Below are 65499 nucleotides of genomic sequence, written 5' to 3'. Positions count from 1 at the left end.
AAATTTCCATATGTTTATATAATAGGCTTGATAGCTGATTTGCTTGATCTGGTTTGATGATTTACTATTTTAGTCTGTTAGGTTAGTAATTTTGGGATTCAATGGTTTTTTTGTGATTGATGACTTTAAATGCATGTACGTTTGTTGCATAGAATACCTGCGATGCATTTCTTTGCCTCGTATACACATTAACACTTATGAAAACTTAAGATTGAAATTTGCTTCAGTTTATAAACTAGGTTTGATATTTGATTTGAGATGATCATTAATATTGGATTGGATCACGTGTAGCAGTGCATTACATTCAAATTTGTTGGCACCTTGGATAAATTTTTAAATTCCACCCAAATTTTCTTTTTCAATCAAGTCATGCAATCAAATCCGCATGAAATGACTATTATTGTTTCTCGTCCACATTATGAAGCTGCAAATGTAGGATGGAAGTTGGTACACCCTCACATCAACTGAATGCTGTAGAAATGTCTGTAGAAGAAGAAACTCACAATAGCCCAACCACGAGAAAGAAAAAGCCTCGCCTTAATGCATGTGTCGCAGTAAGGTACTTCACAGACATTCGTGGAAAAAAAATTCAAATGCAACTTGTGTAGTATAACTGTAGACTGCAACAAGTACCAAAGCAGTACGCTTGTGTGGAGACACTTGGAAATGTTCCATCGCAAATTATTCCAGTCTTTGAAAGCAAAGACAAGTCAAGCCGTACAGGAGAGATCAATACTAGACATGTTTGCCCATGGAGATACGAAGAAACAATACTACACTAGACGTACCTCAAAGAAGACCAAATAAGAGCTGGTGCGGTTTATATGTCTGTGTGACTCGCCGTGGGCCATTGTTAGGAAGAAATACTTCATACGGCTTCTTCATTAAATTACACAAGAATAAATATCAGTCCCGTTAGTGAAGGCTAGCAGGCAAAAGCCTTCTCACTCTACCAAGATATGTAGAAATTTGTTCAAAAAAACTTGACATCCATTGGTCGAGTGTCGTTGACACTTGACGCGTGGACGTCGAAAAACAACATTGCTTTCCTCGATGTGACAATGCATTGGGTGGACTTTGAGTGGATATTGTGCGAGTGTGTTCTAGGAATATGCCAACTGACTGGGTCCCACAATGGCAAAAACATGAGTGCACACGTCCTTGAACTGGTGGAAGAGTTTGACTTGAAGCAGAAGGTGCGGGTTGCGACATAAAAAAAATTGAATTACTGTTATCTTTTACCGTTTCGTTATATTGATGAATACAAAATACACAGGTGTACGCAATCACCACAGACAACGCATCGTACAACAGAAAGATGATGACTATTCTAGAGGAGCATCTAAAGTTAGAGAACCCTTAATTTAGTACAAGCCGATAGGTGCTTTGCGAAGTGCACGTGTGATAAGCCTAAAAATGCGTGAAAATATGTTGTTGATTTGACGTTTAGACTTATACAATAAAATTTATGAATCCCCTTAATCACTAAATATAGAATATAGAGCAAGCAAGGGGTCGAACCACAGGGAGGCAGCAAGTAAGAATTTTCATCCAATTTAATAAATTAATTCAAAGATGAATTAATTTCGCAATTAATAAACCTTAATTATGCTTAATAATATTTTTAATTAATCAAAATCAAGTCAAAAAAACTTAATTTTGATTTTAAATATTTCGATCAAAAAGCTCAAGATAGAATTATTTCAATCATAAGATCTGATTGATTCAGATTATTAATTTACCAAATATTATAAAATTTTAAGACAATTTTTATGAATTAAAATTGGGAATTTTATAATCAAGAAAGGGATTTTGAAATTGAACTTCAAAATGAACGAATTTTCAAAAAAAACTTTGTTTTTAGGTTTTTTATATATTAAGTTAAATATACAAATAATAAAAATTGAAATCTAGAGAGAGAAACTAGACATATTAACCTAGAGAGAGAAAGTGAAGAAATTGGGGAAAAGATAAAATCCGACCCTAAATTAAAGATCTAATAATGCAGAAATGTTCAAAATTGATGTATACTTAAAGATTAAAAACCAGATCTTGAATCAGAATCAAAATGCAGAGCTAATTTCATTCAAAACCCCTTCTAGGGCATGTACATTTCGGCCATGCCTTGGCGTTTTAGAATCGTTCAAGAAGAAGATTGAAATACAAATCAGAAACTTACAAATTTGAGTGCAGAATCAAGAACTGTCGACTTCCAAAGCAACTCTTGTGTCCTTCCAGGCCAAATCCTTGGAGAGAGCTTCAAAAAGTGAATTTCGTCCTTTTCTATACCTCTATTTAAAGATCCAACCATCTGGATTGTAGAGGTAGAAAGGACGAACCTACCCTCAAAATTTCAGCCCAATCTGACATCTAGATCTCTAGATATCGTCATTTACTATAGATTAATCTACGCCATTCGATCATCTTGTTATTTTTTTAAAAAATCAATTTTTCTGATTGGCTGACGCATGATTTTTCTCGTTTTCCGCCCTCTCGGATCACGTTCTGACACGTGATTGTCCGCGTCCGCCGCCCGCAATCAGTGGCTGATTGAGTCTCCTCTTGAATGGCTGAGAGGACACCACGTCACTCGTCAGCGCCTACAAAAACAAAAAATAATAATAAAAGTACAGCAGTAAGATTACCACTATTTTTAAAAAAATTTTGCTAATCGATTTCCTCATGCATTTAATGCACGCAGAAAATCGAAAAGCAGGCGGCATTTAAAATTTATGTGGAATCGATCACCGAGTGCATTTAATGCACGCAGCTACTCGATTCCGCATACGAGGAATAAATCGTAGATAAGGAATCGATTCCCGCGTGGAAGTGTTATCAGTTCGTAAGTCAATGATTAGCCGAATAAAAGCAAATGTATTTATTATTATTTTTTATTTTTTTGGCCGACCGTGCCACTTTATAAGTACTTTTAATCTAATGGTTGGCTCCTTATGGCATCGCGATTTGCGAGGCCGTAATGAGCCAATAATGCTCATTTTCTTCTCTCTTCTTAATATTTAAATAATATGCATCATTCATTTGCCCGAATTTTGAGCGAATGACGTGGATGCCATTTAATTAATATAAAATATATAAAAATTATAAAATGTGATATAAATAAAATATGTATTTTATAAATAGGAAAAAAGCATTTTTTGGCTAAATATTGGTCAGAAAATTATATAAAAATGGAAAACTACCAGAAAAATTATGAGAGCCCTTACCAACCTTTAGCCAAGTATTTAAAGCCCTGTAAAAATATTTATTCTATAAAATGAGGTTAAATACCATGTAAAAAATGATAAAAATTTAGAAATAATAGTAAAATCAAAGTGCAACTCATTAATCTTCAATTTTATATGATAACATGCAAATATGGTCATTAAAGCACATAAATATAATGTAAAATTCATCAATTAATCCTGTTAATTTGCAAGTTATCAACATGCTAAACCTTGTGGTCCAGGATGGGATGAGCTCTCAATGTGTGACAGAGGTGCCATCAGAGTCAAATTATAGACGAGGACGATATGGCCAATATGAATGATGTAGAGCAAGGCAGCATACTGATAAGTCCAAATTTAGGAGTTCATGTCGTCGTTTTGATTTAGACTAAAACCACACTATTTATGAAGTTTTTCCACATAAATACTCTATAATTAATGTAGTGAAAGTAAGGAGTCGATCCACATAGAGGCAGAAATTTAATTTCATAATTGTTTCTCAAGCTTGGGGTAAAGACAATGATTTTAAAATTAAAACCATATAGTTTTTGGGATTTTTCTAGATTTTTAAGTAATTTTCATAATTCATTATGATTTAAGTTAAAGCCAAAATACAAAGAAAAACACAAAATAATATTATTACACTAATTTTTCTATTTTCTCTTAACAAAATAAATCAGAGATAAATATTTTTAGAAGTATCTGGAATTAACTTTAGAAAAAATAAATACTATAAATCTTGAAAACAAGAGTTAGAGATAATTTTAGATTTTTCCTAATTTCTTCTGAATTTGTAAATGCAGAAAATAATTTTTCTGATTTTTTTGATTTTTTCTGATTCTTTTATATTTTAAATTTTTTTTAAATACTAAAATTGTGGTATTTACCTACTCCGGCGATCGCCCGAGGGCAGTGGCGGAGCGGTGGTGGCGGAGCGGCGGTAGTGGAGCGACGACGGCGGCGGCGCAGCGGCGACAGTGGTGGCGGAGCGGTGGTGGCGGCAGCAGGCCAGATGGGCCGGTGGGCCCGGTGTGGTCCCTATAGGCTTGGCCTTAGTGGGTCAGCCCACTAAGGTTAGCCCAATTTGGCTAAGTGAAGACTTAGCCAAATGCACTTAAGCCTTATTGGGCTTAACCCAATGGTCAGGACTTAGCTGATTTGGCTTAGTCCTGCACAGGGCTACCCTGTGCCCTGCGCCATTGTGTGCTGCCAGCGCGCAGACCGGCGGGCAGACGGCTGTCCCTGCCGCACAGGCACCGCACGGCACTGCACAATGGCCGCTAGAAGACAGAAAAATTGAGTTTTGGAAAGGATAAAAATGATATTTTAATGTGATTTTTTGGAATTTGAAGTAGGGAATGCTTGAGGATCTAGAGAGAGATAGGGAGATATTTTATAGGGAGAAATAAACATTTTTAGGGCGATAAAATGTCAAAATGAGAGGATAGAGAGAGAAAATGAAGAGATGGTGTAGAGTGAGTTTGAAAGGGAATTTGAAGGTGTTGATGAAGGATTTTTTTATGAAATTTTGAGAGGATGAACTGTGGATATGGATGAAGGTCTACAAAGAAAAAGAAAAAATTCTAGAGAGAGAAAAGGCCGAAATGAGGAGATAGAGAGAGAAAATGAAGAGATGGTGTAAAGAGAAATGAGAGGGAATCTTAAGGTGTAGATGAAGGAGATTTTTATGAAATTTTGAGGGGATGAAATGTGGATATAGATGAAGGTATAGTGTGAGAAAAAATCCTATTCTAGAGAGAGAAAGTAGATAAAATGAGTGTTTAGAGTGGGAAAGTGATGGATTTCAAGGGTAAATGGATGGGAAATGATGGAGAAAGTAGAAATATAAGATCCTAAAGCCTATATGCAAGTTTAATGAGCCCTCAATGCTTCCTCTCAAGTATGGATCCTTATATTTTTCCAGGATCAGGTGTTTTTCAATGCAAACAAGAGATGAGATTAAGTGAAAACTTCAATAAACTTACATTAAGCAAGTTGAACAATCTGGATTCTGAAAAATGCCTTGTCCTGCTGGCCAGCCATTTGCTGGAGCATGTCCAGAATGAGGGCAAATGAGGCAGAAAAAGTCTATTTATACATTGGGAGAATTATTAAAATACCCTTTTGGGTATTTTCTATTATCTTTTCTTGCCATTTTGCCTCTTTTTGTTCATTGGTTGGGAGCTTCCCCTTGTAATCTTTAGCTTCTTTCTTTATAAGGTTTTTTGAGAGCCCAATGGACAGGTCACGTAGTGGCCCTTCTTCTTTGAATTTCTCTTTTGAAGGGCCATAACTCCACTTGATCCTTTCAAGCCTCTTTTTAGAATCACTAAGCTCGCATAAATTCTCTGACTCTTAAAGAGTTATCATCTTCTCATTCCTGTAAATTTCTGCACATGTAAAACTATAGAATACTCATCAGCACTACGATTGATTGACTTCAAAGAAGTCAAGGAGTTTAGTCAAAAATAACCACAATGTGCAAAAATTAGAATTTATAGCTAGTGCATAAATATTTAGTTAATTAGAGTGATAACATGATAATTTCTAAATTAATGATACCAAAGACATCTAAAATCTGTAAAAATACACATGCAATTATCATGTTATCACATACTTGCTGCGTTCTCTACACCTTATCTAGGCAATGTCATACTCCGACTCTGCGAGATAGTCACCAGAATACGTGGTTCAACCCAGCGTGAAGAATGATATGTAACATTATGCAAGCAATTTGGGCTACCTGACCGTATTGGACTGCCCAACAAGATGGAACTCTTAGTACGCCATGTTAGTGGCTGCTGTCAAGAAAATTGATGTTTTAGATATCATTGCATTGAACGTATTACGGAAACAAGTCTTATGTGATCAAGGAGTTTGTGGGAATATTGCAACCCCTTCAGTTGACTCTTATAGTAGCATGTCATTCAAAAGCACCCACAGCAAATGAGGCATTTTTTATCATCAGAGCAATGATGAGACACTTCATTGGTGTTATGGCTGGTATTAGAGAGAGAATGATGTTATGAGTTAACAATGTTATGTCCACCAAGCAACGGACATCAGTGTACAAGGCTTGTGAGGTGATTAAGAGTAATATGAGTAGATATGCATCAATCCTCACTCTCGACGCGGCCTTCACTGTTGCTGCCCTCGTTGATCCCTCCATGAAGTTATGGTTATTGGACCGCGCCCAACGGTATGAAACAGTCATGTATGTGCAATGCTTACTGTAGTCCCCCGACATCACCAATGACGACAAAGTCGTTCATTCATATTCCTCTGCATGCTTTCGATCGGAATCAACATCTACATCATTCTTTAGTAAAACACTCGACAAGTTTTTACTAGATAGTAAGCAGACGCCAACTCTTACTCCAAGACACGAGCTAGATGTGTAAATGAGCTCGCCTCCTCTCAAGGGGAGAAACCATTGTACTGGCAGAAAATAACACGAGAACATTCATATTCAAGGTCGGCCATGGTTGCGAAGGAATGCCTATCAGTTTGTGCAATGAGTGCCCCACCCAAAAGATTCTTCTCTACTGGTCATGCAGTCATCAAATACAAACATTCAAGATTGACGCCGGAGAGCAATGAAACAAAGATTGTTGATGACAGTGATATGAAGTGATCAAATAAAGATTGCGACTAAGATCCCATGGTATGCTATACTACTTACTATTTTATTATTTGATATCTACAAGTAAAAAGTGATTTGTGGAATTAAGAATTTAATGAATTTTTGATTTTATTTGCGTTGGAAATGATTTTTGAAATTAATTAAGATTTTTCAAGAATTTTAACGACTTCTATCGATTAACTTTTATATTTAGCAGTTAATTTAATTTTTTTTGCTAAGATATATAAGTTAATTTTTAGGAAAAGTTGAAAAGAGTAGTTGAAGATTTGACACATTTAGTGAGGTCTTTTCTAGTGTTGTTAAAAAAAAGACATTTATGAAAAATGACCTCTCCTTATCTTTATTTAGCTGGCTAACCAAAAATTTTAACTCACTTTAAATTTCTGAAAAAAGACATTCTTCTACCTCTGTTACCCTTGAAGAACTAACCACCTTTCCCTTTTCTGGACTCATAATTTGTTTTTCACCATCTGAGTTCTGAACAACAAGACTCTATTTCTCATTGATGATCGTGATTCCTACTCTTCTTCACGATTTTAGTTGGCATTGGTCTAACTCTTATGATGATAAGCTGCTTCTGCCACAGTGTTGATCTCTTCCTATAGGTCTGAGAAGAGAAAACTAAATTTGAAGGAGAGGAGTATGATTCTTCCTCCTCTAGTTCTCAGAAAAGATTCCAGGTTCTTTCCCATATAACGGTGATTTGTCAAAAACTTCCTCTGTATTACCATAATTGTGCTTGCTATGTCTATGTTTTTTATGCATCTGTTTTCTCATGTTCTTTCTATTGTTTTTTAAGAACTTAATGATATGTTTTCTGGTGGTGTTTTTCATTTTCTAATATATGAATCAGTCTTCTGCTCTAAAGTCAAGATTCCATCCCTTCAACAATTTTGTTCTGAATATAACCTACAGCAAAAAACTTAACTTTGAAATTTATACATCTGTAACTTCATGCCAAAATTCTCTGAAATTTCTACTAGTGTACTTCTGTCATATCTGTCTCCAAAGTTTATCAACAATACAAAACCATAAATCTTAAACTTCTCTGATTTTTCTTGATATCTGTCCTTGATAACTCTGAAAATATCTGTCCTTAAAAAGTATTGCTTCCCATTTTTCTACACCTGTCGTTCATCATTTTTCACTGCAATAAATTTGTCATTTGTTAAGCTTCATGAAGAATTGAACTCTAAATATGTTGGTGTAATCATACTGAAATTGAGCGACCATGTGTTGAAAGATATTTTTTAAACGAATGTCTAGAGATGAAGGCTCACCGAGAGGTGTTAACATCTTGACAAATCCTGTTATTTGGAGCTGTTAACATCTTAACTGTCCTGTTAGAGTTAAAGGTGCTTTTGGAGAAGAATCAATGGAAAGAGATGAGGATCGCTCACTGGAAGGATGCAACTGCATTTGGCTTAGGGATTCAAACAGAGTGCTTGTTCACAAGGGATTTCAAAAGAAATGGAGGAGCATACCACTCAAAAGTTTGAGTCAACTGGAAGCTCCTTAGTTTGACTAATATTCTCCATATCAGATTTTTTATTTGATACATAGACTATATTATCCATGTTGATCTCCATAGTCTCCTTACCTGTTATTTTAAGTACTACTTAGTGATCATTAGATCTAGTGGAAATGGATCCACACATTGGGACGCATCATCAACTCATATAAGAATGTACTCATCCCCCTCAAGAATTGGAAATTATCCCATTGACAATGATTATTTACTTAAGAATTTTGTAGAATTTGAACGACCTCTATCAATTATCTTTTTAATTTAACGTTTAATTTTTTATTTTTTTTGCATTAATATTTTTTTAAAAAATTAATTAAAAAATTTCATGAACTTTAACGATTATTTTTTACTATCTTTTGAATCTAACGGTTAATGTTTTATTGTTTTACGCATTACAAATGATTTTTAAAATTATTTACAAATTATTTAAGAATTTACCACAATTTTAATGAATCTTATTGATTATATTATGAATTTAACGGTTAATTTTATATTACTTTTTGAGTATAAATGATTTTTAAAATTAATTATGAATTTTCTAGAATTTTAACGACTTCTATCGATTATATTTTTAATTTAACGGTTAATTATATATTGTTTTTAGCATTAAAAATCAATTTTAAAATTCAATATGAAATTTCTTGAATTTAGCGAATATTACCGACTTTCTTTTCAATTTAACGGTTAATGTTTTATTGTTTTACCCATTAGAAATGAATTTTAAAACTATTTAAGAATTTATTCCAATTTTAACGAATTTTATCAATTATATTATCAATTTAACTGTTAATATTATATTATTTTTTGTGTTAGGAATGATTTTTAAAATTAATTATGAATTTTGTAGAATTTTGACGACTTCTATTGACAATCTTATAAATTTATCGGTTAATAGTATGTTATTTTTTCCGTTAGCAAATGATTTTTAAAATTAATTAAGATTTTTCTAGAATTTTAACGACTTCCATCGATTATCATTGAATTTATCAGATAATGTTATATTATTTTTCATGATAAAAATGAATTTTAAAATTGAATAAGCATGTTCTAGAATTTTACAGATTTCTATCAATTATCTTTTTGATTTATTGGTTAATATTATATTATTTTTTCCATTAGAAAATATTTTTAAAATTAATTAAGAATTTTCTAGAATTTTAATGACTTCTGTCGATTATCTTTTGAATTTATCAGATAATGTTATATTATTTTTCTGCGATAAAAATGATTTTTAAAATTAACTAAGAATGTTCTAGAATTTTAACGACTTATATCGATTATCTTTTTAATTTAACGGTTATATCAACTTAATCAGATAATGTTATATTTTTTTGAATGAAAAATGATTTTAAAAATTAATTTAGGAATTTCTTGAACTGTAACGAATTATAATCGATTATATTGATTATCTTTGGAATTATCTTTCTCATTAAAAATGAACTTTAACCTTAACGTTGAATTATTTTTCGCATGAAAAAAGAATATTAAAATTAATTAAAAAAACGGCAACTGCGAATTTGCGCACACATCGCACAGTGCTTCTCTAGTCCCAAGTGAGGTCTTCTCTCTCTCTCTCTCCTTCGTTTCTATACCTATTTCTCTCTCTGTCACTCTTCTCTTCCTCTGTTGCACTCCTCTCTCCCTCTTTCTCTCTCTATCTCTCTTCTCTCAGCTTCTCGTGCTCTTTTCTTGCTCTCGCTCCGTCGTCTCTCTCCTTCTTTCTCTCTCTGTCTATCGCCCTTCTTTGACTTGTTCCTCTCTCTCCCTCTTTCTCTCTCTCTCTCTATTGCCCGTCTCTGACTCATTGCTCTCTCTCTCTATCGCCCTTCTCTGACTCATTCCTCTCTCTCCCTCTCTCTCTATCGCCCTTCTCTGACCCGTTCCTCCCTCTCCTACTCTCTCTCTCTCTATCGCCCTTCTCTGACTCATCATCTCTCTCCCTCTTTCTCTCTCTTTATCACCCTTCTCTGACTCGTTCCTCTCTCTCCCTCTCTCTCTCTCTCTCTCTCTATCGCCCTTCTCTGACTCATTCCTCTCTCTCCCTCTTTCTCTATTTATTGCCCTTCTCTGACTCGTTCCTCTCTCTCCCATTTTTCCTCTCTCTATCGCCCTTCTCTAACTCCTTCCTCTCTCTCCCACTTTCTCTCTCTCTGTATTGCGCTTTTTGCTGAGGAAGTCAGCACAAGCGAACCACACGGAACGCTATAGGATTTTTAATCAGATTAGTTAGTAAAAACAAATATGATATACTCGTTACGATATGTAGACGGCTAGGATTTAATATAGGATTTCACATGGAATAGGATTAAATCTAGCGGTCAGGATTAAACATAGAATAGGAAATATTCCGTTTTAATCTGACGGTCATTAATCATTTTAATATAGCCATTATACAACTTATAACGGGTATGATTAAAACAGAGCATTACTATTATTAGTATCGCTGTACAACTATCAATACGAACAAACACTTTTGGAAGTTTTGAGGATTAATAAACAATCTCTATTCAAGATTGTTGGCGCCCGCCCTTCTTCTCGTCTCTCTCAATTCTTCCTTCTCTTCTTCTTAATCTTTCTTCTCTTTCTTCTTCAATCTCTACCCAAGATTCTCTACATATTAAAACGGAATATTTCCTATTCTATATTTTCATATCCTATGTTTAATCCTGACCGTTAGATTTAATCCTATTCTATGTGAAATCCTATATTAAATCCTAGCCGTCTACTTCTCATATTATATTTGTTTTTACTAACTAATCTGATTCAAAGTCCTATAGCGTTCCGTGTGGTTCACCTGTGCTGAGTTCCTCAACACTTCTCTGACTCGTTGCTGGCTCTCTCTTTCTCCCTCTATCGCTCTTCTCTCAGCTTCTCGTGCTATTTTCTTGCTCTCGCTCCTTTGTCTCTCTCCTTTTGTCGTGTGCCAAAGTGCAATAATGTCTTTCACTAAGTCAAATAGCTAATGCGGGCAATGACTGGAATCAAAACCTTCAACCAAGTTGGGAGCATGCATTCGTGCACTTTGGCACACGTCCCACACGAATGCCGTACGATTGGTGCGTAGTCTGTTTATGCCGTGCGCATGGTTTTTAAATAGTTTGTCTTGCCGAGCACTAGCCAATGGGGATTAAAGATAAGTTGCACCGAGACCTAAATAAAGAGAGAGATTAGAAATATCGGGGAATTGTATAATGTAATAACTTAGTGAGAGATGTAATTTAAAGATCAAGTTATAGGATAATGGGATATATGGATGAGAGGGAGAGAGAGAATCAAGTTAAGGGACAATCCAATGAGAGGTGGAGAAGAGAGAAGTCAAAGAAAGATCACAGAGAGAGATAAAAGAAAACGGACCAGAAATCTAAATGAGGGAATTGGGGAGATACAGAGAGAGAACGAAGAGAAATGAGAGATAAAGAGGATAATAGAGAATCCTCAATAAAAAGAGACTAAAGATGATTGAAGCCAGGCAGAAGCTGCAGTTTTGGGTCCCCTTTTTCCGATGTACTATTCACCAATCTTCTAAAACATCTGTCCAATATCCCCAATAGTACAACGCGTACTTCATTTTGATGTTTCGAAAGTCAAGGCTAAAAAAAAACAAGTATTTACAAGCTCTGATTCTAAGACCCAAGGGAAAGAACAGAAAAAAAGAGAAAGTGGTTGGCCCGGGACCATTTCAAAACATAAATTATTAGATCTTTAGACCATCTAGATTTGCTGATAAAATTGTGGCACGATTCATGACCCGTGCATTAAATGAAGGTTCAGATAGACCATGGCACCGCCTTTCTTTTAAAATTCAAGTCTTCTCCTACGGTGGCATTTGAATACCCACCATCCTCTACCTCGCCAACACCGAACCCATCAAGTGTTTCTCTCTTTCCTGATCAGTTGATCGAAAGCCGGCATGGGGAAGCCGACGGCTACGATCGCCGCCGCCGCTATAATCGTTACGTTGGCTGTTCTCGCCGGCGTCTCCGCCAACGACCCGGACATGCTTCAAGACGTCTGCGTGGCGGATCTCAACTCCAGTAAGCAGCCCCAAACCTGCAAACCCTTCTTCAGAATCTAAAATACAACTCCTATCTCTTCCCTCCTCAGCCATCAAGGTGAACGGGTTCCCCTGCAAGACCCAGTTCAACTCCAGCGACTTCTTCTCGGATATCCTCGCCAAGCCCGGGAACACCAACAACACCCAGGTAAACCGCAAGATCTCCCAAACCCGGAAGCTTCTTCCTTGGTAGAATCACCGTCCATACCTCTCTGGACTGCATGTTAAGCTGAAACTGCTGAATTCAGCGTGTAACTTCGATAGAGATAACCGGAAACGCGATCTTTACTCGCAGGGCTCGCTCGTTACTGGCGCTAACGTGCTGCGGATCCCGGGTTTGAACACGCTCGGCGTGTCGCTTAGCAGGATAGACTACGCGCCCGGGGGGTTAAACCCGCCTCACACGCACCCACGCGCGACGGAGATCGCCTTCGTCCTCTACGGCGAGCTCGAAGTCGGATTCATCACCACTGCCAACGTTCTCGTTTCCAAGATCATCCGCCCTGGTGAAATCTTCGTCTTTCCTCGCGGCCTCGTTCACTTCCAGAAGAACAACGGCCGCGGCCCGGCGTCGGTCATCGTCGCGTTCGACAGTCAGCTCCCGGGGACGCAGTCCATCGCTGCTACGTTGTTTGGGGCCACGCCGCCGTTGCCGGATAACGTTCTCTCCACTGCTTTCCAGATCGGGAGGAAGGACGTGAAGAAGATCAAGGCCAAGTTTGCTCCAAAGAAGTGACGCCTTTTTCGCGTTCACTAAGAGAAGGAAAAAGAGCGCACGTTTGCTCTTAGATTTTTGCCTTTTCTTCCCGGTCAATAAACGGATTGCCTCTTGTGATGTAGTTGCTGTTTTTTGTTTCCAGATTTGTCGTAATGTCAAGAATGCCTGTTGTCCTTTGGATTTAAGTTTTCCTCCTGCGCCGGATATGTTTAAAGATGACTAGGAGAAGCCCGAAATAATAAAAGGGTTATTACTATGAAACAGCATGAACTTTCAAATTTGTCAGCCAGGCAGCATAAACTTTCTGACATGTTCAAAAAATAGCACTCACCAATAAGAACACTCCAAGTGGCGCAATAAGAAGATGCCAAATGGCGTCTTCTTTTTTTTTTGGTCAGCGATGGTCAACTGCTGACGTGGCTTCCACCGTGGTAGCCAGGTGGACTCCACGGTGGCATCCACATCTCCGGCAGCTGCCGCCCGTCTCCGGCCGCCGCTGCCGCTACACGTCTCCCGCCGCCGCTGCCGCGCGTCTCCGCCCGCCGCCGCTGCTGCCGCCGCCGCGCGTCTCCGGCCGCTGCCACCGCGCATCCCCGGCCGCTGCCGCCGCGCATCTCCGGCCGCCGCCGCCGCACGTCTCTATCTCTCTCTCTCTATCTCTCTATCTATCTATCTCACTCTCTCTATCTATCTATCTATCCATCTCTCTTTCTATCTCTCTCTCTATCTCTCTCTCTGTATCGCTCTCTCCATGTTACATGTTACATGTACCATCCATCTCTCTCTCACCCTCTACCGTTATCGATATCGATATTCCCCACTATCAGTATTCGATATCATTATCGACATTCCCGGAAATCGATTTTTGGATATGGATATCGATATTACTTGATATCGACGGATTTCTCCCTCTCCCACTCTCTCTTTCACATACACTCTCTATTCTCACTTCTCTCTCACTCACTTTCAACTCTCTCTCCTCTCTTACACACTCTCTCTTCTCTCTCACACACTCTCTCTCCTCTCTCACTCTCGCTCCTCTCTCACACACTCTGTTTGCTCACTCCTCTCTCTCTCTCTCTGTATCTCTCTCTCTCCATGTTACATGTTACATGTACCATCCATCTCTCTCTCTTACCCTCTACCGTTATTGATATCGATATTCCCCACTATCAATATTCGACATCGATATCTATATTCCTGGAAATCGATTTTTGGATATTGATATCGATATGACTTGATATCGATATTCCATATTTCAATATCCTGAATATATAGGATATCCAATATTCCTGTGTACAACTTATAACGCACGAAAACAAACACGGGTGGCATACTAATACACAACCAAATATCAACTTTTTGGGTCCGAGTCGGATGGTTTGAAGTTGCGACACATGTTTAGGTCCTTGCTAGCTTTTTATCTTGAGATGAGGTGAATAGGTCTATGTGGGTCGTCTGGGGCATAAGTCGTGCGGCATAGGTTATTTCGTTTTTGGTACCTATGAAATATGGTGACCGATTAATATCCAAGTACTGACCAACAAATTACATAGTAGTTAATTAAAATGAAGAAACAATCAAACCTGGAACTTGGTCATACTCTTCAACAATTTGCTGAATCCTCCTGAAGAAGACTGTGATCCCTGCATGATTGATCAATACGTGCTTAATCTTTTATGTTTAATGAAAATCGAGGCTATAAAGGAAGTTCAACAAAAAACTCAATCCATACTTCGCATGCAGGTTGTAGCCTTCTATTGCCACATGTCTTTCTATTATAGCTGCCTTGGTTGCAGAGAGAGCAGTGCATTTGCACGCCTTTCTTGGTTAATCTTAGACCACTAGGACCTGCCTCACTAACGTCAGTTCTTCTTCTATGCTTCGGCCTTCCCGGTTGTGTACCCGTCAATTGGGGGAAGAGGTAGCTTCCCTCATTTTCTCCCCCACAGGTTTTTCCCATTCATCGGCGGGATACCATAACTATAAGCTAGCTGGTATGAATCCCTCTTCAACCATTCATTGACGTAACTAGCAGGGTCCGCCCGGATAAAGTGAATGCATGCAATAGAATGCGGGCATGGAATGCCCGTGATAGCCCAAGCCCAATATCTGCAGGTACAGTGTTGGGTACGCAGGTCAACCACGAATCCGTCTCCGTGTGTGCTAACCTGGAATTTAAGATGGCCTGCATGGATAACACTGCATGTCCTACACTTGAGTCTATTATCTTCGAGTACCCGTCTTATCCGAGGGCATAAGGAATCAGCACTCTCGGAGAATAACTCCCTGTTCTTAACTAATACGTTCCATGATTCCCGTTCTAATGTATTCCAACATGTCGATGATAGGTTTAGACCTACTTGGTAAGATGAAGCTATTGAAACACTCAGACATATTGTTATCAATAACCTCACATTTCGGCTCGTCAGAAATAAAATCCCTGCAAAACTTTTGTACGCCTACCTCTACAAGATCTTGCACGGCTTCTGCTTTCAATGTCTTCATTTGTCCGATGACCCTCTGGAATCCTTCACGGGTTGTGCACTTCAATGCTTTCCAAAATAGGTTCCTCAAGATGTCAGTGGAATGTCCCTTCTTCTTCCAATTTGCATCCCTTCGAATAGTCTCTAAGAAGTGTTTTGCGATCCAACGATAATCGGCTTGTATATTCGTGGGAGCCCTATTGTACCTATGTTCATCATTTATTGACATTATGACAACGGCCTCCCTCGTAGGACCCCAACTAGCATATATCCTCCAGGCACAATGTTCCTGGCGTACAACTTCCACTATATTCTCCATAGACCTTTGAAACCAAACATTGAACCCATTGCATATGGCGTAGTTCTTCACGGCTGCTTTAAATTGTGAACCTGATTCAAATGTCATGCCCAATTGAATTGTAATATTATCGATGGGGCACCCAGGATCATATCTTCTACCGCTGTGTGTGACCAAAACCTTTTCACCCTCGTCATCACCATATAACTCTTCTTGACATTCTTCTCTTCTACTTCTCTGCCCGTCAACAAATTCTTCATTCCATTCTTCGCTTGAATATCCATCAGGATCACTTGATCACACATCGCTTGAATCCGAACCAAAAACAATACTTCGGTCATCAGCCCTATTTGACAAACGGATACAAAAGAATAATTTAATTAATTATACAGAGGAAATTTAGTTATGAATAGGATACTTACATTCTCCTTTGCTTTGGCTGAATATCTTAGAGGTGCACGACACAGGAGGATTCTTATGGCCTGCACTAAAATATCGATATCGATGTCCAAATATGGAAATCTAAAATGTCGATATGGATATCCAAATATGGAAATCTAAAAAATGGATATCGATGTCGAAATATGGATATCGTGGAATGTTGATATCGATGTCCAAATATCCAAATCTAAATTATCAATATCGATATCCAAATATGGATATCGTGGAATATCAATATAGATGTGCAAATATGGAAATCCAAAATATCGATATCAATATCCAAATGTCAAAATATGGATATCGGGAATATCAATATCGATATTTGCATATTGATATGGATGTCCCAATATCAATATCAGTATCCAAATATGGATATTGAAATATCGATATTGGACACCCTCTTTGGCCGCCGTCCTGAGACCCTCTCCGGCCGCCACCGACGCTCAAACATCATAAAAAAATGCCGCTATACCTGCCTGCAAGTGGATGGTAACAGAAACTCATCCCAAGCAAGAGGAGAGAGAGAAAATCAATCTTCAATAGAGGGAAAGATGATGCCGCGTTGAGGAGTGAGAGAAAATTGATCTTCAAGAGAGGGAAAGATGATGCGGCATTGAGGAGAGAGAGAAAATCGATCTTCAAGAGAGAGAAAGATGATGCGGCATTGAGGAGAGAGCAAAATGACGCAATTAGGGTTTGATGGGATGTTCACATGCTATTTATATCCGTGATACAGAGAGATAGATACAGAGAGATGGATAGAGAGAGTGAGATAGATAGATAGAGAGATAGAGAGAGAGAGATAGAGAGAGATGGATAGATAGAGAGAGAGAGAGAGAGAGATAGATACAGAGAGATGGATAGAGAGAGTGAGATAGATAGATAGAGAGATAGAGAGAGAGAGAGATAGAGACGACGGGCGGTGGCCGGAGACGGACAGCGACGGCGGCAGCGGCGGCCAGAGACGCGCGGAGACGGGCGGCGGCGGCCAGAGATGTGGATGCCACTGTGGAGTCCACCTGGCTACCACGGTAGAAGCTACGTCAGAAGTTGACCATCGCTGACAAAAAAAAGAAGACGCCACTTGGCGTCTTCTTATTGGCGCGTGCTATTTTTTGAACATGTCAGAAAGTTTATGCTGCCTAGCTGACAAATTTGAAAGTTCATGTTGTTTCATAGTAGTAACCCATAATAAAAAGTCCTCTCTCTCTCTGTCCCCCTCTCTCACGCTCTGCCGAGATCTCACCTACCCCTCCCTCTCTCTCAAGAACTGGTTTCTGAATATTCGTCCGTGAACTTCATGTTAGATCCACAGGAGGCTTGCATCAATTCTCAAGGATGATGAAGATCGTATGTGAATGTAAATCAATGTAAAACATACCTCGATCCGTCGCATCTTCTCTAGTTGAATCAAACAAGCTTGAGGGGAGGCCTTTTGGATCAATACCGGATGACTTCCTGAAGTCTCTCTGAGTAATGGGATGCTCAAGAGAAAATTCAATTGCCTTATGACCCAAGGACCTGACCCCTATTTATTGGAAGATGAGATACTTGAGCCTCTTAAGCCTATCTTAATTAATCCCATTATTATAATTATGACAGGCTTAGCCTCTACACAACTAATTACCACACCTATTGTTATAAATGTCTTAATCCCGTCATTGAGTGAATCATATATAAATTGGGATTTATAACTAATAGCTTAACAATATGCAATTATATACATACATATATATATATGAAGAAATTAATCTAACAATCTCCCACTTGGACAATATATATATATATTTATTTATTTATATATATGTTAATAAAATATTGCATATCATCACCTTAGGAGCTCAAATTCATGCTATCATTATTAAGACATTTCAACCAATCTCGTCCATCATAAACTGGCATAGAACCATGGGATTTTTGTCACAATAATTGTGACTAAACCCAAACAATGATCACATACACCAATATAATGAATGACATAGATCAAGTGTGGATGTGTAGCATGGAAATTACACATCACATGATTCATACGTGTACATTTCCAACTTAGTCCTCTGGATTCTGAATGGAGATCAACTGAAGTTTGTTTAGACATGCTTAAATTTAGGAGATTACTCATGCATGAAAATAAACTCCATAATGTGTCTATTACTCAATGAACATCAAAATACAAACTCCCACTGAATTACATATCCTCATGATGTATGAAACCCATATGAACAGTATGCTCATGAAAGACCTTTGGTGGCAGTCCTTTTGTCAGTGGATCCGCTACCATGGAGTTTGTCCCAATATGCTCAATACACAACTGCCTCGTCTGAACTTTTTCTTTCACAACTAGGAACTTGATATCAATGTGCTTTGATTTCATTAAGCTCATGTTGTTATTGGCAAACATAACGGCTGATTGATTATCACAATAGAGCTTTAGCGGTCTTTCAATGCCATCAACGATTCTCAAGCTTGTGACAAAATTCTTTAGCCGGTTGCCTTGATTTGATGCTTCATAGCATGCTATATATTCTACTGCCCTAGTAGAAGATGTTATCAATGCTTGCTTTGAACTTCTCCAAGATATAGCTCCTCCTGATAACAGAAAAATATAGCCTGAAGTAGACTTTGTGCTATCAATGCATCCAGCAAAATCAGAATCGGAATACCCAATGATCTCCAATTGATCTGATTTCTTGTATGTGAGCTTATGTCCTTTTGTATGTGAAGGTATCGCATGACTTTCTTGGTTACTTTCCAATGATCCATACCTAGATCACTTAAATATCGACCAAGTACACCAACAATATGAGCAATATATGGGCGTGTACAAACTTGTGCATACATAAGACTTCCCACAGCGGAGGCATAAGGAATCTTTTGCATTTCCTGGCTTTCAAAAGTGTTCTTTGGACACTAATCAAGACTAAACTTGTCTCCTTTAGCAATAGGGTTGTCTAGAGGTTTACAATCTTTCATGCCATATCGTTTAAGGATTTTTTCAATATATCCCTTTTGAGACAAACCTAAGATATTTTGAGAACGATCACGATATATCTGAATGCCCAATACATATGAGGTTTCACCGAGATCCTTCATCTCAAAATGACTCAACAGAAATTTCTTCGTGTCATGAAGTAGGTTTGTATCGTTTGTGGCAAGTAATATGTCATCAACATATAGGACAAGAAATATGTATTTACTCCCACTAAACTTGTGGTACACACATTCATCTGCTAAATTTGCCTCAAAACCAAAAGAGACAATAATTCGATGAAATTTTTGATACTATTGACGAGAAGGTTGCTTACCTTCGGGTAATGGGACAAGATCCCAATCTAAGGGCACAAATGCAAGATTAATTTCTGAACAAACTAGAGAGATCAGATTACCTTTCTTTTCTCGCCAAGCATGAAAATTAGGGCAATTCTTTTTAAGATTCCCCACTCTTTCTGCAATGGAAATAAGTCACAACTTTGTCATGCTTCTGTTGCTTCTTATGATGTGGCCTATTTTCAGCTTTCTTTGGTTTTGGTCGCTTCTTGATTTTCCTCTTTGCATTTGTTGTCAAATCGGCGCTTTCATGATGCTCTGTAATTAGTTGTTGCTGTTCTTAAGCACAGAGCGAAATGAAATCATTGAGACTCATCTTTTCACGCTGAACCTTGTATGCCAATTTGAATTGCTTATATAGTGCAGGAAGTGAATATAGCACAAGGTGCATGAGCATCTTTTCAGATACATCCATGCCCAAATGTCTGATTTTAGTGGCTATAGCAGACATTTCCAAAACATGTTCTCTAATGTGACCCTTTTCAGATAAATTTCAGATTCTTCATGAGTTGCAAACTTCTGTTCAATTTATGCCACAAATTCTGTTGCTGTGATATCTTCTCGAATAAGATCTGCCTAATAAGATTCAGGCACAACACGTTGCATCGTCATCAAACTTAACCGATTTGATCTTTCACATGCCTCTAGGTTTTCTTCATCTGCTTCGTCTGGTTTTTCAGATCTCATGGCATAATCAAGATTTGAGTATGCGAGGGAAAGCATTACATCTTTATTTCATGTCTGAAAGTTATTGGGATTCAAGATGAGAATTTTATGCCCTTGTACGGTGATGTACTCGTGTGCAGTTGCTGTAGAATAGGACAAATAACTCACATAAGGAAATGAATCTCAGATAAAGTACAAACCCATTACAAGACATCAGACGCAATATTAATGTATCATCTTTGGACAATAACATAACTGCAATTAACATCTTGTTGTGAATAATAAAATTCACGTTAACTAGTAAGAATGTCTTTGGACCGACTAACCAAGAATGTCTAATGTTATTTATCACAAGTGTACAAAGTCTCGTCCAGTAGTTGTTATTCTTTGGGCCAGCTAGTACCGACATTTGACATGTGCACACTACAGGCAATATATAGAGTTAATGATTTCCACAAAAGAGCCCACTTTGGCAGGATATTGTTTCTGTCGAAAACTCATTACACTAGAAAATGTATTGAATTTGTATGTACTTGACTGCTATTATGTATACCTTCGATTATCCATGATGGTGGGTATTTTCAAGTCCAAATACCAATCAACAAACATAGACCAATACATTTTTGGACCTTCTTGGGCCAGCTAGTGGTGAAAATCCATCAAACTTGATTTATCGACCCTTAAATGGCTGATTTGCAACTTAAAATTTGATATTTCTATCTCTGAAAGACCTAATATGAACTATTATTGCCTTGGGATGGCTGTTGTAGTGTCCCATTTACAGGTCTTACAGGGCCTAGGGCAGTCCTAAATGGGCCACCCATGTTATACCTAAAGTGCCCCAAGAGTTGGCCCAATATATATATTTATATATATTTATAGGGCTCCAAGGTGGCACAAAATGGGCCATCTATTTTTAGTTACATAGAGCCCTTGGGTGGCCCGAAATGGGCCGCCCATTATAGATCCCACGGGGCCCTGGGCAGCCCGAATAGGGCCACCAATAGGCTCGAAACGGGCTGCCCAATAGGCTCTTGTGGGGTCCTTTTGGGCAGCCAGAAATGGGCTGCCCATTAGGTTCTCGCGGGGCCCCTGGGCGGCCCAAAATGGGCCTCCCATTAAGGGTCCCGTGGGGCCCTAGGTGGCTTGAAATGGGCCACCCATTTAGGGCTCTTCTATAAGGGCTCCCACGTGGCCCGCCTATAAGGGCTCTCGCGAGGCCCCTAGGTGACCCCAAATGCGCAGCCTATTAGGGCTCCCGCGTGGGGCTGTGGGCGCCCCAAAATGGGTCGCCTATTAGGGCTCCCACGTGGGGCCCTGGGAGGTCCAAAATGGGCCGCCTATTAGGGCTCCTGCGTGGGGCCCTAGGCGGCCCAAAATGGACCACCCATTAGGGCTCCTTGTGGGGCCCCTAGGAGGCCCGAAATGGGCCTCCCATTAAGGATCCCACGGGGCCTTGGGCGACCCGATATGGGCCACCCATTTAGGGTCCCCCCGGGCCCTTAATGGTCCCGCCTTGAGGTGGTGACCGCCTCAAGAGGGGTGACCGCCTCATGACGATGACCGCCTCAGGGTGGCGTCCGCCTCTGGGCGGTCATCCGCCTCCCGGGCGGGTCACCGCCTCATGGCGGCGACCGCCTTATGGTGGTCAACCGCCTCAAGGGCGGTCCTGAGGCCCCCTTTGAGGCGGTCAGCCACCTCCATCATCTTGTTTTTTTTTTTCTTGAACTTTTACCGTACTTGATAAGGAACAAGATGAAGAATAAAGCTTGAAGAACAAAACAAGATGAAGATTAAATCTTGAAGAACAAGATGAAGAATCAACGTCATGCATTTGTCATCATTCTCCAAATGTATGGAAAGATTTATCTCATCTTACATCATTTATACCACATGATGACAATAATTATAAATATCAAATCTGAATGTACGATGAATGAGTTTTGCAAGAATATGAACATGCAACATGTACGATAATGAAAATTGTTCATCCTTTAAGAACATATGCAACCTGGATCTGATACCACTTATTAGATCCGCAGGAGGCTTGCATCAATTCTCAAGGATGACGAAGATCGTATGTGAATGTAAATCAATGTAAAACATACCTCGATCCATCGCATCTTCTCTAGTTGAATCGAACAAGCTTGAGGGGATGCCTTTTGGATCAATACCGGATGACTTCCTGAAGTCTCTCCGAGTAATGGGATGCTCAGGAGAAAAGTCAATTGCCTTATGACCCAAGGACCTGGCCCCTATTTATAGGAAGAGGAGATACTTAAGCTTCTTAAGCCTATCTTAATTAATCCCATTATTATAATTATGACAGGCTTAGCCTCTACACAATTAATTACCACACCTATTGTTGTAAATGTCTTAATCCCATCATTAAGTGAATCATATATAAATTGGGATTTATAACTGATAGCTTAACAATATGCAATTATATACATACATATATATGATTGTCCATAGATTAAGAAATTAATCTAACACTTCAGGGTCGAGGATGACCAGTTTCCCATCAAGCATCCAATTCACTGAATCAGACTTCTCTCTAAGACAATAGTCCAATCTTCAAAATATGAAGAACAAAGAAAGCTCTATGTTTGGGTTTAACCATGTTTTTGTGGAGGTTACCTGTAGCAGTTATGGTCTGACATGGAAAAAAAGAAGAGAAGCAACTGTTCAAGAAATTCAAAAAGTTATTTCTTCCATTATGTTTGAGTTTTTTTAAAAAAGACTCTTTGTAATAGTGCTTTCAAAAGCTTTAGGCACTGACTATAAATGTGGAAGGTATGTTTTTGATAACTCCAGTTATTCCACTTCTCCGATTCTCTCTCAGGCTCCCTCTTGTCCCTTTTGTTTTATGTGTGATTACAAGAGAAGAGAGCCTTGGATAACAAGTGTCTCCAACATTTAGTCTTAGAGTAGTTTTTCTTATCCTTGATTACCCATGGCTAGGTTTCTTATCTTAAAGAGAGGAAATCTTCCAGGGGAGGAGTTATCACTCTTGGTGGAGGGACCAAGCCACTAGTTCCAACTTCACCAATGTCATTTCAAGCGCCACTGTACCCGGTGTGGCTGTCAGATAGAGGTCTATTTTAAACTCATAGGCTATTGGAGGCTATTGAACGGTGATAGAGTGTCAATGTGTAACTTAGGGATAAAATCAAAAATGGGGGTAAAAATCACGTCATTTTGAAATTGATTTTAATAAATAATAGTTATAAAGCTATACTTGTAAAATCATTTAGTTAGCCAGTGACAAGTACGAGTCGTCTCCACAGGGAGTGGATGTTAGGGAAGGGTTTCTCTCAATTGGTTGAACTCAAGAAGGTGAGAAGAGGTATGCTTAGCATACAAGGTAGTGAATGGGTGACGATAGTAATTGCGATAAAGGTAGTAATAGTTAAAGATGATGGACGAGTATCTCGCTAATATTAGTAGTGGAACTTTGAGATGGACTAGAGGATCAAGGTAGACATGAATGGTGGCGTGAGATGAGAGGATAGGAAGTAATTTCTTTAGGCTTTAATAAATAGGGTTTATTAATGTAGGGTTTAAATGAATATAAGAGTATGGAGAGACTAGAAGGAATGAAAATGATGGTGTAAGAAGTGGTGATAAGAGTAGTGAGAATGAGGTGAGAGATAAGAAGATAGTGAGTTAGATTTTGTTGGGTTCGGTGCCTTGGTTTGTCAATGCAAACACGATTCCATGGATGTATAAGCGTAGCAATCGACTCATATTCGATCTTTAAAATCATACATTGAATGTACCTCATGGGGAACTTGTTCCACCCTTGACTTTGTTTCTATGAGATCATTCTGAAGCCTTTAGAAGTATTCACACGATCACTTGGCACTTGGATCTCCAAGTCTTCTTCTTTAATTTTTCTTGAAAATCTAGAAGATCTTCTCACCATGAATACACTCTCCTTCGATGAGTGGGGAACAAAGTAGAGAAAGGGAGGGGCTCTCAAATCTGGCAGGCCTGGGTGCTTCAAATGAGTGCATGTTCCCTATTTATATTTTACTTAAGCTTTTCTCCAAAATCCTACAAAGTAAAATATATCCACCAATCCCCTTATGACCTTTTGTGTGTGGCCCTCTCAGCCCATGTATCATTCTAGTTAATAAATTTAGTGGCCCGATAACAATTATTGGCCGACCTTATTAATTGACTATATCAACATGTAGATTAATTGAATAAGGATCGATTTAACCCAATTGATAGGTTTAGTTTCCAGCCTTGTGCTCTAGAAGATACCGAGTAGTGTTGAACTCCCTCATGGAACCTTTCCGTCATCACTTACCGTACATGTATAATCCATCATCCAGGCAAGACGCTCGAATGACTTAGGGTATGGTTTATCGTCAAACCCTAATCCGTCATTCGATTAGTAGTGATGCGTAACGGGGATTATTGAAGAACTCCTCCAATATCCTCACTAACCTGGCCAGGGACTTTCTGCATTGTCTTCCTTGAGTCAACCTCCTCTTATACTAAGGGCGGATGATCTCGTCTTGACCACTCAATCATCTCTGTGAGCTTCTTACTAAATCTGAGCTATGACTTTTTGATTCACATGATTAGAGGCTCATAAGTCAAAGTCAAAATGCAGTCGTCCATTCACGAGGTGTCCTTGGTGTCTCATGTTAGTGGATCACTTATACAACCGTGACATGAATCAAGCTAATTAACTTTTAGGTGTAATACCATTCAGGGATTCGTACAGACGAATTTAGTGAACTCTTTCTCCAAAGAGCACCACACTAATAGCCACATGATCAACTACACTTTTTGTACAAGTAGGATCCGCTAGTGCTATTCTATCTGGATAATTCAATATCCATCTCGACTATCCATCGAATAAGAATATTTAGAATAACTGCTTAAATATTAGTGATCACTATATTATGTTCTCATCATAATTCACTATGTCATAGTATGTATTCATAGATTTTATTATAAACGCCACACTAGATATGAACGTAATATTTTATTCATTGAACTTAAATAAACATGGTGGTGTACAAGATTCATTGACGGACACATAATATCCATCAAGATTCCCCCGAACAAGTAAGGAGGAATGCATTATTGGTTGGCGATAGCGTATGTGACATGTGAAAATAGATGAAAATAAGTGATGATAGATAGAGATGAAAATAGATGAAGACAAGCGTTAATGATGGATGGAAGTGTTAGATGTTGATGCTAGATAGGGATGATGATGGATGAAGGTGATGAATGATGATGATAGTTCAACTACCCAAGTGTATTAAAGAAGAGTCAATGTAAGGCGAGAGACTAACCTTAGATCTATTTATTCCGCTGGGATGAAGGTGTCTTCCTAATACAGATCAACCTGTCGAGTTCTCTATTGAACCTCTCCAAGCACTAGAGACACCTAGACACCCTTTATGGACCATCAAGACTTCACTTTCTTTCAATCTACCTCTCCCACAGATGTGCACTTAAATATGTTTTTTACAAAGATCGGGAAATCAATTTAAGATCCTACTATATGAATGGATAGATGGCATTAATAAAACACTAACGTTAAAATTTCAGCTCAATCTAAGTTGTGGATTGTCCGATATCAAGCGTGGAAGTTGGACAATTCCTAATCAAAGATTTCTCTCTCCTCATCCTCGTCAACATCATCACGTAGTTCAGTTCACGTTTTGTCTTTTCCTAGGATTTAATCCGGTGATTGGTTGAGATTATTTCCTGTCATCCACAATCGATAGTTCTCATCACACCACACGTCACCTTGGGGAAAAGACAAAATAGGGATAACATTATATACTATTAAATAGTTAGGCCACAGCTCACGTGGCGGCACGTCAGCATGAGCCACCTCACCATCCTCTCTTGGATTATCCAATGATAGAGTATCAAATAGGTGCCACATGGACACATGTGCGCTACGTGTTGCGTGACACCTCACTAAGCACAACTCTATTTGACGATTTAGAGGAGAGATAGAGGCAATAGTAATACTTTCTAATTCATTTTTGCCTCGGTCCATGCAACACATTTATTGAAAAAAATGCATCCTTATTTTTTATTGGGCCATGTCACCCTGCGCTAGAAAAAGTAAAAAAAATGGGTATCATTAAATGCCAATATGGCATTGCTTACTGCAATACCATAATGGTTTAGGTTATTGATTAGCTATCACCAGTCAGAATTCTTAATCGTGGTTGGTTGTAGTTCAATGAATCAAATGGTGGCATGTCGAGTTCCAAATATAAAGTGGTTAAAAATATTCTAAAATCCATATTAAATTAAATAAATGCCAAAAAATATCATAAATAAATATCTATTTCGACTTAGAAAAACATATCTTTACAAATTTAATGTCGAAAAGTTCCAGAAAAAAATTATTCTGATTCAGAAAATTTTACTGTTTCTGAATTTGATGTCAGAAAAATCCTGAAAAATACATAGAAGTGAAAATTCAGAATATCATTGTATAAATAAATTTAATTATTTTAAGCTCGATAACATGCATATATAATTAATTTTATGTTAAAAACATGTAAATATGATCAAATGCATGTTGTCACTTAGCCTTTTCCATCATCCTTGGAGCTGTTCTCGTGGAGATCAAAGAAGAACTAATTCTCAAACTTTGTGATAAAGAGATCAAGGGGGTCCTCGTATCAGAAACTTCAGCTTTGTTTGCATGAAGTAGGCGATGGCTATGTGATTAAAATAAGAATTTGCAGGGGAACTCGCTGGTATCATCTCTCAACTTATGAGCCATGGAGAAATTCTATCTCAGACTATTGAGGTGAGAAAGCTACTCTAAGTGATACTTGTAGGATCTGGTCCTATTATCACTATGATTGATTGGTTCGAGGATATCCAATCAAATACCCTAGATGAACCAATCGAGTAATTAAATTCTACAAACATAAGTTTGTGATCATCAAACTAATGAAGAACCTGATCTGCTAGTATGTGCCATGGGGACAATAAAGTATCTCAGAGAAAGCTAGATGAGATGAATATGTGGAAGAGGCAGAGGACACAGTACGAGGAAAGATGATCACAAAGATGAACACCTAGCAGATACCATGTATGAAGATGCAGTAGGAGGAACTGTTATTGCAAAGATGAAGGCAAGAAGAGATCATTATAAGTCTGTCATAAAAAGTTATAGGAGCCACAAATTTGGACATGGCACATCTGAATGTGAATATGAGATAGAATAAGAAAGTGAAGCCCAATGTTGAAGCTGAGTTTGGTGATGAATTTCACTCAGAAAATTTGAAGGAATGCTCCAAGATGTAGTTGCTGGATCAACACAAGATGATCTCTTATTTGTTGACGCTAGAGTTAGCAACCATATGACCAATAATTCATAACATCAAATAGTTCATGATAACTATGCACTAAAGTACTTTAATTTAATGAATAAAATAAATATTCCCTAGTTGTTTAAAAGGTAACCCTACTAACCTAACCAAGTCAAGTAGACTTCTTCTCGCGTCTTTTTTAAAAGATGATTTGTTGAACTAATTGAGGAGCAGTAAATTACCTTTTTCAAGGAGGCTGAAAATGTGGGTCAAAATTAATGTTGTCCAGTCAAAATCCTATGATTAATCATCAAGCTAGGGTCACTGACTTATTTTATTTAAACTATCTATTCCTCCCTTGATTCTTTGACCCTTGTATTTTGCTTACAATTCCAACTGGCGGAGAAAAAAACCTCCCTAAAATATTTATCAAGTCCATTCTTGAGCAATCTTTATAAGCTTATCTACTCTTCCATCTCATAAGCTCATATTAGTTCTTCCTTTTTGTTTGGTTCTTGTCCATGTCGAGAACGAGGTCTATACCACTACCATGCCTAAAAAATATTTATTTCATAAAATTTTGAATTTTTTCACATTGCATTCCACTGTCAGATTCTGTCGCTCATTGCCCCCTACTCCCATAACTGCTGCCAGATCATGCATTTACTCTCGGATTTTCCAACCGCTGCTAAAACTGAAACTGCTGCCCATTTTTTGAATGTTCCAATGCAAGTGTCATACTTTCCGTGCATTTATTTTCCTATTTATTAAATTAATTTATAATAAGTAATGACAATTTTAAAAATTATTCATACAAATGATTTTTTATTTTTTAATTCTTGTTATTTGTATAAATCAGAACCTGAATTTTTGTAATCCTAAATTTAAGTTTATTTGTAATAAATGGATATTCTAGATCTCAAAGAAACTCCTTTTGGTGCAGTCATATTGGAAGATGGCTGAATATATGAGATATAGGAACCATACATCTCCAAACAAATACTATTGATACTGAAACCTGGGTTACTGATCTCTATATTCTTTCTTTACAATAAATATCCATCCTCTTGGAGAGATTGATGGAGAATGAGTGTAAAATGTTGATGGAGAATGAGGACACACCATGTATGGTCGCAAGGGAAGATCACTTGCTAAAATTAGGAAGACAAGTGAAAATTTTTACTTTGTGAAGTTAAAAAAAGACACGATGTGCTCATCTACTGAAAAAGATTACAAAGATGTGTGGATATGGCATAAAACATTTTCCACCTTTGCAATCACTAGGAGGACTAATAACTCATCAGGTGATCGATGGTGCATATGTTAAAGGTGTAGAATAATCTGCACAATGACTCTATGGCTGGAAAAAATAACTAGATCCACAAGCATTGACACCAGTGGAAGGTGAGTCAAAACGTTTAGATGAATCTTAAATAGAAGATGTATGGAGTGTGAGCGTGCAAGTGGCAAAGAATCAAACTCCTGAGTTTCTTACCTGACTGAAAGTAGGTCTATAAGGTGAAGAGGAGAAATCACTCTTAGTTTTAAAAGGATATCTTTATCCAAAAATCACGCTTTGTCAACAATGGCCATATTAAATTTTTGGTGCTGATGTCAACAATGAGCTTTAATAGATTTAGAATCACATTAAGGGCCCCTTGTATTATTTAAATGTGATATCTGAAATTTTTCTTGAAGAGGTATACATAAGAGAACATGATGGCTTCATTCAAAATATAAATAGGTACTTAGTTACAAGATGGAAGAAATCCCTGAATGGGTATGGGAGATTTTTAATGACTTTGTTGATTGGTCTTGGATGGTATTTATTTCTAGTATTATGATCGTATCCAAACTGATTTTTTTGGAAAAAATCAGAAAATGTCATAAAAATTGATGATGCATATAGTAAGACAATTATAAATTTTATAAGGGTTATTAAACCACTTGAATTTATAATTAAAATGGTTTTTCATTAAGCGTGTGATCATTTGGCTTTTCTTTCACAGCGGAGGGGCCCATTAAGCCCTTACTATTGCTGAAGGTTGCTAATTCAAACAAATGAGAGGGACATCAATGTATGAAAAAGTGGGATTCATGATGATACTTCCTTAAGATAAAAAATTATCCCTGAAGAATTCAATATCATTTGTTCCCGGGCCATCTGATCTCTCTCTCATTAAATGGTTCAATTCATGAAGTACTAGCAGAGATGATCTGGATTTTTTGTCTCTTTCTTGGAAAATCAAATATTAAATATATACAATATTTTTGAGAAGTTGAAAATGAGGCATTGAAGTTTGATGTCATATATTTTCCTTATTTTCTATCCATTTCATGATGATAAACTAAAAAAAATAAGGGTTACTATGTCTTTGTTCATTGTGAGTTTAGCAATGAAATTTATCACTCGATAATCACTTAATAATTCTACATAATGTAAAAAAAAAGGTGATTTCCATAGAAACCAGATCTATGGATCTTTCTATCTTTAGATATGCATTCGAGTAGGATGAGAAAGAATATGTATAGGATATGAGGCAGCAATGCGATGGTCAATAAGATAAGTAGGTAGGTGATAACACCCAAAAATTTGGTCTTTATTTCAAACAATTAGCACAATTTTATGCATTTAAGGATTTTAAAATTGGGTTGTCATCATATATTTACATGTGATAAATGTTTCCCAGTGATTCTTGATTTTCCCCTAATTTTCTGTTAATTTTATGAATTTCCTGGAATTTGTTTAAATGAAAATGGCAGGGTTATAATTTAATTTTTATGTTAATTAATGTGGGGATGAATTACTGAGCTTTCTAGATTTTTCTGAATTTTTATTGGAATTTTTGAGAATTTATTCAAGGAAGAAATGAATTTTTAACTAGGAAAAGGATATATTTACAAGGAAATATGAGTTTTAGAGCAATTTCTCAAGTGGGGGGGCTTTTCTTAAATTGTCATTGCAATTATGCCCTTAAAAACAGTTCTCAGTCGTGTGTGCAGGCGTTAAGATATTATTTAAGTATTTACAGGGTTTTATTACAATTAATCAGAAAACTTTTAATTATTTTTATGAGAAGGAGGAGGGAGAAAGCCAAAAAGGATATAAACACAGATTTTTTTAGCAGCATTTGTTTGCATGCATGCACCTGTTTTATCATGGACTTTTGTGCAAAAATCCATCAAATTCTCTCTGAGGCGGTAAGTTCACCTCCCGTGCAGCGCGTACAAAGTGCATGCACGAAAGGTGACGTGGCGCTTTCTAATTGGCTTGCGTCATGAAAAACGCACAAATAAGTGCGTTTGAAATGTACGGCGGTGGATTTTTTGATATTTTTTTCTTTTTTTTATTTTTGCCAGGGGGTACATGGTGCTCAGAGAATCAACCCGGAAAATGAAGTTCAAATTTTTCCAGCCAATCCGCCATCGACACATCATTGCGTGTAAACAAAAACAAATTAGATGAATGAAAATTGATTCAATGGCTTAGATTGGTCAATTTTGATTTATTAATAACTTTTGATCCTGAAGTCCGATTGAGATAATTTTTTATGGATTTTCTCTTATTGACATCCTCTTTCTATTTATATGTTGGATCATTCAGATCAAGCCTACATTGATGGATAAAAATTAATTACTATTTAGGGGTAAAATGGTCATTTTATACCATTTAACCTAAGAATAAAAGCCAAATTTTGAGAGGAGGGAGTCATTCTAGAGGGTGCTCTATCACAGCTGCAAGACAGAGAGGAGCTTCAACCTGGATCAACCTGTTTGGTACTCATTTCTTCATTGTAATTGAATTTTTAGTGTATTTTGGATGATGTTTTCGTGAATTTCTCCATCGTTTTTTTTATCTTGGTCTGAATTTCTAAATTGTTAGGCTTGCGCAGAAGGTACAAGCCCTTATTGTGATTGAGAGGAGAGATTGTGAAATTTACATTAAAAAAAATCTATAAAAAACTTTAATTTATAGGAGATATTGTATTGCACTTATGATCTAGTAGTTAGTAAATTTTGATACCAATTTCCTCAAATTCAAACTCAAACCAAATCATTTTTTCTTCTCAACCTCTCTAATTGACCCCTTTGATCCTTCTTTTTGGATCAAAGAAGTCAATCCAGAGTTCCTAATTTCTTCTGTTCTTCCCATCTCTCCTACCTCCCTTTCTAAATTCCTCCTCTAATTGGGGTCATTTGATCTTTATTGAATATTAAATTAACTCCAATTAGGGTCAAATTATTCAAATAGATCATCAATTGGATTCCTTACTAGCTTTCCTTGGACGATACTCTTAAGTGAAGGTTTTACAAATTTTATTGTATAAGCTAAAGTTAACAACGACAAAGGATTATAAAATTACAAAATTCACCCCTATTTTTGGCTTATCAGTAGGCTGATGTGAGTGGGATGAATGGCAATGAGAGGGTGAGATAGACGTAGACGTAAGGGGGAGGTGATGGATGTAGAAGATGGGTAAGAAGGGAAGGTTAGGTAATTAATGATTCTTATGGAGAATAGAGCTGCAACATGTGTGATGATGATGTAAAAGACGTATGCCAATGATGATGGATGATATTTTGGAATGGAAGTGATGAAATGATAAAGATGTAAGACAAGAGAATAACCTTAGTTCCTTATCTTCCACGGGGTCAACATGATTTCTTGATGCAGATTAGCCTCCCGACTTGTATATTGATGTTCTTCAAGCACTCAGAACACCAACAAGAATTGATGGACCTTCAGAAATCTCACTCTCTTTCTATCATCGTATCTAGGATGAAGCTAGTTCATACATGTTTTAAAAAAAGATGGGGTAGATCCAATCATATGAATGGAAATAGGAGAGAAAGACAAAGCAACCCTCAAAATAAACTCAATTGATTTTCTGGAACATCAGATATCAAGCCCTGAAGCTGAACGATTCCTGGATATTGATTTATCCAAATATTTCTCTCTCCTCATCCTCACTGTCACCCACACATGTCCTTGCATAATAAACCCTATTTTAGGTGATATGATATCCTCTCTTTTTCTGATCTCTGAAATAGAGCATTTTATCTCCATAGTAGTGCTGAAAGGCTTAGTATCTGACTTGATCCAATGGAGTAAGAACACCCAGTAGATCCATATTCCACATGTTGCTCTCAGCGACGTGATGCCATGTTACGCAATAATGTGATCGATTAAAAACTGATTTTTCTTCCTTTTCTCCTACAGGTACATATAGCGACTTTGAAGTGTGCTAATGCGGAAGATGAGGTTATCAAAATCACAGTGGAATATTTGACAATTGGACAGCTCAACCGAAATGAAAAAAGAGGAAGCATCAACACTCATAACAAGGAGAGAGAAAAATGTAGGGCTAGGACTGCATCAAATTTAAAATGCAATACTCAACAATCCGCGGGTCTGATTGAACTGAAATTTTCAGGGTTGCTTCATCTTCCCCTCCTCCATGACCTCTAGCTGAGAATTCTAAAGGCGAGTTTCATAACCATAAGGATAGCGATGACCTCTAGCCTAGAATTCTATATCATGTCGTATGTCCGATCTCCCTGGCGGTATGCTTCTTTTTTCCAAGTACAAAATAATCATCCCATTTGCATCTGTACATTATACATTGACTCTCTCGTCCTCACTCTCTCTCATCCCTCTTTGTCTTGCTCTCTCTATCTCTATCTCTCACACACACTCTCTTTCCTCGCTCTCTCACAGTGTTCTCTCTCTCTCACCCCTTTCTCTCTTCTTTTCTCTCTCTTTTCTCTAGCTCTCAATGATATGAAAGATACGTGCAAAACTATGAGAAAGAATAAGATCATTAATGGTGATAACAATAAATTAATGTTGATAGCATTTTAGGTCAAATACAAAAGGTTAGATAATATTATCTATATTTCTCATTGTTCAAAAAATTAGTTGATAGAAACCGACGTGGAAAAAAATGAATTTTAATTACCTCTCTTCTATAAACTCATTTCTTTTTTGTTACATTCTTAGGGTTAATTTTTTTAATGGATTCTTTATGGTTATGATTCTTGCTCAGATATGGTTTGGGTATTTTGGGAAATTGACCCGACCTTATCGATCATATCAGCACTTACTGATAAAGTTTTTCATATCTAACATCCCCATAATGGGCCAACTAACCTTTTCTTCTGTCGTCTTTATCCTCTATCATGTCACTAGTGACATGATAGCAGATGTTTGTCAAACCCTATTTTAGGTGTGTTGCTAGACAATAGTAGAAACTTTATACATGAAAAATATAATTGAAAACAAATTAATATAAATTATAAAAAATAGTTTAAAACATAATGTTCTTTACTCCACATGCCAATTTCTAACCGCTTATATTTTTACCAAATGGAAATATTAAAAACTATTATTATCCTTTTATTTCTTGCCTAAATATCATGTCTATTATTATTAATGTGTACTTGGATAACTAAGAATCTTACTACAATATTTTGTATCTTTTGGAATTTCACAAACCATGCATATTATTTTATCATATCATTTGTCCATAACTAATGTACTAATATTAGGATAGTATGATTAGATCTTTATAACTATTTCATATGTTCATATTAAAAAATTATGTAAGACACTCTCACATATCTCTACAGATATTATATTACTAAAACATCTCCTCTAACATTAGACTCAAGTCGGCCTATGTCTTTTTTAGACATAGGCATAGGTAAATTTTTTAACTTAGGTAAATTTTATTTGTGATATCCACTCCCTTTCAATTATATTGTCTAATTTTATTTTTTAAATTATTGCTAAACATTTACCTCCTTAGATTAGTGAATTCTCTCCCACCTTCTTAAAATTCTCACCTAGGTAAATTTCGTTTATGGCTTTCCCCTATCCATACTAAGAGATTTTTTTAAAACCCTTGAACTTTAATTATATCTTCTAAATCTATGTCATCAAATAGATTAATTAATTGCATATTAATTTCACTTAATCGATAGGTTGATCTTCAAGCCCATGGGATGCCAAGCTACAGCTCATGCTCTATAATATACAAATGAGTGTATCATGTCAATTATAAAACCTCTGTCACTGTTTACTGTGTATGTATAGTCCTATATGCACTTGATGCTTCAAGGATGAGTTAGGTTATGGTCAACCGACAAACCCCAATCAATCCTCTTAGTAAGTAGTGTTGTGTTCAAAATTAATCAAAGAACTCCTCTCATACAAAGGGTAGATTATTTCGTGTTGTCCACTCAATCATCTTTGTGAACTTCTTGCTACACCTGAGCTAAAACTATTGGGAGTTCCTTGAATATGAAGTCCTAGGTCATATTCAAATTAGAACTATCTATCAACAACATGTTAGTCTATAGACAACTCGATCAATTATGACTTGAATACACATGAATGATAGTTTGGTATAATACCTTTTAGGGATTCATATGATAAATAGCACTCCCTATCTGTCCTTAGTGTATCCACTCAAATGGCTAGGGGATCGGTCATACTCATCATATGAGTATCTATCCTGATATTGAGAATCTATCCTCATATTTCAATGTCCTTATTCACTATTATTTAGAAAACGTGCTTAAAGACTAAAGATCTCTATACGATGATCTCATGATAATAAATATATTATCATGAGATCCCATGTGCACATGGACTTTATTACAAGTATCACATGTGCACTATAATAAATATATCGTGTTAAGGAACATTTAATGAGATATGTTATGTCTGATTGGCTTTTGGGTAGCATATATTTCCATCAAAGGAACCCTAGGATGATAAAAATTAAATTTAAGATCAGTGTAGTCATGTTGTTTTAATTTGGTTGAGTTGCTACATGAGGATAGGGGAGAGTGACACTTGGAACACAATAAATATGTGTTCACAAATGATGAATCTGCTGATATCCATGTGGGGAAGACCCATGAAGGAACCCTAAAAAGTCCGAGGGGTCTGCCACAAAGTTTATAATATGAAATGATTAACAAAGAGGTTATCAAGGAGATCTTTATTTACTTGTTGAGATAAATATACCAGGAATCCAACAAAATTATATCTTATTTCTTTGAGGTTATGGAAAAGGATGAAGCACAAGGTTAGAGTTATACTCAAGGTTTCTTATTTGAACATTGAGGATATAATATATGAGTTTTATAGCTTCCAAGAATAACCTTTGGGTCTGAATAATCTCCCTAGACCAATACCATTTGGCAGATAAAATGAATTGAAAAAGTTAATGAAAAACCTAAATAAAATAAAATATAAATAATTTGAAGCAACCTGGATCCATAGAAGTCAAATATTATGAAACTTGATTCAACTAAAGAAATCTTCACAATGATGAGATAGGGAGTTAAAAGTATTTTTATCTTATAGTTATTTGATTCCTAAATGGCATTTCTCCTTTTCTTAATTCCTATTGATGTACCATAAACCATGCATGCAAATAAACATTTTTAAGGGTTTATGAAGGCATATAATGAAATGAAGATGAAATTTTATGTTAAATTCCATTTTTATGCAATTGTTCATTCATTATGTAAAATGTCCTATTTTTAATGAGTTTTTGCATTACTAGGAAAATATATAATGAAACTCATTGATTAAGTAGAAATAAAAGAAAAATAATAATGAAAAATATATAACCAATATTAAATAAATAAAATAGGCTCCTATGGAGCCGCAAAGGTGCACAGCAAAGGTCGCCGCACCGCAGGCGCCACCCACAGCCAAGGCCGCAACAGCAAAGGCGCCATCCGTAGGAGCAGCCAAGGCCAAGCTCCTCAATGCGGCCCCAAAGTTAGAACGATCACACCCAATGTTAGGTCATGCTATTTAAATTAATTATGTTATGGATTTTGGAATTTATATACTGTTCTCGTTTTCTAAAACAATCAATATCGGTTTAATAGCTCTATGAAACTACGGGCCGGGTCTGGTAAATAAAAGAAGAACTCATGAGCCCACAGGCCACCATGATGCAAATCATTAAGGGGCGTACGTGTGGGCTTTGCATGGTCCAAGCCCAAGCCCGAATGAAAATGGGCAATTTAATAAGTCGGACATATAATCTCGGTGGTTCATTTCTTTTAAGAATATTGAACAGTCAAGATCAGTTCATATTATGCATTTCTTTTCTTTTATTTTATTTTCAGGCGACAACTCAGCACGGAGCGCCAACATGGACAAATCACGCATGGGCATGTAGTCAGTCGAGGCTGACGTGGCTGCGCTAACAGAGCAGGGTCCACATGAAATAAGGAGGATCCACTGCTACGATTTAATCGTAGCCGTTAAACCATCTAACAGAAGATCAAACGGTCAAGGATAAACCTGACAGGTTCCTCTCCCCCCCCAATCTCCATCACCAGAGACTTCACTTCGATGATGAAAAGGTAGATCTCTGCTGGTTCATCGCCGGAGACGACGATGGAAAGATCCCACAGCCACCCGGCAGTGCGTGCCTGCCAGCGCGCACAGATGACACTCCCGCGCCGCCGCACGCAGATTCATTTGCCCGGATCCGCTAGTCGCTCACGCGCATGCGCCCACCTTAGCGGCTCGCCTACGCTGCGTGCGCGTACAGCTGCCACGCGCCCACACGACCCTTGTAATCAGCATCAAGGGCTTGAGATCCTACGTCCTGTAACAGCGCGCCACGTTTACCGTTGGATCCACGACACCCTATCGAAGTGCACGTCAATCCCCCCCCCAACGATGCGTCGAGAATTTCCCGCATCGCCACGACGCACTACTCTAATGCCAAGGTACTTTCTGCACTCTTTGGTGATCGTGTTCTTCATCTAGTATTCTTCGAGTGTTTATCCACCGCCGTCGGATTAGTTTTGGATTTTGAATCTTCAAGCGATTAGGCCTTTGAATCTTCTAGCAATCGTCCGTTCGAATTTATTGACATTGGTGCTTTGTTTCACCGTGGTGGTTGTAAGACAGTACTCCCGCCTGCGATGAGGAAAGGGGCTGCACCATCATTATTTTCACCGGATTTAAATCCTCGAATTCGATCGTGTGATTCGTGGTCTGTTTTATCCCAACCAACAATAGATAGTCCTCGTACCCAGTTTCCCCTAATCGTCATGCATCAAATAACTTCTTGAGGTTCAATATTATCCATAATGATCATTAGAAACTTGAAAATTGATATAGTAGAGATAATCATTATTTCACTAAATAATTTATGTTCAGCTTCTCTAGTAAATTTGATCAATGTTAATTCTGAAACACTCAGAAAACAATACACATTATTTAGGATACTCTGAAAAATATGCATGAAATTGTAATGCTAATGTTCAGATTCAAGATGGATCACCAAAAATGAATTGTACATGTTTCGTTGTTCTGATGAATGAGAGCCTAAATATTCATGTACTATCCTTGAAACTATTCACTTACTGAATGATGATATTTAATTCCCATCTGGTCATCTACAATAATATGATCTAATAATAAGTTCTTGTTGATAATATGCTCTCATGTTTCCCCAAAGAGTGGCGTTAACATTTTTTTAGCAAAACTTTGTATGGTGTTGATTCTACTCTAATGTATTCTCATTTGAGATCGGCAACTTTGAAATTAATTTTATTAATTACATTTAGTATTCTTCATTATGAGTAAAACCATGCTAATTTTCCAGGGTGAGCAAGCTTGATTCTTGATGTTAAAGCCAAACAGGTTATAAAAGCACGAGTTATATTTGTGCTTTAGAGAGTGAAACGCCTTTGACTGATCAAAAATTTTAGGATACCTAAAATCAATCTATCAAGACTGAATCAATACATGAATCTGATTTATATATTTGATTGACTGTCGACCCGTGATGCACAAACAGGAGGAACCTAACACTTCGTGATACAAACCCAACCCTAACGTTATTTTTATCTTCTTAGAAATCCCTCTAAACGTTGCAGCCTTCCAAGTTGGAGGGAATGAAGGAACTTGTGGTTTGGTAACATTACTGATGATTTTCACCCCTTTGGAATCCCCTCTCTCTTGAATAGACAACCACTCCACCTGCTCTTCTTCTTGCCAAAGTCTATTGCAGCATCTCCTGTCCCTGCACCAGTGATCATTCCATTCCACTGTCATCATTTAAGTGAATAATTTATCTCAAGCTTCTCTAATCAATTTAATGAATGTCAGTTTTTTTATTTGCATAAAGTAATACACATTATTTAGCATACTCTGAATAAATAGCCATCAAAGTCTAAGGCTAGTGTTCACATTGAGGATGGATTGCCGCATATGCATTTTATGTGTTCCTTTGGTTTGGATGATTAAAAGCTTAAGTGTTCATGTACTATCTTAAATCCATGATGGCATTTGATTCCCATCTGGTCATCTCAAATATATGATCTAATAATAAGTATGATCTAATATTTCTATAACATGTCACTATACCAATAACTTTATAGCATAATTTTGCAATGGCCTACTTTTGCATTGATTTTTCTTAATAATTTGTTTCTTATCAGGAAACCATTCTAACTTTCCAAGGTGAGAAGACTTGATTCTTTATGTTAGAGCCAAAGTGGTAAGAAAAATCATGAGTTAAAGTTTGTGCCTTATAGAGCAATGTTTTTGACCGATCAAAAATTTTGGAGACATAAAATAAATCTATCAAGACTGAATCAATATGTAAATTCAATTAAATATTTTATTGACTGCGGATCCCTACTGCACAAACAAAAGAAACCTCATGCTTTGTGATCCAGACTGCCAACCCCTTTGGGTGTATTTTATTATTTCATCTTCTTAAAAATCCCTCTAAATGTAGTAGCCGGCTGACTTGGAGGTAGGAGGGAACTTATGGTTTGGTAATATAGCCTACAACGACATTCACCCCGTCGGAACCCCCTTGCCCCCTAGGCGACAACCTCTCCACCTGCTCTTCGTCTTGCCAAAGTCCAACCTAGCATCTCCTGTCCCGGCACCAACGACCATCCCAGCGTCTTCTCCCTCCTTCCATCACTCTATCCTGATAGGAACTTGCGGGGATCTTATCCCTTTGCTTACCCACCGATGGTTTACTCTATACAATAAGAAAGAAACACCAGCAGCTAATTTTGTGCACAAAAGAAAAGAAATGAAGAGGAAAAACCTTGAATCCACCCATCCATTTCAAAGAACACAAAAAATTACATGCCATACATCTAGGGTTTGACGGTCCTGGTCTGGTCCAGGTTTTTAGCTACGACCTAAACAGGTTCCGGCCCGTTCTTGTTCGGTCCCGGTCAAGACCGGTCCCAATTTGGTCAGGTTGACTAATCAATGTCAAAGTCAAAGTAGAAAATTTATGTTCATCGTAAAGTAAATATCTTCTACATCAAGTGGATGCCCACAAATGGTCAAATATATGACGTCTATGTTGAACTCAATAGAAACCTCTCCGTCGCATTGGACTTGATATTTTTAGAATTTTATAAAAAAATATTACATAATATACTTCGGGTTCTGATACAGTGTGAGCCTTGGACATAAACCTGTTTGACAAAGAGGTCCATCCCGAAATGGATGACCTATGGTCATGGGTCCTAAATGTCCAAACCTACATCCATTCATCCATCTATCCCCAGACAGGCCCACACAGCCCCCATTCTAAAAATTTTAATATAGCGACTAAGTAGTGAATACTCCCTGTTTGATTATCCTTTTCAAAGAACACAAAAAATCGTCCCCAGAGGACTGGAGGGGACAGTTTTCGTACCATCTGACGAAAATTCGTCCCATCCTTCGTCCCTACACTTAGACATGGTAGTTCTATCTTTTTTGTGTGAATTGTTTGCTCTGTTCGGTTTTCCGAACAGCACAAAAACAAATTCGAACAGAACATCACACAGACCTGTGCGTGGTTCTTTTGTTCGCTTTGTTCGAATTTTGTTCTAGTTTTGTGCAAATGTGCGAATTTCAAACGAACAGAACAGAACAACCATGTCTACCTACACTGAATCCGGACGCCGGACAGGACGGGATGAATTCATCCCGTCCCATCCATCATCCACGTCTGGGATGATCCGGAACTGTACATGCCATACATCCATTTCAAAGAACACAAAAAAAAAAATTACATGCAATACATCCATTTATCCCTTCAGCTAGGCCCATAGAGGCCATTCAAAATAAAGTTTGAATAAAGCGACTAAGTAGTGAATACCGCCCTGGTTGATTATCCTTGGGGGGTTTGGATGAGAACTGGGCGGTGCGTAGAGATCTGGAGGCTGGGGAGGGTGGCCTATGCGGAGGCGCTGGCGCTCCAGCAGAGGCTCGTCGAAGAGCGCAAGGCCGGGAAGATCGCAGACACCATCCTCTCTCTACAGCACCCCCCCACCTTCACGCTCGGCAAGCGCCGAACCCTCCACAACCTCCTCGTCTCCGAGCCCGACCTCCGAGCCATGGCCGCCGAGCTCCACCACACAGACCGAGGCGGCGACGTCACCTTCCACGGCCCCGGCCAGGCCGTGCTCTACCCCATCGTCTCCCTCCGAGCCATCGGACTCGGTCCGCGGCGCTACGTCGAGGCGCTCCAGGCCGCCATGGTGCGCCTGGCCGGGGCCTACGGCGTGCCGGCCCGAGCCGGCGGGTCCGGCGAGGCCGGCGCGTGGGTCGGCCAGAGGAAGATCGGCGCGGTCGGGGTGCGGGTCAGCGGCGGGGTCACGTGCCATGGGCTGGCCTTCAACATCGACCCGGACTTGAGCTACTTCGCCCATATCGTGCCCTGCGGGATAGCCGACAAGGAGGTGACTTCGCTGAGGAAGGAGGCTGGCGCGGGTCTGCCCGGCGAGGAGCTGGTTCAGGACCGGCTGGCTCGGTGCGTGGTCGAGGCTCTCGGGTTCGACCGAGCCGTCTGGCTCGACCGGCCCGACTGCCCCTTGTTGTAGAGATCCTCTCTTTCTTTATCTATCCTCGCTCCTGACCCAGGATATCGTTTTATTCTTCTTGGGTTTTTATTCTTGGATCTCCTGATCTTTTTGTTTGAGTCAGGCTTCGCTTGATGATGACGGGCACGCATCGTCCGTCACTTCACGCGTCATCGTGAGGGACAATGTGACCATGATGGTGACGGTATTAGGGGTCTGTGACGGTGATGGTGACGGATGACGAAGTAGTCGCAGCGGGGACGTGACAGTGATGAGGTGCCCAGGACGCGTGACGTGACGCAACGGCCGTCATGGATGACGGCGAATTTTTGAAAAGTTAAAACGGACAGAAATTCATATAAAAATAATTATTTTTAATCTTTAAGACGTGACATGGCCATTTCAATTCCCTGGCATTTTGCACAGAAGTTCCTGTTTTTTTTGTGCGTGCAAACTGATGCCGCTTATAAATAATTGGAGATATACCCCCTCCATTAAAATTGGGTTTTATTCACGTCATGGTGACGGGGACGTGACAGGAAACCCTATAGAGGGACGGTGATGGGAACATGACGGCTTTTTTGCATCTGCTGGGACCCGTGACGCGACGGTGACGTGACAAAAGTTTCATCACATCACCATTCGTCACATTTCGTCATCCGTTCCATCACGTCCGGGGCTTCACACCCCGGACGTGTCATTCTCTAGTCCTACGTCACAACTTTAAAGGTTCATCCAAGTCGATGCCTTAGTCTGCTAGTGGGATGTCTCCTGCCCCGCGCTCCGCTTATGCAGCGCGAGCAGTCTGCACGTAGCCTGTGCAGCGCTTTGAGACATCGTGCTTACGTGCTGACGAGTACGGGCACTGAAAGATCAGATTCAGGTGCCGCCACTCATGCAATTCCATACATGTACTCACAGTTAGCTCGCAGGCCTCTGTGCAAGACTGTCGCCTGCTTTGGGGCTTTACACCTAGAACGGGGTGATAAGAAATATAGAATTGCATGATGTTATATCTTAGTGCAATAGGGTATCCAAAGATTAAGTTACAGGATTATGTGATATAAATGAGAGGGGGAGAGAGAATCAGGATAAGGGATAATCCAATGAGAGGTGGAGAAGAGAGAAGTCTAAGAAGGATCACATAGAGAGATAGACAAAAGAAAAAGGATCAGAAATCTGAATGAGGTAATTGGGGAGGTACAAAGAGAGACCGAAGAGAAATGAGAGAGACTGAGAGAGAAAGAAGATTAGAGAGAACCCTCAATAACAAGAGACTAAAGATAAGAGAAGTCCGGCAGAAGCTACAGTTTTGGGCCCCTTCTTTACAATGCACTATTTACCAATCTTCGAAATACTCCCAATAATAATACAACGCGCACTGCATTTTGATGTTTCAAAATATCCTGCTATTTACAAACTTTGTTACTAATAACCAAGGGGGAGAACATAAAAAAATAGAAAGTAGTTGTCCGGGGACGCCGGGACCATTTGAAGACATAAATTATTGTTTTTGTAGTGCATCTTGATTTCCAGATAAATTTGAGGCTCGTTTCATGGCCCATGCATTAAATGATGGTTCTGAACTTCTGATGAACCGCGCTACCACCCATCTTTTAAAATTATAGTCTTTCCCTTTAAGTGCCCACCCTTCTCTACCTCGCTAATACCAAAACCAACAAGTTTTTCTTTGTCTCTTGATCGGTTGACCGAACGTCGGCATGGAGAAGCCAACAGCTCTGATCGCCGCTACCGCTATTATCGTAACGCTGGCTGTTCTCGCCGGCGTCTCCGCCAACGACCCGGGCATGCTGCAAGACGTCTGCGTTGCGGACCTCAACTCCAGTAAGCCCCAAACCTTCGAACCCTTCTTCAGATAAAAAATCTGAACCCATATCTCCTCCTGTTAGAATATCAAAACTTATGAAACCACATTAAATGGGATAAACAGCTGCAACAATAATCATGGATATATGGTAGAAATCCAACGCTTGCCTCCTCAGGTATCAAGGTAAACGGGTTCCCCTGTAAGGCCCAGTTCAACGCCAGCCACTTCTTCTCGGATGTCCTCGTAAAGCCCGGCAACACCAACAACACCCTGGTAAAGCGCAAGATCTTCCAAACCCAGAAGTAGGGAACGTCACGTCCCACGCCCCGGACGTGACGGGACGAATGACGATCCGTGACGCGACGGTGATGTGACGAAAGTTTTGTCTCGTCACCGTCCTGTCACATGTTTGAGGATTTCAAAAAAATCCGTCACGTTCGCGTCATTGTAATGGTTTTAGGCTCCCCGTCACGTCCCTGTCACCGGGCATCATCACTGTCATGTGTGATGGGAAAAACAACCGTGCGGAGGAGAGAGAATTAGAGGGGCATATCTCCAATTATATTTGGATGGCATCCTTTTGCGCTTGTGAATTAATGCAGGGACTTTTCTACAAAATGCCAACAAAAGCTTAAATCTAACCATTTTAAGCTTGTTTGGTCATTTTTAAAATTTCATCACGACTGTTCCTCCGTGACGGCCATCCTGTCATCATCACACCCAGTTCGTCATCCCTCACCATCATGGGGCTCCTAATTTTGTCACCGTCACCATCACGTCATCCGTCATGTTGCCGTCACCGTGACTGTGTGACATGGACAGCTGCCGTTCCCTACCCAGAAGTTTTTTCCTTCGTAGAATCACAGGCCGTTGAAAAACTTAAATCTAAAAATTTTTAAGCTTTTTTGGTCATTTTTAAAATTTCGTCATGGCCGTCCTCCGTGACGGCCATCCCGTCACGTCACTCATCCGAAGCCCCCCATCACCATCACACCCAGTTCGTCATCCGTCACCATCATTGTCAGGGACCCCTAATTTTGTCACCGTCACCATCACACCCAGTTTGTCATCCGTCACCGTCACTGTCACGGGTCCCTAATTTTGTCACCGTCACCATCGCACCCAGTTCGTCATCCGTCACCGTCACTGCTACGGGCCCCTAATTTTGTCACCGTCACCATCACACGCAGTTCGTCATCCGTCACCGTCACTGTCACGGGCCCCTAATTTTGTCACCGTCACCATCACGCCATCCGTCACATTGCCGGTGACGTGTGACATGAGGGATGACGGCTCCCGTTCCCTACCCAGAAGTTTTTTCCGTCGTCCATGCCTCTCTGCATGGCATGTTAAGCTGAAACTGCTGAATTCAGTGTGTAACTTCGATAGAGATAATAGGAAACTTGCGGTTCACTTACAGGGCTTTGTCGTGACCGGCGCCAGCGTGTTGCGAATCCCAGGCTTGAACACTCTTGGCCTGTTCTTTGGCCAGGCAGACTTCGCACCCGGCGGGCTGAACCCGCCTCACACGCACCCATGCGCGAGCGAGATCGCCTTCGTCCTCTATGGCGAGCTCGAAGTTGGATTCATCACCACTGCCAACGTTCTTGTTTCCAAGACCATCCGCGCTGGTGAAATCTTTGTCTTCCCTCGCGGCCTGGTTCACTACCAGAAGAACAAAGGCCGCCTCCCCCCGTCCATCATTGCCGCATTTGACAGTCAGCTCCCGGGGACGCAGTACATCGCTGCCACATTGTTTGGAGCCACGCCGTCGTTGCCGGATAACGTTCTGTCCATTGCTTTCCAGGTCGGGATGGAGGACGTGCAGAAGATCAAAGCCAAGTTTGCTCCCAAGTAGTGATGTCTTCTTCTCGTTCACTAAGAGAAGAAAAAGGAGAGTATGTTTGATCTTGGATTATTGCCTTTTCCCCTGTCCAATAATCGCTTCCTGGCCCCCACATGACATAAGAAAGTTGCTGTTTTTCTTATGAGAGTCTGTGGTTTATCCTTAAATTGATGGACGGAGAGACAAGTTGGGAAAATGTCTGAAAATTTTGCAATTAGGAGTAAAAAATAAAGGAACTGTCAAGGCTACTTTGAATATATAAAACAAGATAACACACAATTGATTAGATAGGTCATATTGGCTGTTGATTCCTCCCAGAATATGATGGATAGTTAAGCTTAATGAAGAAAGGTTAGTGATGTCTACAAGATGTTTGTGTATATTTTTTTGGTGTAACTTTCTGTTTTGATGTTTGTGGACAAGAAATATAACTTGAAATGCCAAAAGTAATCAGGGAGCTGTGGAGGCCCAAATAGTCGCCCCCCTGGTTGAGTGGCGAAGCCAAATTTTATGGGAGAGCATATGCTCAACAAAGAATTGAAAATAATGAGCATGGTAAATAAAAAGTGGTTTTTGTTCCAATACATGTATCCTCTATGAGAAGCTAGTTGGGGTAAAGAAGGTTTTTGGAGATAATCCAGATCCAGATAACAAAAATATATTGAATGTGGACTTGATTCCTCAATCTGTCCAGATACATACGGCAGACTATTTAAACTATCTGATCAATATACTTCATACATTGAATTAGATGACCCCCAGATACTCTATCTCAATGATGGAAATCCACCGAACTATGCAGAGGGCCATTCATAATTCATCTCTAGGAATGGGCAAGAAGAGTTGATGCAGTATGGCTAGGACTAACGCTGGTAGCGTAGAAGGAAGGTCAACTAAGGAAGGATAAAGCAGACCACAAATCAACACAATGGATATCGAACATTTAAATCTGGAGAAAATGTTGATGATGCGCCCCCTCACTATGGTCGAGACCGGAAGGACTGTCTTACAACCACTGCGGTGAAAACAAAGCTCAAAATCCAATATCCATAAAGATCAATTATGAGAAGATGCAAACCTATTCCACTAATCTATTCTACTAAGTCGAACGTGAGTGGAGAAGCACAGGAGAAAACACTAGATAAAATAATGCAGATCACCGAAGAGGAAAGAGTTAACTTTTAGCGCCCGCGTAGTGCGATGGGGTGATGTGAAAAGTTGTGGAGGTGTTCGATGGAGGAACAGATGATGAGCGCTTCGACAGGACTGGACGCAGATCCAAATGTGAGATGTATACCGACATAAAGTGTGCAGGAGGGCGATGGCTGCTTTCTGTGGTCGCACGGGTGATAGCGACACACGATGGCAACATGGGCAGCGGCAACGCGCGGGTGGCGGACAATGGCAACGGCGATGCGCGGGCATAGAGTGGCACATGGTGGTTGAACGGGCAAGCAGCAGCGCATTGGCATGACGGGCATTCGGCAATCAGAAACAAGGCATGGAAGGGCAGCCTTCTCTCAGTGGCAGTGGTGGCAGCAATGAGCAGCATGGGGGCAGAGAGGAAACCAGGGCAACTTATAAGGAGAAAACTTTAATTCCAAAGAATCACCAATGATCCATTACAACAAAGGCCTATTCATAGGCCTTGAAGAAAAGAGAAAATTACTAAAATTTCAAACAATCTACAGAAATCAAATTTAATAATAAATGAACAAATTTATTATTTGAGTCTGGCTTGGCTTGTTGATGATGGAGACATGTTGTGACATGGGTCATCTCCTCTTGCGGTGGTGGTGTCGTGCCCGATGGGTTCTGATTTTGGCTTCTCCTCATCTTTTCTTGTTTGAGTCTGGTTTGGCTTAGTGATGATGGTGTGGATTGGGTTTTGTTGCCCCTTTGATTTGGTTTCTTAGTCCTTTTTGAAAATAGTTTATGTGTACTCTGATGGCTTACATATCTTAGTTGTAGCCTTATGATCTACATAATTTATATGTACTGCTATTGTCCTGGTAATTTCTTCAATCCTGCATCTAATGGTACGATTCTAGAGCCTATGGATTTTTATGGATGCTAACGATAATGTGTATGTTTTTAAAAAATTAAAAATGCCTATCAAAAACAAACTTACCCACAAATTAATTTTCAAAAAAGGACTATATCGTAATCCTTCAAAGAAGGGATCTGGATCTAGAGGGAATAATGGTAACAATATCCTCCCAAACCCCTGGAATTAAATTCAAAAGATGGGAGAATTAGGACACTTACATAAACTATTTTCCTCAATTTTTTATGACATCTCGGATTTCTGCTCCTATCTTGGATTACAGCAATCAAAGATCTTTACAGCATCTTGGATCGCTGTAAAGATCATCTCTCACTCCTGACTGATGACTTGGTTTTACTCTTCTTGGGAAATTTTCAGAGAAGATGGGTTCTGACTCTGGCTTCTTCTCATATTTTCTTGTTTGAGTCTGGCTTGGGTTGGTGATGGCAGTGCGGGTTGGGTTTCGTTGCCCCATTGATTTGGTTTCTTTTAGTTATAACCTTATGATCTACATATTTTATCTGTATATTTATTGTCCGTCTGGCAATTTCTTCAGTTTACTTGTAATATTTCTTCTATCCTGCATCAAATGGTACGATTATGGAGCCAGTGGATTTTTACGGATGCTGGCAATGATGGGTATGTTAAAAAAAGCAAAAATAACTGGCAGTAATCACCAAACTATAATATTCAGATCAAGGTCACTTACGCCGCAAATTCTAGGGCACTATCTTTTTCTCGGCACCCAAAAATATTACTCCAAATCCTATGGATCAAAGATGATGTTGGAAAAAAAAAATTGGTGTTTAAAGATGTCTCAAAAAAAGCATCAAATTTTTTGTAGAAGGCTGTATCTTAGCTCTCCCATTATAGTGTGATTTTTCACCAAGAGAGAGTGAGTGGAAGCTTTGAAAAATTAGGACTTGATTTGCCTATATGACTTTCGAAAATCAAAGGGGCAATTATGTAGTTTCACTATCCCAATAGTTCTAGTGGATTTTATATAAGGGATAAAATTAAGACACAATTTTGAATTGGGAGAAATAGATATTTTAAGCTATCTATGTATTTATTTTTATATTTAATCCTTAAAGAGTTTTACCAGTATTTACCAGAAAATCGAAGCACACCCTTAATAGTTCAAGGGTCGTAATGGTTTTATTTGCTCACTCAATACATATCTATTTGCATTCAAGGACCTTTTTAAACTCAGGACCGAGCTTTGCTCAGGTTCCTCAGTGAGGTTAGTGTGTGCTCATGATACATGTGCTGGTTTAATTGGGAAGAGTAATATGCATATGGCTGCCTAAAGTTTTACCAATACATATATGATTGAGGCATATGCAATCCTTAATCTCACATACATGCGTTCAAATCTATCAGGGATGATGCAGATATTATTATTCCTACATCACAGCTATTGAAATAAAAAAGTAAATTATGTGAAGATCATTCATTGGTTTCTTCAACAAATAAAAAACGAATCAAATCTATTGGACTGTGCTTAGATATTAAAACTTATTTTTTCCAAAGTTTTTTTATCTGCCCATTTCGGGAAAGAAACTAAGTTGGGCGATGCGATACGATTTGTGACAAGTGTTTTAAACCATACCAAACTCCGAGCTAGCTGATTGATTTTTGTCACTGATTGCACCATACTTTCAAGGTATCTCCTTGGAAAAATTCTGAAATCGCTGGATTAATGTACTGCTCTCGACCAAGGACACTTAACTTCGGAGTTCTAATGGGATATGGTACACTAAAGTGCTGATATTAGTGTAATGACTACTATCATCCAATGATTACTACTTAAGTGATACACATGCTTCGTACTTCAAGGGTTGGAAGGATATTCATGATTTATTGTGTGAATATTCAACAAAAATAGAATAACCAAGACAAAAATTGAGAATGTGTACATACTTTAATAAGTCTAATATTCCATTCACATGTCTTCAGGCAGCGGCTCTCATGAAATTCATCAAATTAATCAGCTCCCTTCAAAGATATCTCAGTAGTCTTCCGATACCAGAGAATAAGAGATGTTTCAAGAAAAAACCAGAGTAAAAGAGGTAGTTTAAGTCACAGAGTACTTGAACGAACTACCTAAATCAATGAAAAAATCTTGCAGCTGAGTCTTCTGGTGGTCAATCTGTATTTTTAAGCTATTCAACTTCAAAATGCTACACATACCAAAAACAAGAGCAAGGATTTTTTCCTCTGATGTTGCATTTGGCGGCTGTATAAATTTATTTTGAGACTTGAAGTGGATAAAAAAAAATCAGGCAGAATTCTGATCTACGAGCATGCTCCAAAGGGGAAAAACCAAGGAATGGAGATTACTGGCATGATATCTGAGAGTTGGTCACATCAAACTGAACAAGTTGAAGACAGTTCTTGAAGAGGGAATCCAAGACAATCACGAAGTTGTGATATCATCTGGGTTGACCAGGTGGTTTGAGGAAATGTAAAGGGGATGGACCCATTCCAGAAAGAAAGCCAATGTAGGACTTGGGATATGTCCCCGTGTTTACATGTGACACGGCGTTTCGTTGGTTGACAGTAGGCTAATGACACTATCAATTTAGAATGGAATCAACATCATCTTCACCATTAACAATTTGTTTTTGAAAACGATCTTCACCATTAGCAATTCATACTGAAATAATAAATTTCCCTCAAAGTCATCATCATTGTAAACTGGGCCGGATTATGTTGGCGAGGATGTTAATGAAGATGGGTCCGGCATCAACATCATGATAATGATGATGATGAATATGATGTATGCAGCATCATCATCATGATTTTAAGTAGAACTTTACTAAATCGACAGCTGATGTTGACAGACAGCATCAACCATTTGTGATACCCCATCATCATCTGTGAATGGTAACCACATCATCTTCATCTTCATCATTGTTCTTTTTTAAGAAATGTTCATCTTCATCTTTGTTCTTTTTTTAAGAAATGTTCATCTTCATCATCATCATCGACCCACACAAAAATTCGTCATTATCGTCATCATAGAGGATCAATGATATTGATGATGAGTCTGAAATGTATGAACCCTATCTCACGACTTGTCACCAGAAAATAAAAGTAGATACATGGGAAGAAAGAGATTGGCAATTATATGAATAGATACAGCGACAAACAGAAAGATCAATAAATACGGAAAGAATTAAAAAGAGTTTTATTAATCAGGAATTGGCATGCAGACAGCACTACATTGCAGCACATGAAACTTAAAAACGGGAAAAGAGAATGAACCTCTTCCCGCCTCTCCGCCTTTCATCTGCGCATGGCGCGCTGCCTCTCTCGTTTCCTGAAGCGTTCCAGCGTTATCACATCAGTGGCAGCCTGCCGCTGCCCAGCAGCCTTCCCCCTGCCACCCTCCAAACCATCCTGAAACCCCTCATCCTTGTACAATTCTGGGTGATCTGCATTCACAGTCAAACCCACCATCATTATTTTTACTCTAATTTCAAAAAAGAAGTTGGCGCTGCAATGAAACTAGTATTAATAAATGACAACAATGATGAATCATCGCCGTTTGCATACTGTCGTCCATCAATCAATGAAGATTGTCATCATTTTTCAAGCCGAAACATGGATGACGAAGCCATGGCCAGTTTTACCAATGGCGATGAAGATGACTGTTTAATTAAGCACCAACCCAAGTTCAGCATGACCACTGAAGATGACTAGTGAAAACAATGTTTGATCACCGTCGTCCAACAGTCAATGGCAATTTCATTATCATCATTCTCAATCATCCTAGCCACCCATGGATGATAAGTGCTTGTGGACAATGACGAAATTGAAAATACCATCCAAAACCCCCTCATCATAATCATCATCAAAAACCTTAGACAAGACCAAGCAAGAAGATTAGACCCACCGCGCCGGAGCTTCTCTGCATAATCCTTCCCGCGCTGGGAGTAATCCGCACTGTAACTTGAAGGGATGTGCAGGTCTAACTTGGCCCTGCTCGCCATTAACGTCTTCTCCTGAAGCAGTTTCTTAGCTGCCTCTGTCTCCTCTATATTCCTTAACTTGTACCTAGAAGTGATTATGAAGAAGAAGATTTAGTAAATTAAGATCATGATATCAAAATCCACATTTCTATGAAAGATGGTGCACAGACTCAATGGGTAGTTGAACTTCAGCAATTCCAGTCGTCCACTGCGTCGAGCTTTCCTCCGGATTCTTTCTCTTCAGCTGATAGACAAAAAAAGAATCAAGATAGAAGAATAAGAGGCTAAAGGAAGAAGAATAATAAAAATAATAATAGAAAGAAAGATTATCCTTAAGATGATCTGGGACAGAGCATCCAAGAATCAAGAAAGAAGAAGAATACGCTAGAAGAAGGACAAAAATAATACTAAGAAAGAAAGAGTAACCTTAAGATGATCGGGTACAGCGTATAGTTCGTCCTCCAAACGTTTGAGTTCACTTTCAGCTAATTGTACAGCCTCACCATTAACGTTCTTCCCCCGCTGCTTCGCCAGCTCCTGCTCCACATACTTGACCCTGTAAAAAACCATCAATTCCAATTAAGATCCGACAAAAAATAAACGCAAAAGGAAGAAATCGAAAAATCAATCGTTCAAACATGTTGGGGTCTTCCACAGTCACAGCGGTTTCCTGAGCGAAGGTGTCTTGCAAAACAAGATCGTCTTTCTCGCCATCTCCGAGGGAAGCTCCAGGCCGAGGCCCAACCTTCATGAGGCCGCCCTTCAGCGGGTCATAGGCGGCACCGCCATTGCCGACGTCACCGTCAGCGGAGGAGCTCGACGTGGGCAGCGCTGGGATGCCGGATCGACGCTCCCTATGCTTTTGCAGCAGCTTCACCTCCTCCAGCGCGAATCTGAGATCAGAAGACGGAGAATCGGCAAACCCTAGTTCGAAATTGGGGAAAAATTGCAAATTTGAGCGCGGGCGAAGAAGATGAGATGAACCTGCGTTCTTCCTCGTCGCCGGAAGCGGCAGCGGTGTCGCTCTCGTCGTCTTCCGAAGATGGTCTCTTGCGGAAGCACTTCTTCATGCCCGCCATCGGCATCGGTCTCCTCCCTCGGAGCAAATTCCCACGCCGCTCTTTTCAAATCCAGAATCCGCCCAACTGAAGAGGAGAATGAGAAGAAAATGCAGGAATTGAAGGTGTGATTTGAATGGGCCAAATTTTTACTAGAGGAAAGAAACTTTGTTGCCCATCTAGTGCACAGATGTGGACGGGACGGTAACTTTGTCCGTTGACGATAAAATCGTCTCTGTCTGAGGGTTCGGATGATTGACACTGTAGACATGGTTTTTCTGTTCTTTTTGTGTGGATTTGAACAAATTGTACACTCTGCACGGTTTTCCGAATAGAACAAAAACAAATTCGAACAGAAGATCGCAAAGACCCGTGTGCTGTTCTTTTGTTCGCTTTGTGCGAACTTTGTTCTAGATTTGTGCGAATCTGCGAATTGTGTTCGTTTTTGAAAAAAAAGAACAGAACAAAGAACAAGGCCCTGTGTGTTTCTTTTGTGCGATTTTTTTGTTCGTTTAAAACGAACAGAACAGAACAACCATGTCTAATTGACAGGACGAAGGATCGTCAGCCCGTCTCCAGACAGGACGATTGTTATGTACTTGGACAAAATAACTGTCCCGTCTGGGACAGTGGACGGTGGACGGGACCGTTTCTGAGTCCTCTGGGAGTCAATTATCCGCTTGAGAGCTCCAGATCGAATTTGACATGTGTAGTGCCATGAGTCAAATTCCAAATGGCCTAATGCACTGCTTCATCTTGGACGAGAGACAGGACGAGAATGTCTTGGATGGGAGAGGACGTGGACAAAAATATTTAGGATGGGATGAACTCTGGACGGGACGACTCGGATGGTGTTCTACAGGAAGGAGGTACACGAGAGTATGACAAAATTTCAAGACAAGGCTTATAAGTACTTCAATAAAATTGAGAAAAAAAAGCTAAATCAAACACAAGGCCTGAGTCACTTAAGATTGCAGATCAGGCAGTTACACTGCTAGCCCATATCAAACCTGTGTCTTCAACATGTTGAGTTCCACCATGAAGAGAGGAAGTAGAATAAATGTATGAAGATAGTCACTATGTCAACACTCGGGAGCGAACTATCCAAAACTTACTCAGCATCATAATAAACATTTATTTTTTTCGTGAATATGAAGATTTGAAGGTTGAAAATATACTAGGGGGAAAAGTTGAGGATAAGATAGATGATAAATGACAAGAAGGATTTACTCCCACGACCTATTTTGGGGCACTTCAAGGACATACAAAGAAGAAGGCTGATTTTATTGACTAATTTTAAAGGTTTTATAAGTCCACATCAGAATGCCTCTTCCACATGGTATTGAAGAAGCTCTCAGATATACTATTGTTAAAAATACTCTATTTTTTACACATGCAGCACCAAGGAATAAAAAAACAGCCCAAGCTAGTGTCATTTAATTCATCATTTTCCTCATTTGATGAAGCGCCCCTTTTATCCTAAAATATAGGACTAAATTTTCCTTTAATACTATTATCAGCCAAGAGCAAGCATCAACCTACTCCAGCATAAATTTGTGAATATTACAGTATTTTTGAAATATCTAGTTTAAATGAGTAAGACCCAAAATATCAGATTTATAAGACTGGGCAGCTCTTCTTATTTTTTACTCGTGTTGTGGCTGACAAGGCAGGACATGCTTTTTGGGCCCGATCACCCCTTTTTAAGTTCATTGACCCACTAAATGAGCTAGGAAATATGTTAAACAGGCAACCTATGGGATGAGAACTTGGCCCAAAGTCCCTTTCTCAGACCGGCGTGCAACAATCCTTGGCCCCAGCTACTGTCTACTTATAATGACCTAAAAAATATTTGTTTAAAATGATGACATGTTTTTCCCACGTTTGCCAATTGATTACCTTACTGACCAAAGTGTGGTCATCTACATGCTGGGGTAGAATTTTGCTTCATAACTTTGAAGAAAATCCAAATCCAAATAAAATCCAAACGTTTCATGCACTTGGACCATTAATCTCATCTAAACAAGATTTGGTAAATATTCAAAAAATAGGAAAAAGGAAAAAATATTCTAAACAAGCTGGCCGACTTAATATCAAATTTGGTGGAATAATGTTTATAGTTATAACATTGTGATATTATGATGATTTAATATCTTAGAATGTCCATAATGTTTATATTTACACTATAATCAGATGTTGTCGATAGTTTAAGCAAATTTATTCTGAATTTTTATTTTTTGGAAACATCGTTTATGAAAACATAGTTTTTGTTATTATATTGTAGGTGAAATACGATGTAACGAAGATGAAAATATATAACTAGCTAAAAGTTTAAAATTAAATAGGGGTAAAGAAGACGGAGATAAGTAGTTTGAAGATAAGCTTTAAAACTGTAATTTGGAGAAAATATGAAAATCCCTTGTATGGAGTTCACACCTCCCTCAAAAATTTATGATGTATCTAAGTTCTTGTTGATAAGGATGTCAAATCTAAAACATTTATAAAAACACCCATTTTGAATTTTCCCAATAAGAATTTATAATTATTAATTCAGATAAGGCTGATTTAAATACTAATTGTGAATGGAAATATCAAGGTTTATCTTATTTTCATTTAATTCTTCTAGAACTTTTCACCAGCTATAAATTTTACATCAAATCACAGTACCATGTCTTATATATGGGGAAATTAGATTTCTTAAAATTATAAGATAAGGATATTGATGATGGATATTATGTGGCTACAAGCAAATCACAGTACCATGTCTTATATATGTTCATTGAATTAAACTTAATTGATTTTTATTTATGTGTGATGTCCATAATGAAGTCCTTGAATAGATGCATTGACCAAGTAAATTATGATGAGATCATATTACATGTATTACGGTTCTTAATATTCCTATTTCAATGATACTGAGATACTAAGGATGGATAACATTGAATGACATTGTGTAATATTACTCATATGATGAGTATGGCCGATCTAATAACTATGATTGTTGAGATACTAAGGATGGATAGTGGGTTCTCTTAGGGAAATAGTCACTAAATTGATCCATATGAATCCCTAGATAGTATTGTGCCTAATTGCCAATCAGTTTGATTCATGTCATGGTTTTGTAATTAGTCCTTAGACCTGAGACAACAAAGACATTTTGTGAATAGACGATTATACCTTGACAATGACCTAAGAGTTTCTATTGATGGAATTCCAAACTGTCTAAGCTCTTCTACACCAGGTAGTTCACAAAGATGGTTGAGTGGTCAAGATGGGATCGTAGAAAATTGGTATAAGAGTAGAAAACTCAAGAGAGATGATGTGATTCATTCCTTGGTCAAGGTAGTTAAATATCTGAGAAGTAGTTTTCCAGTGATATCCCAAATGGATTAGTACTAACTGAAATGATCGATTAAGATTCGACAATTGGCTATACCCTAAGTTGTGTTAAGAGTTTCAAGAGAATGATGGATTATACATAATGATGATAGCAAGGTCCATTACAGAGTTATCATACTCATTTGTATCTTCCAGGACACGGGTCAACAACTTAACCAACTGATTGGGTTAAAATGATATGTGATTAATTAATTTAAATGGACTACAGTTAGTTACTAAGGTCAGCCCAATCAAATTTATTGAATCAATGAAATTATTAACTAGGCTGACAAATTGGCCTAGAGGGTTACATAAATAAGCTTTTTGGACATTGGTTGATACAATTTAATTCCAAGGATTTTTACTAATTGTTCAAAGAATACAGTGACTTTCATGATACTTTCTTAAACACTATGAATATAAGGGGCAACGTCCTTTGATACCCATGTAAATCACTCTTGACTGTCTCCTTTTTCTTATCTTTCTTTTCCTTCTTGAGTGTTGCTTCTAGTGAGATAGGTTGTTGAGGAATTCCTCTCATATTTCTAGCCGCTCATCTCCAAGAAAGTGAGCAGGAGATCCAGCTCTGAAGATCGCATGGATACATCTAGAGGCCATATAACTAAATTCCTTAAATAAACTCATTAGCCGAACTAGGTGATTTTCAAAGTCTTTACACGATATGATAATTTATGATATTCAATTTTACAAATCCAATTTTGATTCAGTATTCCACTATGCAATCAATTTTGGATTGTCTATTGATAAACACAAATTACTTATATTAATTGTATTTTCATTGTAGATTAATTTGCCTAAAGCAAATTAATATGTTAAAATAGAAACTCACTCAAACGTATAGTAGGAGCGAGGTCATCTCCACAGGGACTGGCCTTTAGAGGTCAATTAATTGTTGATTTATAGTTAAGGAGAAGTAATAATAAAGATAGTGAATATAGTAGAATATAAGTAATTAGTAGGTGGGACAAAATATTTAATAAATGAGAGAGTTAAGATAATTTAGAAAAGTAATGAATAGTAAATGGTGTGAGAGAGAGAGGGCTAGAGAAAGAGAGAGATAATATAGGATATTAGTTATGTGTTTCTATAGATATTAGAGATAATAAAGAAGTAAGATATTGAAGTGAATTAATGGTATTATCATTAAGGCTGATGTTAATGTTGATAGTGGAAGAAGTATATAAGGTTAGTTAAATGGATAGAATAATAATGGAATATTCGTAATACAAGATAAGAAGGTTATGTATTTAATTAATAATAATTTATATAAAAATGAGATAGATATAATAAAATGGATATTAATATTAATTTAGATAGTGAATAATATTTTACATTAATAAGATGTAATGGCTTAATTGATAGGAGTATTTATTTTAGTAAGAGGTAAGAAGAAGAAGAATAAAGTCAAAAGGGAATAGAATTATGATAGATAAGGAGAAAAAGGGATCATATACTAATGGATGACAGAAATATATGTTTAATATTTAAGAGTAAGAAGAGAATTTAGTAGTTAGATAGAGAGGATATTTTAAGATAGTTGAGTTAGGTATTTGTGAAACAATCCTCGATGTCTGGTAGGTATTTGTAAATCACTAAAAGACACAAAACTATGAATTGAACTTCAATATCAGATTGTCGGTGGGATTGCAATCCATACTATGAATAAGAAAAAGATTCAAGGACAAATTTTTACCATAACGGTTTCAGCACATCAACATAACACCCTGATTCGAGCGACAGATATGGGTGGTGTTCGCCGCCCTCTGACTTTACCATGCTTCTCTGTCTCTCTCCTTGATGGTGGCATGCTTTTAGTGTGTTCTGGAGCTTTTCTCGCACCGTCTCAAGGGTTGTGATCAGTTAGAGGGGTCACACTCCTCTTGCTCTCGCTGTCGCCAAAGGGTCTTTTGCCGCAATGATTGGTCTTGAGTGGAAGATACTGAATTAGGGGGTCATCCTCCCCCTTTAAAGGCTTGGGAAGGACCTATCATGGTCGTAGATAACATGAACTGACCATGGTATCCTCCCAGGCCATCTGATTGCCTGTGGTGCCCCCCTCGACTGGAAACCACTATCCGGCCAAATGAGGATTATGGCCAGGGGTGATGATAGATGACACTGCCACTGGCCGTTCAATATCATGTGAAAAAGGGCAAACAATTGTGATTAAATTGCATCCATAGCCCCCTTTAAATTCAGTGTACCCCCGAGCCACGTCAACATCCTCGTCTGTGACTTCATCAACCCTTTCCACAACTGTAATTCGCCCATCAAAGGCCCCGCCATCCTCATCAGCGGCTGTGGCGAATCAGAAACCTGAAAAATAAAATAAATATCAATAAGAATAAGAACATCTCATCGTCCGATCATCCTTAAGAAGATTAGATGGTCGAGATTATATCAATATACTTAAATTGGCTTCACGCCAGGTTGATCTGAAGCCTGGTCATAATTCCTTTTAGTTTTCTAAATATCACGGCATGTTGGGTCACGATCCCCATTGTTGCTTCTCGGCCTGGCCCGACACAGAGCTGAAAGAAACGATGGGATATAATTCCATATCAAAAAATGTTAGAAAAATGATAGCTATATAAAGCCTATTACAGAATGGTGTTTGAAATAAATTGACTGTATTCAGTTTCTAGTCCTCTTAGGAGCGTATAATTCTTCATGCCATTATCAATGTTTGCTCTAGCTGAATGCATGGAGTTCACCACAAATGGAAAATGTTTCACCTATTCATCTATAGTCATGGTACCTTTTGTCATAGTGTGGAAGTGTCAATGAAGTTCCATGACTCTGGATTTGATTCTGCTCGAGAAAGTGCTTTCAAGCAGGTTCCATGCTTCATTAGTTAACCTGGCTTTGCTAATGCAAGGAATAACATATTCTGACAATGTGGAGAAAAGGAATCCTAGAACCTTTTGATCACTTTTCCACCATTGGTCGTAACCCGGATTCTCCACGATCTTTTGCTGTGAGTCTAAACAAGAGAAGGAGGCGAATCATCTTGTATGAATTGAAATAATTCATACCCGTTCAGAATTGAAAGGATTGAGCTCTTCCAGACTTGATAGTTGTCATCATTGAGCCTGACTAGAACCGAGGCTCTTGGCGGAATATTTTTCGGGACTTGTCCAGTGGCGACGGCAGAGGGCAAGGCCGTGGTGGTTGATCCAGTGGACATTTCTCCAGCCCTGACAATCAGATGCTTTGATACCATGTTGAGATCGCTCGAGTTTTGCAAGACAAGAAAGAGGAAGAAAGAGGGAAGAAGGCACAAGAAGACAAAGGCTATCTATCGTTATATTATTCCGCAAGAAAAATGAATACATGTTGGTTCATATTTATAGTAACTTATGTTATAACAATATATACGTTAAATTGGTTTGAACGATCCTAGCTGTTATAACAAGACATAACAGCTATTATCGGGTTGTATCTTAAGCGTCTATCTGTTTTCCAATCTATGTTGAATCCTGACAGCCAATACGTTTTCCTATCTATGTTAAATCTTGACCATCTATCTTTTTCTTATATTTAGTCATAACCAGTAGATCTCTTTAAGCAGTATAGAATATGTGTTATTTTATTACTACTCTAATATTATTAAAAGTCCTATTGGCTCCTGCTTCACTGACGTGGCGAGTCAGACGACTAAAACTCCTCAATACTTTTGATTAGTTCCTGAGCCGACAGATAGAGTAGAACAGGTGGTTTCGATTGCTGACGTTTTCACTATTTCCTTTCTACGTCTCTCTCTCTCTCCCTCTCTCTCCCCCTCACTCTCTCCCTCTCTCTCTCTCTCTCCATCTCTCTCTCTCTCTCTTCCTCCTTTCTTCCCTCTCTGATGGAGGACCATATGGAAGGCCGGGCACGCGTTCGTGAGCAATCTCAGCATGGAGCTTAGAACGACACAAAGAACCCAAGATTTAAATATCTCTCTTGACGGCGTGCCTCCACGATTTGTTTAATTTCCTGCATTTTTTTCTTTTATGATTTCATGAAGGGCCACCATGTCTTGGGCTCATCTGTTATCCCATTTTCTTTTTGTTGATTTGGTCCATTAGGCCAAAAGTCCTCATTAATTTTGGCGCCTTAATTCAGCCCACTTGGGTTATCCTCTCTAACCTATATAAAGGGAGGTATGCCCAAAGGACCATATGGAATTCCTTTGAGAAACTTGAAAATTTAACTTGTTCTTCTCTTTGGGGTTCCTGCTCCTCTCCTTCCATGGAGAATTAGTTTACAGTTTTATAGAATATATCTGAGAAATAAGATGCTTCTATATGCGGTTAAAACCATATATAGAAGGGGAAAATCTGCCACCACCTACAAAAATACTCTTGGAAAATCCAACCATACCTACTGTATAGGAGTCACCATCTTAGGGCTTGGATTCTATTTTTTCTTTGATTGCACTTTACCTTTTTAAAAAAATGGGAACTAATCTATTACCCTAACTTATTGTTTTGCTTTCAGTTTTAATTTTCAGGAATAAACAAGAATAAGCACAATTCTCACATAATTACGACCAACGATGAGATGTCAGCTCAACATTAGTAAGCTTTGCAAAAATCAACGATCACGCCTACTCGGGTTCGCAATTCTGAACCATTGAATTATATTTATCTTCCTATATACGCACTGAGGGACATGGCATGTTTTAGTTGGGGGGGAGGGGGTGTTAGGTTCTAGAGGCCTTCAGGGCCTTCCCAATTTATACTTAGTGGATATTTTTCATAAAAACCCCCAAAACTTAATTATATCTTACAGCATCCAAAAGACCATTTGAGTGTGACCCTCTAGGCCCATGTATCACTCTAGTTAATGACTCGAGCGGCCCAATAACCTTTATTGGCCTCCCAAATTAATTAACTATATCATCACATAGATTAATTAATGTTGGATCGATTTAACCCAATCGATAGGTCGAGTCTCCAACACGTGGGGTGCGAAACTGCACCTCGTGTTCTACAAGATACAAATGGAATGTGTATCGACTCACTTCATGGAACCTATTCGTTATTGGTTATCGTGTATGTATAATCCCTCATCCACTCGACGCTCCTTGGACGACTTAGGGTATGGTCAACTTTCAAACCCTAATCGGTCATATGAGTTAGTACTGATGTATTTGTAAATCATCGGAGATCTCTTCTCTGATATTTCACTACCTTGGCCAAGGACTTCATCACATGGTCTTCCTTGAGCTGTCACCTCTTATACCGAGGATGGACGATCCCATCTTGACCACTCAATCATCTTCGTGATCTTTTTGATGTACCCAAACTAAGACCATTTACAATCCCATGATTAAAGACTCGTTGGCCATAGTCAAAGTGCAATTGTCCCACCACGAGACGTCTTTGGTGTCTTAGGTCTAAGGATCACTTACACAACTACAACATAAATTGACCTGATTCACAGTTTTGTATAATACCGTTCAAAAATTCGTACAGATCAATTTAGTGAACTCTTTCCACTAAAGAGTAACCACTATATATCCTTAGTGTCTCCACACTAATGGCTACGGGACCGGCCATACTCATCATATGACTGAGGCTAAACAGTGATATTCTATCTGGATACTTTGATGTTCTTCTCACGTATCTTTTGAATTAGGAATATTTAGAACACATGCTTAAATACTTGTGATCTCTGTATTACATTCTCATCATAATTCACTAAGTCCGATCATATTCATGGACTTCATTATAAGCACCACATGTACACTATAATGAACATGGAACGAGATGTGGAATGTGTGATTGGCTTGCCAGCCACATATATTTCCATCAGGGGAACATTATAATTTTTTGATTGCAAGCATCTTTGAACCATCATGTCCTAATCTAAGTATTTGGGGGCTTTTTGTTTTAAATTCCATTTACAAACTTAAATCCAACTATAAGAGATCATCTTCTTCCATTAATCTGAATTACATCTGCAGGGGAGTTCGGTTTTATAGCGCATCATGACCATGCAAACATGAAACAAACTTTGATTTTGGATAATGTGGGAGTCAACTTCCAAATGGCCATGGTATATAGTGGGTGTATAGGGGATAAGAAATCAAAGGATTGAAGCACTAAAAGGTAAAGAGTTTAGTGAATTGAGGACCCCCACTGCGCCACTATTTCATTGAATCAATTCTACTTGAGCGTTATATTTCCCCATTAAGCAAATCCTACTATAGAGTGGAAGATAGGCATTTCTCACTTTTCTTGACTTTTCTTTGACTTTTTCCTAAAGCACAAAAATTCCCTTTTCTTGACTCTCCGTGCACTTGTCATCCCACTTATCATTCCAATTGCCATACACTTGTCATCCCACTTGTCATTCCATTTTTAAGAGCCCTTCTCTAACCCATTGCCTTTCATGATAGGCATTCACATCCCAAGTCATTCATTCTACCTCCCTTTCTACGGGATCATGATTATATCCCATCTCTTTCACCTCCTCTCTCTAAATTCACTCGTCAACTTCTTGATACTTAGTCTTTTCTCCCTCTTATTTTGCATAATGCCCTCTATAGTCGCGTGGAATAAATGTAGGCAGTAAATTAGTAACCGAGTGCATTTATTAAAATGGTAAAGGTTCTTTTTAAATTTTTTTTTTAAAAGATAGCGGACCTTAAGCAAGGCAATGTGGTGCGATCTCAGCCAAGTAAAAAGCATTTTTTGTCTCTCTCTTAATGGCAATGATTGAGTCATTTTGCAGGACGCAAAAATGTGGCAATGCGTGATCGGAGGGTGGAGATAACAAGGCAGCGACCTGACAAATTGGGAAGCGCGATTCTTGCCTAGCTCCGCGTGCAGGAGAGATAATAACCAACTAGAGGTCTGAGATTAAGCAAAATTAAAACGACGATATCTTGAGATCTAGCCGTTCGATTGCGCCCAAATTTTGAGGGTTGGTTTTTTTTTCACCATCTATGATATGGTTGGATTATAAATCAGAGGTCTGGAGGAAGGAGAAAACTACCGAGGAAGTACTCTCCCAAATTGTTTGGCCAGCAAGGCCACGGGATCGGCTTCTGAAGTCGACAGATCTTGCTTCAAGAATCAAAGTTGTAAGTTTCTTCTTCACAATTTGAACACCCTCTTGAATGATTTTAAAACGCCAAGGCATGGGCAGAATGTACATACCCTTGGCGATGAATTGAACTGTGATTAGGATTGTATTCTGGTATTGATTCATGATCTGACTATAAATTCCTATTTTTACATTTTTTCTCATCTCATCTTGCATCTTAGATCCATAGATTAGAGTCAAATTTCACCTACAACTGATTTTCCCCAAACTTTTCCCACGGTCTCTCTCAAGATTATCTTGCCTACTTTCTCTCTGTAGATCTATAAATTGATTGTTGGAAACTTAATTCCACATCTATCATAACTAAATTAATACTTAATGCCCAATGGGGAAGGTCCTTTGCCACGTTCACTGCCACTGAGCCGTTGCCATTGTTGGAAGAACAGCCGTCACCGCCGTTGGAAGAACAACCGTCCTTACTCGCCATTGCCATCTCCTTATATTCGCCAATAGGAATCTTGGCGAATCTTTTTACCAGGTCTTTACTTCCAGTCGCTCTACTACCGTGACATCGAACCACTGCCATCCTCATTTGCTGCATGCCTTGCATCGTGTTGACGAGACTATCCTTCTCTTTTAGACATCAGTGCCGACACTAGCGATCAACCATCGAATATTCATCTTAGTAGCCTCAAAGGTTGCCCGACCGTCGTGTAGGACCACCATGCAGTTCCCTTCCCAAGGTGTTCTTGCATTCATGGCTTCCTGTCGCGCTGGTCTGTGACCAACCACCGTACAGCCAGGCCGCGCCTCTTGCGTCGTGAATTCTAACCAATGCTGGTCCTCTCCCAACCATCAAGCAGCCCAGGTTGCCCTTCTTGCTCTCGTGGGGGTTTCAAACACTCTAGTTAGCGACCAACCACTCTCACCTAGGCCACATTTCTTACATTCATGGCTTCCTCTCGCACTATTCCACGGACGACCACAGTGCAAACCCGATCGTGCCTTCTTGCACTCGTAGCTTCCAGCCAACGCTGGTCCGCGATTGACCACCCGCGCTGGTCTACGCTCAAGAGCTGCTCAGCCAAGCCGCATTTCTTGTGTATGTGGCTTCCTGCCACGCTGGTTCGTGGTTGACCACTGCGCAGCCCAAGATGCGCCCCTTGTGCCCGTAGTTTCCAGCCAGCATTGGTTTGAGGCCATCCTCTGTGTAGCCCCAACTCATGCTAGTCGCCCAAGGCTCCGAATCTTCGCACAACTGTGATCGCCCAATCTCGTCCCTTGTGCCCATAGCTGCCCAATCTCGCCTGCTTGGATGGCAGCACCATCCGTCTCTGACAAGCCGTTGGACGATCTGTGCCTACGCAACATCCGGGTTTGGGCCCGCAGGTTACGCTGTCCCTCCTCCCTTATCACTACAGATCAATATTTTCTTCAGTGACATCTTTGCATGCTCCTGTGCCAGGATTATTTGAATCATAGGATTAGCCACCATAACAAGGGATAGGATTCGGTTCTTGGTGTCGGATCAATGTCACTTTTTGAAGAAGGACGTGGACGGCCACAGACAGTAGTTGTCCCCCATCTCGTCGGTTTTTTATCATATTCATCGAGTCATTGGGAGCCTGCCCGCTACCCTAGACCCCTTTGTGTCCTTATGTAGGATTGACAGGGGTAAGATAGGCTAGCTTAACTAGGGATGGATAAAACAAATGACAAATCTACACGATTGATTTTGAACATTTAAATCTGGTGAAAATGTTGATGGTGCAGCCCCTTTCCTCGGTCGAGGGTGGGAGGACGGTCTTACAACATTCGCGGTGAAAACAAAGCTCCAAAACCAATATCTCAAATGGTCAATCACAAGAAGATTCAAACATATTCAACTAACTCCGACGGCGGTGGAATAATAGACGAGCAACATTGGATGAGAGACACCGATACCAAAGAGGGAAGTATGTACCTTTGACACAAGAGTAGTACGAAGAGGCGATGGAGGAAATTCTCGGAGCGTCGTTGGGGGGAGTGAGTGACGTGCGTGTTGACAGGGTGTCGCGGGCGGCCGTGCACGCGGTAGGCGATGGTGCACACGGTCACATGGGCGGTGCATGCAGGCGGCCATGCACGCAGCGGGCGTGAGCGGACGTGCGTACTTTGGGGGGGGGCGACAACTTCAGGCAAAAAAATCCTCCCTTGGTGGCGGCGGTAGCAGCAAGAGGTGGCGGTTGCAACAGAGAGGGGACTAGGGCAACTTCTCTTAGAAGAAGAAAAAAAACTTCAATTGCAAAAGAAAATCACTAATTCGTCCATTACTGCATTGGCCTATGTATAGGCCTTGGAGGAAACACAAAACATGAAATAACTTTAAAATTAAAATCCAATTTTAAATGAGGCTCAGATCCCTGTTCTGGAGTTGACTTTGGTGACGTGTTATGACATGGTGACGTGCAGTAGTAGAGTCACATCCGGTGATAATGTGTGGTCGTGTGAGCCATTAATTCCCATGGGGTCAGAAGAACTCAACTCCGATGAGTTGGCATTAGGGAGCTCAAGTGGGATCAACAGACCTAGTGAAGGTGTACCAGATCCCCTTCCGTGATCCAAAAATCAACCATTGATGGTTTGCCCAACCAACGAAGAAGAAACCTCCGCACCGTTCCACCCATGGTGAAAGTGATTACCTTACCCAATATGTCCTCGATCTTTTCATACCAGTTAGAAGTGGGAGTGGACAAG

At 39.1% G+C, this 65499-nt stretch overlaps 4 protein-coding genes across 6 annotated transcripts; 3 read left to right on the top strand and 1 right to left on the bottom strand.

Annotated features, from left to right (window-relative positions):
* The first annotated feature begins 12235 nt into the window (after positions 1-12235).
* On the top strand, positions 12236-13352 carry LOC144706853 (germin-like protein subfamily 2 member 1). The gene is made up of 3 exons (XM_078579915.1): positions 12236-12429; positions 12500-12597; positions 12745-13352. Exons 1-3 carry the CDS (start codon positions 12306-12308, stop codon positions 13183-13185), a joined length of 663 nt encoding a protein of 220 aa, XP_078436041.1. The 5' UTR covers positions 12236-12305; the 3' UTR covers positions 13186-13352.
* A 27487-nt stretch (positions 13353-40839) lies between these two features.
* LIP2 (lipoyltransferase 2) lies at positions 40840-41668 on the top strand. Its single transcript, XM_078579727.1, has one exon. The coding sequence runs from the start codon at positions 40899-40901 to the stop codon at positions 41589-41591; it is 693 nt and encodes a 230-aa protein (XP_078435853.1). The 5' UTR covers positions 40840-40898; the 3' UTR covers positions 41592-41668.
* A 1506-nt stretch (positions 41669-43174) lies between these two features.
* Positions 43175-45391, top strand: LOC144706538 (nectarin-1-like). 2 transcript variants are annotated; one of them, XM_078579540.1, is made up of 3 exons: positions 43175-43415; positions 43574-43671; positions 44891-45391. In XM_078579540.1, the coding sequence occupies exons 1-3, from the start codon at positions 43292-43294 to the stop codon at positions 45254-45256; spliced, it is 588 nt and encodes a 195-aa protein (XP_078435666.1). In that variant the 5' UTR covers positions 43175-43291; the 3' UTR covers positions 45257-45391. The 2 variants fall into 2 exon arrangements, with proteins under 2 accessions (XP_078435666.1, XP_078435665.1); XM_078579539.1 differs by having other exon boundaries at positions 44819-45391.
* A 5070-nt stretch (positions 45392-50461) lies between these two features.
* Positions 50462-52442, bottom strand: LOC144706990 (integrator complex subunit-like protein). Of its 2 annotated transcripts, none has more exons than XM_078580103.1 (6): positions 52253-52439; positions 51907-52161; positions 51695-51824; positions 51439-51512; positions 51193-51353; positions 50462-50731 (listed from the first exon to the last, which is right to left on the bottom strand). In XM_078580103.1, the coding sequence occupies exons 1-6, from the start codon at positions 52351-52353 to the stop codon at positions 50583-50585; spliced, it is 870 nt and encodes a 289-aa protein (XP_078436229.1). In that variant the 5' UTR covers positions 52354-52439; the 3' UTR covers positions 50462-50582. The 2 variants fall into 2 exon arrangements, with proteins under 2 accessions (XP_078436229.1, XP_078436230.1); XM_078580104.1 differs by lacking the exon at positions 50462-50731 and adding an exon at positions 50862-50947 and having other exon boundaries at positions 52253-52442.
* Between the last annotated feature and the right edge of the window lie 13057 nt (positions 52443-65499).

The sequence above is a fragment of the Wolffia australiana genome, chromosome 8, assembly GCF_029677425.1.
Source record: "Wolffia australiana isolate 7733 chromosome 8, ASM2967742v1".
Taxonomy (NCBI): Eukaryota; Viridiplantae; Streptophyta; class Magnoliopsida; order Alismatales; family Araceae; genus Wolffia; species Wolffia australiana.
The sequence above is the reverse complement of the archived record's forward strand: the minus strand, read 5'-3'. Positions and strand labels throughout refer to the sequence as shown.

Excerpts from the sequence above, each read along its gene's own strand:
- LOC144706853 (XM_078579915.1), top strand. The coding sequence starts at position 12,306 with ATGGGGAAGCCGACGGCTACGATCGCCGCCGCCGCTATAATCGTTACG. Across the intron at positions 12,430-12,499 it reads CGTGGCGGATCTCAACTCCA|CCATCAAGGTGAACGGGTTC; the intron begins GTAAGCAGCCCC and ends TTCCCTCCTCAG. Across the intron at positions 12,598-12,744 it reads GGAACACCAACAACACCCAG|GGCTCGCTCGTTACTGGCGC; the intron begins GTAAACCGCAAG and ends CTTTACTCGCAG.
- LIP2 (XM_078579727.1), top strand. The coding sequence starts at position 40,899 with ATGAGAACTGGGCGGTGCGTAGAGATCTGGAGGCTGGGGAGGGTGGCC.
- LOC144706538 (XM_078579539.1), top strand. The coding sequence starts at position 43,292 with ATGGAGAAGCCAACAGCTCTGATCGCCGCTACCGCTATTATCGTAACG. Across the intron at positions 43,416-43,573 it reads CGTTGCGGACCTCAACTCCA|GTATCAAGGTAAACGGGTTC; the intron begins GTAAGCCCCAAA and ends TTGCCTCCTCAG. Across the intron at positions 43,672-44,818 it reads GCAACACCAACAACACCCTG|GGCTTTGTCGTGACCGGCGC; the intron begins GTAAAGCGCAAG and ends GTTCACTTACAG.
- LOC144706990 (XM_078580103.1), bottom strand. The coding sequence starts at position 52,353 with ATGCCGATGGCGGGCATGAAGAAGTGCTTCCGCAAGAGACCATCTTCG. Across the intron at positions 51,513-51,694 it reads CTGTACCCGATCATCTTAAG|CTGAAGAGAAAGAATCCGGA; the intron begins GTTACTCTTTCT and ends TTTGTCTATCAG. Across the intron at positions 50,732-51,192 it reads TGCAGAGAAGCTCCGGCGCG|ATCACCCAGAATTGTACAAG; the intron begins GTGGGTCTAATC and ends CTGTGAATGCAG.